The 72,089-nt window shown below is 46.6% G+C and overlaps 1 protein-coding gene and 2 long non-coding RNA genes across 3 annotated transcripts; 2 read left to right on the forward strand and 1 right to left on the reverse strand.

Annotated features, from left to right (window-relative positions):
* Window positions 1-4,812: 4,812 nt before the first annotated feature.
* Window positions 4,813-29,654, forward strand: LOC116967606 (arachidonate 5-lipoxygenase-like). Its single transcript, XM_033014220.1, has 14 exons — window positions 4,813-5,026; window positions 5,830-6,031; window positions 8,166-8,247; window positions 9,037-9,159; window positions 9,944-10,020; window positions 11,165-11,337; window positions 11,977-12,117; window positions 13,598-13,801; window positions 15,747-15,833; window positions 18,694-18,863; window positions 20,800-20,921; window positions 22,504-22,604; window positions 26,522-26,692; window positions 28,840-29,654. The coding sequence occupies exons 1-14, from the start codon at window positions 4,880-4,882 to the stop codon at window positions 29,017-29,019; spliced, it is 1,980 nt and encodes a 659-aa protein (XP_032870111.1). The 5' UTR covers window positions 4,813-4,879; the 3' UTR covers window positions 29,020-29,654.
* A 20,659-nt stretch (window positions 29,655-50,313) lies between these two features.
* Window positions 50,314-56,990, forward strand: LOC116967648. The gene is made up of 3 exons (XR_004410296.1): window positions 50,314-50,371; window positions 54,300-54,392; window positions 56,925-56,990. It is a non-coding gene; the product is annotated as an uncharacterized LOC116967648 (long non-coding RNA).
* A 664-nt stretch (window positions 56,991-57,654) lies between these two features.
* LOC116967649 lies at window positions 57,655-63,816 on the reverse strand. Its single transcript, XR_004410297.1, has 3 exons — window positions 63,807-63,816; window positions 62,980-62,982; window positions 57,655-57,718 (listed from the first exon to the last, which is right to left on the reverse strand). It is a non-coding gene; the product is annotated as an uncharacterized LOC116967649 (long non-coding RNA).
* Window positions 63,817-72,089: the final 8,273 nt, after the last annotated feature.

The raw sequence follows: 72,089 nt of genomic DNA on the forward strand, positions 1-72,089 counted from the left end.
CTTACAGGTACAGCAGGCAGTGAAGAAAGCTAATGGAATGTTGGCCTTCATAACAAGAGGATTTAGATATAATTTAGATAGATATAATTTAATTGCCATACAACCAAGGTCGGTGGAATTTGGGTTGCCAGCAGCGGTACAATAATAAAGAACACAACCACAATAAAAATTTTACACAAACATCCACCACAGCATTCATCACTGTGGTGGAAGGCACAGAGCTTGGCCAGTCCTCCTCCATTTTCCCCCGTGGTCGGGACCTCCACCCTCCACAGCCGTTGCTGCGGGCGTCCAGATGGTAAGGGACAAAGTCAAAGTCAAGGTGAGTCCAGGATCGGCTCTTCCCAACCAGAGACCGCGGCTTCAGGCTGGTGTAGGCCGCAGGCCGGCGGTCAAAGTTTTAAAGTACCTGCCGTGCCGCAGCCGGAAGCACCGCAGTCTGCAGGGCCGGCGGTCGAAGCTCCCCTCCAGGGGAGATGGTAAGTCCATGCCGCACCCGCGGTAGAAGACAACCGTGGGACGGCGGTGGAAGCTTCTACTTCCCCCCGGGTCCCCCACGAGGGATCCCGGGCTGTAGACGCCGCACCAGCTGGAGTTCTGCAGACTGCTGCTTCAGGCTGCCGGCTGCCGGCTACCGCGGGCCAGCGTAACGGAGCGCTCCCCTCCAGCGAGCCCCAGCGAGGTCTCACCCGCTCCGCGCCGAGAGTCCACACTGCGCCTGCCGCTGAAGCTCCGAGCGCGTCTCCGGGAAAGTCCGCGCCGATCCTTGCTGTTAGGCCACGGGGGAGGCGACCTGAAAAAAGTCGCCTCTCCATGGAAGAGGCGGCCGAAACGGTTTCCCCCTTACCCCCCCACACCACCCCCCACACATAACACACAAAGAAACATTAAAAACACACTTTTAAACATAGTAAAAAAATTAAAAAAGTTGAAAAAAAACGGACACGCTGCCGACAGGCTGCTGCCAGTGCAGCGCCCCCTACTAATTTCAGTATAAGAGTAAAGAGGTTCTTCTGCAGTTGCATAGGGCTCTGGTGAGACCACATCTGGAGTATTGTGGACATTTTTGGTCTCCTAATTTGAGGAAAGACATCCTTGTGATTGAGGCAGTGCAGTGTAGGTTCACGAGATTGATCGCTGGGATGGAGGGACTGTCATATGAGGAAAGATTGAAAAGACTAGGCTTGTATTCACTGGAGTTTAGAAGGATGAGGGGGTATCCTATAGAGACATATAAAATTATAAAAGGACTGGACAAGCTAGATGCAGGAAAAATATTCCCAATGTTGGGCGAGTCCAGAACCAGGGGCCACAGTCTTAGAATAAAGGGGAGGTAATTTAAGACTGAGGTGAGAAAAAACTTTTTCACCCAGAGAGTTGTGAATTTATGGAATTCCCTGCCACAGAGGGCAGTGGAGGCCAAGTCACTGGATGGATTTAAGAGAGTTAGATAGAGCTCTAGGGGCGAGTGGAGTCAAGGAATATGGGTAGAAGGCAGGCACGGGTTATTGATAGGGGACGATCAGCCATGATCACAATGAATGGCGGTGCTTGCTCGAAGGGCCGAATGGCCTCCTCCAGCACCTATTTTCTATGTTTCTACCTATGTTTCTATGAAAACAAAACCGCGCGAAAACAGCAGTCCCTCCCGAGTGACGTGACCGCGGCTTCCGAAAGCCGGGTTCGATACCTGTGTGCACCAGTAGGCGCTGCTACACCCCCCCCAATGCCCTAGGGTGTACCAGCATGGTGGCATTTGCCAACGTGGTCTTAGCCCCCTCGAAAGCTACACCGGCCTCCCTGGACCAAACCAGGTCCTTGGGCTTGCCTGCCAGCCATTCAAAAAGCAGGCGGAGGTGATTAACGTGTTCAGCCTGCGAGATGCTGGCCACCAGAATATCATTGAGATAGATGAATATGAACGGCAAACCCCGCCCGACCTGATCCATTAATCTTTGGAACGCTTGAGCAGTGTTCTTCAGGCCAAAAAGGCATTCTTAGCCATTCGTAAGGGCCGAAAGGGGTGATGGTGGCCGTCTTAGGGACATCGTCGGGATGGACCGGAATCTGATTATATTAATCATATTAATCTGATTAATCTTCAAAAAGAAGGTAGCGCCATCCCAATGAGCTGAGAAATCTTGGATGTTCGGGACTGGGTAACGATCCGCTGTGGTTACCGCGTTTAAACGCCTGTAATCACCGCAAGGTCTCCAACCCCCGGACGCTTTGGGTACCATGTGCAGCGGGGAAGCCCAAGGGCTATCCGACCGCCGGACAATTCCCATGTCCTCCATAAGCTGGAACTCGTCTTGTGCGATGCGCAGTTTATTGGGCGGGAGGAGGCGTGCGCGGGCCTGAACCGGTGGGCTCTCGGTGGGAATGTGGAGGACCAGGCTATGATGGGGCGCAGCCACGTCGAACCGGGGCGTGAGCAACCCTGGGAATTCGGTGAGAAGGGCTGCGAAAGGTTGCTGGATTTCAGCTACCTCGTCGAGTTGCTGTAGGAGCGTGAACGGATTGCGCGGCTTGGCAGGGCATGGGTCCGACACAGGAATCATGCGTCCGCCTCGCACATCGACTAACAGGGAGAACGCGTGCAAGAAATCGGCCCCCAATATCGGCTGGGCGACGTCAGCAACGGTGAACTTCCACCTATATGAGTGGGAGTCGAAATTTAAGACCATGGTCCGCGTTCCACAAGTGTGAATGTCGCTCCCGTTAACGGCCGAGACAACGAGTCCTACTTTACCGACGCGGGTATCTCGGGCGGTTGGTGGCAGGATGCTGGCTATTGCACAGGAGTCCACCAGGAAACGGTGGTCGGAGTGGCTATCACGGACGTAGAGGCGCTCGTTTGGGCCGATCGCGTTCGCCTCTATGGACGATTGGCCGAGGCATTTCCCTGAAACGAGCCCAGTTCATGGGATTATATCAGTTCCGATTTTTTGTAATGAAGTGTAGATAACGAAACTAAAATCGCCTGCGGACGGGATGATTTTGGGTTAGGGGCCTGACCCGGCCCGTGGGCCGTAGGTTGTCGACCCCCGCTCTAAACTAAACTAAACTAAACCTCGGTGTCAGAGGACAGGAAGACATTGGGCACAGCTGCATTCATTGAGGAGGGACAGTGGATACTATCTCTCCCCTGTAGGGTTACTCCATAAGGTGATCTGCACTTGCCTTTGATTAACTAGGAGTAAAGCTATAAATACTCAATTCCCTGCCACCCACATCCATTGTGTATTGTGTAAAGGGCCTGTCCCACCAGCATGTGATTGCAAGCGTCTAGCACGACCAAACGTGGTGGCTTGAGGCGTACGGCCTCGTGGGACCGGTCCCACTTCCAACCGCGGAGCCATCTGGAGTTGTGCGGGGCGGGTCCCGACATCATACTCACCAATCAGCTGGACAGGAGGCGGGCCGACTGAATTTGGACGTTGCATGGCATCGTGCGGTTACGTCATCACGCAACGACACACCAGGCGGTGACGTCATCGCGCAACGCCACGTGCTAGGTGTACGCCATCAAGACACTGCGTACGCCCATTGAGGCGCTGCGTACGGCCACAATGCGGCTGCGGGCCGACAGGCCGTTGCCGCGCGGATTTTTTGGACAGTGTCAGTTTTTTGGACCTCCGCGCGATGTCGGGACCAGCCCCGCACAACTCCATACGGCTCCGGCGATCGAAGTGCGACCGGCCCCGCGAGGCCGTACGGCTCAAGCGACCACCTTAGGTCGCGCTCGCCGCATGCAGTCGCATGCTGGTGGCCTCATCAGCAATGCTGGTGGCTTCATTGGCCTCATCAGCAACAACGATGAGTCGGCCTATAGGGAGGAGGTCCAGTGCCTAGCAGCATGATGCACTGACAACAACCTGGCCCTTAATTCCAAGAAGACCAAGGAGCTCATCGTAGACTTCAGAAAGTCTAGAGGCGGCACGCACACCCCCATCCACATCAACGGGACAGAGGTGGAAGGTGTTTCCAGCTACAGGTTCCTGGGGGTCAACATCTCCGATGACCTCTCTTGGACTCACAATACCTCAACTCTGGTCAAGAAGGCTCACCAGCGTCTCTTCTTGCTGAGGAGACTAAAGAAGGTCCATCTGTCTCCTCAGATTCTTGTGAAATTCTACCGCTGCACCATCGAGAGCATCCTTACCAACTGCATCACAGTATGGTATCGCAACTGCTCTGTCTCCGACCGGAAAGCACTGCAGAGGGTGGTGAAAACTGCCCAACGCATCACTGGTTCCTCACTCCCCTCCATTGAGTCTGTCCAAAGCAAACGATGTCCGCGGAGGGCGCTCAGCATCGTCAAGGACTGCTCTCACCCCAACCACCGTCTGTTTACCCTCTTACCCTCTTACCATCCGGGAGGCGCTACAGGTCTCTCCGTTGCCAGGCCAGCAGGTCCAGGAACAGCTTCTTCCCTGCGGCTGTTACATTAATCAACACTGTACCTCGATGATTGCCAAAGCACCCCACCCTGGAAAAAAAATAATTGCACTACTATGTCTGTATGCACGTAAAGATATTTATTTATTGCTCATATTCTATGTCGATCTTCTAGGGAGATGCTAACTGTATTTCGTTGTCCCTGTACTGTACACTGCACAATGACAATAACGTTTTAATCTGAATCTGAATCTGACAGGCCCTTTAGGTTACAACAAACCATGTTGGGTTAGATCTTGCCTGGCAACTTACAAAGATACACCTCCTATGGCAGCTTTCTTGGAATTGGCTGTGACATATTCAGCCTCTGCCAAGATAAACACAATTAGACAAACATTTCCCCGCCCTACAATATCCGTTGTGTATATATGGAGAGAACGCTACACACGCAGACAGCAGCATCTTAAGCGAGTCAAACATGACGGTCATGTACCAGGTCACTATCGGCACTGGCGATGTGTTCTTCGCTGGGACAAAGGATCATATATCCGTGATGTTAGTGGGAACACTTGGCAGCTCCGAGAAGGTTGTCATCGGGAACTGGCTACCGCTCTGGAGAGGCGGGGTGAGTACCTCATTATTTGGACTATTGCATGCAGTTCTGGTCACACCATTACCGGCAGGATATGGAGGGGTTTGGAGAGGCTGCAGAGGAGGTTTACCAGAATGATGCTTGGATTAGAGGTTTCAGCTATGGGGAGAGGGTGGAGAGATGGATTGTTTTCTCTGGAACGTTGGACGTTACGGAGAGAGCTGATAGAAGTATATAAAATGATGAGAGGCATAGATAAGGTAGACATAACCCTTTTTTCCAGCATGGAAATGTCCAACACTAGTGTGCACAGCTATGAGGTGAGAGGGAGAAAGTTTAAAGGAGATGTGAGGATCAACATTTTTTGGAGAGTGAGGGTGGAGGTGGGGGTGGGGGTGTGTAAGTGTGAGGTGAGTGATGTGGGGGGTAATGGGGGGGGGGGGTGAGGGTGGGCAGGGGTAAGAGTCAAGAAGGAACTGCAGATGCTGGAAAATCGAAGGTACACAAAAATGCTGGAGAAACTCAGCGGGTGCAGTAGCATCTATGTAGCTCAATAGATGCTGCTGCACCTGCTGAGTTTCTCCAGCATTTTTGTGTACCTAGGGGTAAGAGTCAACTTGGCGTTTGGGGATAAGGGTGAGAATGGGAGGGTGAGGATGAGATGGTTGTGGATTGGTGTGTGTGAGAGGCTGTGGTTGTCAGTGGGGGTGTGGGAGCTAGAGAGTCTGGTTTTGGGGTGGTTGTGGGGAAAGAGAGTGGGACGGGTGGGTGAGTGAGGGGGTGGGGCTGGGGTGCGATGGTCTGAGAATGGTGGGATTTTTCCATTTGTGGCACAGACCCACAGCATGCACTTGACGACCAAGTCTGAGCTCGGGGACATCCTGCTGGTGAAACTCTTCAAGGATACGTTTCTGTTTGGTGAGGACGACTGGTACTGCAGTTCTGTGCAGGTGGAAGCCGCAAACAAAATGATCTACCACTTCCCCAGCTACAGCTGGGTCACTGATTCAACCCCGCTGGAGATCATTGAAGGAACTGGTACGATGAGTTAACATATCCTGATAAAGATGTTGTCTTTACAGAGGCTTGTCTACCCTGGTATAGTTTAGTTTGCTGACTTTCCATTGGTGTGACTGCACTTCCTTCCTCTGTGAATTGGTCAATTGTCTCTCGGTCTCCACAGTCCTGTTTCTTGTTCAGTTTATTATTCTAACGTTTACCAAGGGACAGTGAAAAGCTTTTGTCTGTGTGCTGTCCAGTGAAAGTAAAGACTATACATGAATACAATCAAACCGGCCACAGTGTACAGTACAACATTCATTGCAAGGTAAAGTCCAATTAAAGATAATTCAAAGGTCTTCAATGAGGTAGATGGGAGCTCAAGGCCGCGCCAACTGATCCAGTTGTGAGCTTCGATTTATTCAGACAAAGTCACAGCACATTTATAAACCATTACTTGACAATGTCCCCTCTCACTTTCTCTCCAATCTAAAGGGGTTGCTCTCAAGTTTTGGCTGCATTTCAGCTGCACGCTCCTGATCTATGGTCACCTGGTGAGAAGAGGAATCTCCCTGTCATAAGATCATAAGTGATAGGAGCAGAATCAGGCCATTTGGCCTATCAAGTCTGCTCTGCCATTCAATCATAGAATAGAATAGTAGAATAGTTTCTTTATTGTCATTGTAACATGAACCATGTACAACGAAATTGTAAAATGTCAGCCAGTCAGTGCACCATTCAAACATTTCTAAAAGCTAACGATACATACAAGGTAAAATATTAAAAAAAGATAAACAACTAAAATAAATATCATGAAAATAGCACGCATAAACACCCAGCCCTACATCCTTCTGTCGATTTCACAGTCTCTTATTATGTATCGCCCCTGCGTTCCTTGGCGGCTACATTTAGTGCCTTTATAGCAGTGGGGTAAAAACTGTTTTTAAGTCTGTTTGTCCTTGTCCTTGTAGATCTGTATCGTCTGCCTGACGGTAACAGTTCAAACAGGGAGTGTCCGGGGTGGGAAATGTCCTTTATAATACTCTGGGATTTTTTGATGCAGCGGGAACTGTGTAAGACCTCATGGCTGATCTATCTCTCATTCCTAAACCAATTCTCCTGCCTTCTCCCCATAACCCCTGACAAACATAATAATCAAGAATCTACCTATCTCTGCCTTAAAAATATCCATTGATTTGACTTCCAGTCTTCTCCGGCAATAAATTCCACAGATTCACCACCCTCTGACTAAAGAAATTCCTCCTAATTTCCTTCCTAAAGGAACATCCTTTAATTTTCAGGCTGTGACCTCTTGTCCCACTAGTTTGCTGTTATGTCTGGCCAAGATGGCCATTCTCTGGTCCAGGCAGCGGGCAGTCGAGTGTTCAGTCTCTGGCACAGGAGCACACGGTGTCCACAGGGACTTTGGAGACCCCATGGGGGGCTCGAGTGTGCCGTGGATATTGATGATAATAATGTCGTTTCATGGTTGATGCAAACTGCACAAGCAGTAATTTGTAACTGTAATTATGTCATAAAAGCTCCTTAGATCCATACAGCATGGAAATAGTTTCTTCAGCACAACTTGCTCATGTTAACTAACATGCCCCATCTACACTAGATCCATCTGCCTGCGTTTGTCCCATATCCATGTACCTGCCCAATTGATAGTCTCTGCCTTAACTACTTTGTCCGTGAGCTCCCTCTGTGTAAAACACGTTCTTATTCAATCTTTCCCCACTCACTTTAAACCTCTGGAATCACCTATTCTTACATTCACCCTATCTATTTCCCTTCTGATCTTATACACCTCTCTAAGATCATCTCCAAGGAATAAAGTCGTGATTTCTTCAAACAACTCAATCAGATTCGTGAGACATGCTCTCCCATGTTAGTCGGCACAGACAAATTGGGCTGAAGGGCCTGTTTTCATGCTGTGTGTTTCTATCGCAGAAGAGATTGAGATTGAGGCAAGACATTGGCCAGTAAATCAGATCACAGCTAATCATTCATCTCAGTGCATTTTCAGCGAGATTCCCATATCCCTCTGACCCTGGAATGTCTAAATCACTCAGAGATATCTATCAGAGATAAGGAAAGGTTTTGCAAAGCTCGTGCTCTTGGAAAGAGTGACGTTTGGTGTTTGTCCTGATAATGTGTAACTGTTCTCCAGCCCGGAAAAGACACGAGTACAAATCTCCCACCTTGGAACAATACTGGATGAAAGAAATGCAGAAGAGGCAAGAGGAATACCAGTGAGTAGATGCTGTGCCGAATAACAAAAAGTGATGATATGGTGAATGTGGAGAGGGGGGGGGGGGGGGGGGGGTAGCAAGCATTTCCTCCTCTACTGGTGGTTAAACTGTCCCAGGGGCTGAAATCAGTGCAAGGGGAGGGGTCAGTGTTGGGGGAGGGGTCAGTGTTGGGCAGGGGGGTCAGTGTTGGGGAGGGGGTTCACTGTTGGGGGAGGGGTCAGTGTTGGTGGAGAGGGGTCTGTGTTGGGAGAGGGGTCAGTGTTGGGGAGGGGTCAATGTTGGGGGAGGGGGGTCAGTGTTGGGGAGGGGTCAATGTTGGGGGAGGGGTCAGTGTTGGGGGAGGGGGGTCAGTGTTGGGGAGGGGTCAGTGTTGGGAGAGGGGTCAGTGTTGGGGGAGGGGTCAGTGTTGGGGAGGGGGTCAGTGTTGGGGAGGGGTCAGTGTTGGGTGAGGGGTCATTGTTGGGGGAGGGGTCAGTGTTGGGGGAGGGGTCAGTGTTGGGGGAGGGGTCAGTGTTGGGGGAGGGGTCAGTGTTGGGGCAGGGGTCAGTGTTGGGGAGGGGTCGTGCTGAGGGAGGGATCGGTGCTGAGGGAGGGATCGGTGCTGAGGGAGGGGTCGGTGCTGAGGGAGAGGTCGGTGCTGAGGGAGGGGTCGGTGCTGAGGGAGGGATCAGTGTTGGGGGAATGGGGTTAATGGTGGGGGAGGGGGGCCTGGAACACTTTGCCAGATTAATCTCTGATTTACTGTTTACTTTCATGCGTCCATATGAAAATTCTCGTCTCATGTTTCAGATGGGCTGTCTATGCACCAGGTGTTCCCCACAAAATCCACTGTAATAATGCCGCGGACTTGCCGGTAAATGCCAAGATCCCACTTGAAAGACCAATGGGCTTGTTACTCACCATTCAGGAGGCGTAAGTATGGGTACAACATTGGGTGATGCTCTAATGGGCTCGGTTGGGGTTCCTGTAGCTTGTACGGAGAGTCCCGACCCAGAACGTCACCCATTCCTGTTTTAGTTGGTGCCAGCATTTAGTCATCCTTCAGTCTGCAGCCCACTTCCCACCACGTGTGTTCATGTCAGTGATATCTCCAGGCTACTGCATTCGGCCCACGTGTGATCTCTCTGGCCACTGAGAGCCCGGCTTCTGACCTGCACCCTGTCTTTAACCCAGATTTAGTTTAGTTTAGACATACTGCACAGAAACAGGCCCTTTGGTCCATCCAGTCCATGGTAGCGCAGTGGTAGAGTTGCTGTAGACCCGGGTTCGATCCCTGATTACGGGTGCTGTCTGTACGGAGTTTGTACGTTCTCTCCGTGACCAGCGTGGATTTTCTCCGAGCACTTTGGTTTCCGAGATGAATTGGCTTGGTTAATGTAAAATGTGTTTCCCAGTGGGTGTATAATATCCTATGGTCAATTTACACTTATACCAAGCCATTTAAGCTACAAAACTGTACGTCTTTGGAGTGTGGGAGCAAACCGGAGATCTCGGAGAAAACCCACGCTGGTCACAAGGAGAACGTACAAACTCCGTACAGGCAGCACCTGTAGTTAGGATCGAACCCAGATCTCTGGCACTGTAAGTGCTGCAAGGCAGCAACTCTTCCTCTGCGCCACCATTTCTCGCACCCACCCTGACATCGGCAGTCCTTCATGTCCGACTGAACCTGTTCCTTCTGTCTTTGTTTCTGTAGCATTTCACAGCAGCGTGTGCATGAAGAGGAACGTTCTCAGTTTGAGGTTCGGAGAACCTACGTAAGTTCAGTCAAAGGTACGTTTTTCCCCAGAGCCGGAGTCCCAGAGTCTCGGCTGCCCACACCTCTCCTCTCCGAGCACAGCCTCAGTATAAATGGATGTATCTCCAGAATGGAGATGAGGAGGAATTTCTTTATCCAGAGGATGGTGAATCTGTGGAATTCATTGTCGCAGATGGCTGTGGAGGCCAAGTTTGTGAATAGTAAGGGTGTTAAAGGTAATGGGGAGAATGCAGGAGAATTGGGTTGAGAGGTAAAATTAGATCAGCATGATTAAATGGTGGAGTAATGGGCCGAATGACCTAATTCTGCTCCTATGCCTATGGTCTTATGGACTCAACATCCCAAGGTTTCACTGTCGCTGGTACAGAACGACTGCCACCCGCATTGTCACTAACCACTGTGTGTAGGGAGCTTCCTGCAGGGGGCTGTGGGTAGTGGGCAGGGCTGTGATGCCCTTCTCTACAGTGCCCAACACTGCTGCCAAGAGGACAAGGACCAACCCAGGCTGGGCATGGCTTCAACACTGCTGGAAACTCTGCCACTGGTTGGGATGCCAGATGTGGAGGGGCAAGTTGCCCCATGGGTGAGGGGAAGAGCCAGTGGAGCAGAAAGCCTCCCAGGGGACTCATCTGACACCTCTTGAACTTCCGTCCAGTGGCAATCTGCTCCAAGTGACATGTTGCCTCTGTGATTCTGCTGAGTGGGAGAGACGGACACAGTGCCATGGGGTTAATGCAAGCAATATTCCTACCCTACGTTTATGAAGTTGGGTGGCACAGTGGCACAGCTGGTAGAGTCGCTACTTTACAGTGTCAGTGATTTGGGTTTGATACTGACCTCGGGTGCTGTCTGTGTGTGGAGTTTGCACGTCCTCCTTGTGACCTTGTGGGTTTCCTCTGGGTGTTCTGGTTTCCACCCACACTCGTGGTGATGTGCGAGTTTGTAGGTGAATTGTCTTTTGTGCAAATTGTCCCAAGTGTGTAGGGAATGGAAGAGAAAGTGGGATAATATAGAACTAGTGTGAAGGTGATTAATGTCGGTGTGGACTCGGTGGGCTGCAGGATCTGTTTCCATACTGTATCTGTGAACTATACTAGAACGAATGTCCATTCTTCCAATGTGGGATGAGGTGAACATGTGTCTGCTTTGTTTCCTCAGACTTTGTGACGAAGCATTGGCAAGAAGACAAGTTATTTGGTTATCAGTTCCTGAACGGATCGAACCCCATTCTCATCAAACAGTGTAAAAAGATTCCAGAAAATTTCCCCGTTACAGAGCAAATGGTTGGCCCCTTTCTTGGGCCAAAAACCAGTCTGCAGCAGGAAGTCCAGGTCAGTCACAACATGGCTCCGAACATCAGCGCGTACTTGGAGTATAACCTCCGACGTTTCAGAGAAAACAATCCTCGTCTCCCTTGTACCTGAAATCCTTAATCCCGGCAACATTCTAGTAACCCCCTCTCCAAGTCACGCTCTCCAAAACCTCCACATCTTTCCGGTAATCGAGTGACCAGAATTGCACGCAATACTCCGAATTCCTTCTATGAATAAATGTCCTCTTGAATAAACCAGTTCTGAATCCATATGGACCAAGTCATGCCTCATAATTGGATAAACTTCCATCAAGTCTCCCCTCAACCTCTGACGTTCCAGATAAAACAATCTGTCAATCCAACCGCTCCCTGTAGCTGTAGCCCTCCAATCCAGGCAAGCCTCCAATATTGCAACCAGCCCTTGAAGGACACAAGGACTGAGCCAGCTTTGTGTCTACAGTCTGCGGTTGCCAATGCCACTGGTTTAATCAAGAAATGTGCTATTACTAATTAACTCAACAGTAATTAACAAGACCATTTTGCAGCAGAATTTTGGGAACAAGACTGCACCCTTCTTAGCTTTCTGTGAGATGTGAAACTTGCTTGCTGACACAGTCCACCAGTTCTTTACACATGTCTGGTCCTGTTCTCATTACAGAAAGGTAATATATACCTTGTTGACTACGAGATGCTGGATGGAATTAAAGCCAATTCGGAAGCTGGCCACAAATATCTTGGAGCACCAATGTGTCTTCTGTACGTGAATCCAATAAACGATCTACTCCCCATTGCCATCCAGGTACAGTCTCTTCCATTCTCACCAGCCCTGCTCCTGCATCCTTCAGCTGTTTTCTCACTCTTCCTCCAGGGCTATTCTCAAAGTAACACCACTCTCACCCGCTGGTGAAGTTCTTTGGGCTGTGCATGTCTGAGACTTTCTTCTTCTGCCTTTCTCTGAATTGATCAATTCTAGGCCTCTATGGAGTCATCCAATGTGGAAACAGGTCCTTGGGCCCAACTTGCTCACACCGACCCACATGCCCCATCTACACTAGTCCTACCTGCCTGTGTTTGGCCCATATCCCTCTAAATCTATCCTATTCATGTACCTGTCTACATGTTTCTTAAACGTTGCAATAGTTCCTGCCTTAACTACCTTCGGCAACTCGGTCTATACACCTTTCATCCTTTGTGTAAAAATGTTACCCCTCGGGTTCCTATTAACTCTTTAGATTAGATATAATTTATTGCCACACAGCCAGGCTGGTGGAAATTTGGGTTGTCTGCAGCGATACAATAATAAAGAACACACAACCACAATAAAACTGTAACACAAACATCCACCACAGCATTCACCACTGTGGTGGAAGGCACAAAATTTGGCCAGTCCTCCTCCATTTCCCCCCCGTGGTCAGGACCAGAGTCCAGAGTCAGTCCAGGATCGGCTCTTCCTCACCGGAGACCGCGGCTTTAAGTTGTTGTAGGCCGCAGGCCGGCGGTCAAGATTTAAAGTCCCCGCCGCAGCCAGAAGCACCGTAGATGCAGGGCCGGCGGTCGAAGCTCCCCTCCAGGGGTGATGGTAAGTCCATGCCGGACCCGCGGTAGAAGTCGGCCGCGGGCCGGCAGTGATGGCTTCTTCTTCCCCCGGGTCCCCAACGTGAGATCCCGGGCTGTAGATGCCGCACCAGCTGGAGCTCTGCAGACCGCGGCTTCAGGCTGCGACTTCAGGCTGCCGGCTGCCCCGGGCCAGCGAAACGGAGCGCTCCCCTCCAGCGAGCCCCAGCGAGGGCTCACCCGCTCCACGCCGAGAGTCCACGCTGCGCCCGCCGCTGAAGCCCCGGGCGCGTCTCCGGGAAAGGCCGCGTCGATGCTCCGGGAAAGGCCGCGTCGATGCTCCGGGAAAGGCCGCGTCGATGCTCCGGGAAAGACCGCGTTTCCCCCTCACCTTAAACCTACGCCGTCTGATGCAATGAATTCCACAGATTCACCACCCACTGACTAATTAAATTTTCCCTCATCTCCGTTCTAAAGGCACGTCCTTTAATTCTCTTGCAGTGCTTTCTGGCTAAAAAAATTCCTCCCCATGCTGCTGTCCTCAGTTCAGTTCAGTTTAGTTTAGTTTAGAGATACAGCGTAGAAACAGACCCAGGTCTCTGGCACTGTCAGGCAGCATCTCTACCGCTTTGTCACCTCTGCTCTCTGCTGTCATGTCTCACTCATGTCATTCTTCTTGCCTTGGGTTAACTGCAAGAGTCACATGTGAATCATTTTATTGACAGATCACCCAGCATCCTGGGCCGGATTGCCCGATATTTCTCCCGAGCGATAGCGAGTACGACTGGATTCTGGCCAAGATGTGGGTCCGCAACGCTGATGTACAGGTTCACCAGCTGGTCTCACACTTGCTCAGGACGCACCTGTTTGGTGAAATCTTTTGCATTGCAACTTTACGCCAGCTCGCAAGTGCACACCCGATATTCAAGGTACTCCCAGGTCAACTAGCAGTGCCCTTCTGAACAAAGCAGAGCTGTGGAGCAGTTGGTACAGAGAGCTACCAGCTTTGCCACACTATGACGGTGGAGTTAACCTTCTCCACTCAAGCCACGGTCAATGTTTTTCCAATGTCCACAGCACTTGTAGTCCAGAGTGAAGATTTGAATGTAGATCGTGCAGCACTGACACAGGCCCTTCAGCCCATCATATCTGTGCCGACCATGATGCCAATCTAATCAATGCCCTCTGCCCTCACAAAGTCCATATTCCCTGCATGACCGTGTGCCTGTCTAAGTGAACAGCAGAGCACATGAACAGGCCCTTCAGCCCACCACATCTGTGCTGACCATGATGTCAGTCTTGTCCTACACCATGTGCCTATTCCTCCCCCCCACCCCATTCCCTGCCTGATCATGTGTCTTTGTAAATGAACAGTGCAGGTCCAGGCCCTGAATCCACAATGTCTGTGCCGAACATGGTGCCTAGACAAAATCTTATCCGCCTGCACATGATCCATGTCTCTCCATTCCCTGCACTTCCATGTACTTACCTAAAATCCTCATAAAAAGTATCTTGTATCTGCCGGCATCACCATCCTGGCAGCGCGTCCCAGGCACCCACCGCCCTCTGTATAAAGTAAAAGCTTGCCCCGCACAACTCCTTTCCACATTGGCCTCTGGAATTCTAGCTGTGCCCTCTAGCATTCGACATTTCCACCTTGGGAAAAGGATGCTGAGTAAATAAAGCCTTTCACAATTTTACAAAAACTTCCATCCGCACCTTTACATATATTATTAAATTAATTAAGATCTAGATTTACGAATGTTACATACCGAGGTACAGTGAAAAGCTTTGGTTTGTATGCGATCCAATCGCATCAGATTTAAACAAGTCGAACTCAAGAACAATGGCAGGAGCAAAGGGGAAGAAAATATCCTGATCTCTCCAATGAGAACTCTTGGTGGGGGGGGGGGGAGTGTTTACCTTACTTACAAACTGGAGAAAGTAATGGAACAAGCAACCACCTTCCACCATGCTCCCCTCCCACATTCCCCCAGCCTCCATCCCCCTTCCCTCTATCCACCCCTTCCACATGTCCTCACCCTCCACCCCTCTGCCCTCACACTTCACCCCCTCATTCTCCCCCCTCCCACCCTCTGTCCCCTGCTCCCCTGACATGTCCCCATGCATTCCGTTCCCCACGACCCTCCATCCCACCCCCCCTCCCTGGGACGGCACTTCTTCCCTGTGGCCATCAACACTAAGCTTAACTGACTGGCGGTGAAGGACACAAAATGCTGGAGTAACTCAGTGCCTTTAGGCAGCATTTGTGGAGAACATGGATAGGTGACGTTTCACAGAGTGCTGGAGTAACTCAGCGGGTCAGGCAGTATCTGTGGAGTAACATGGATAAATGACGTTTCACAGAGTGATGGAGTAACTCAGCGGGTCAGGCAGCATCTTTAAGTAACATTAATAGGTGACGTTTCATGTCAGGACCGCTCCACAGCGCTGAGGCCAGGCGCCAACTCTAAGACACCTCCACATACCCACCCCTTGACCGTGACCATTAGATGGACCCCAGCACCCGGCCGTCATCTCCCAGACTTTTCGAATCTCATTGCCTCTGGCGATCTCCCCTCCACAGCCTCCAACCTCATCGTTCCATAGCCTCGCAAGGCCCACTTCTATTTCCTCCCCGAAATTTACAAGCTGGACTGCCCTCTGGCAGACGCATTGTCTCTGCCTGCTCTTTCCCCACTGAGTTCATCTCCTGGATTCCAACCTATACCCCCCAACCCCTTGCCCAGTCCCCTCCCACCTACATCCGAGACGTTTCACACACCCTTCAACACTTTGGCTGACGGTGAAGTTTATCACCTCTTTATCTTGCATAAAGTTTCTTAAAGTTACTTCAAACTTTTCACGTTTCAGCTTTTGATGCCTCATGTGAATTATACTTTGCACATCAATATTGCAGCAAGGGAACTCCTCATCTCCAAAGATGGCGTCTTTGATCAGGTGAGCCTATTATTCCATATTTTTATTGGAAGTATTTAGGATATATTGGCCGTTCAGAAATCATAATTTCACAGTCAGAGACTCGTCGATTCATTCAACACGAAACAGTCCTTTAACACAAGGAAGCCCACAAAGACACAAAGTGCTGGAGTAACACAGCAGATCAAGCAGCATCTGAGGAGAACATGGATAGGTGCTGTTTTGGGTCTGGACCCTTCTTCAGTCTGATTGTGGTTTGAGGGGAGAGAGCTGGAAGAGAGGAGAGGGCAGGACAAAGCTTGGGTGAGGGCTTTTTAAATTATTGGCAGATGGTTGGACAGAGAAGAAAAGATAAAAGGTGTGAAACTTCAAAAAGGATTGGAGTTGCGCAGTGAAGTTCGAGGAATGCATGTAGGTGGAAATGGAGGGGAGAAGTCTCAGGTGTGAGTCCATGTGGGGCCCAGGGGGGCGAGATAGAGGGTGATAAAGAAAGGAGGAGGGGTGAGGTTTTTTTTTAGTAGATACCTAAACTAATAGAATTCAAAGTTCATACGACACTTGAGTGTGGTCTACATAAGACCATAAGATGTAGGGGCAGAATGAGGCCATTTGGCCCATTGAATGAATTACCCCACTCTTTTATAATGGCCGATTTGTCTTTCTCTCTCAACCCCATTCTCCTGCCTCTCACCGTAACCTTTGATACCCTTACCAATCAAGAATCCGTCAATCACCGCTTTATAAATACCCAATGACTTGGCCTTCACAGCCGTCTATGGCAATGAATTTGTGTTAACAGCCGACACGGATCAAAGCCAGCCTGCCCACCGCACCCATCCTGTGGTGACACTTTCAGTGCTGGCCTGGGCTCTAGCGGAGAAGCGGAGGGGTGTTCAGTGGGTATCCCCCTCACCCTGCCCCTTCTGAGAACCAACATCCTGGCTCTTCCAGTTAATTACTCAGTTCCTGGTAATTAGATTAGCAGCTTTGGCACAGGATTAATGACTGCAAGCATTTAAACAAAAAATTCATATTTTAGTTTAGAGATGCAGCCGACTGAGTTCACGTTGACCATCGATCACCCCTTCACACTAGTTCTACATCATCCCACTTTCCCATCCACTCCCTGCACACTAGGGGGCAATTTACAGAGGCCAATGTACCTACAAACCCGCACGGCCTTGGGATATGGGAGAAAACCTGAGCACCTGCAGGAAACGCAGGCAGAAAGTACAAACTCCACAAAGACAGCACCCATAGTCAGAATGGACAGGACCTGTGCTCTGGTGCTGTGAGGCAGCAGCTCTACCCGCTGCACAACTGTGCCGCACTCATTCTTCATTCTTAAATACAAGTGCATTCCATTTTTTAAAATACTTCCAGGGAGCAAAGGAATATCTGACATGGAAGACACAACGTGCTGGAGTAACTTAGCGGGTCAGGCAGCATCTCTGGAGAACATTGATATGATATTTGGGGTCAAGACCCTTCTTCAGAATTGGAGAAACAAGAGACTGCAGGTGCTAGAGTCTGCAGTGAAACACAAAGTGCTGGAGGAACTCTGGGTCAGGCAGCATCCGTGGAGGGAGGGAATGGAAGTCAACTCTTCGGGTAGAGACCCTTCTTCAGACGGAACTGCTGAGGTGACATAGAACAGTACAAAGGAACGGGCCCTGCAGCCCACAATGTTTAGACCAAACATGATGCCAAGTTAAATTGATCCCATCTGCGTGTACATGATCCATGTTCCTCTATTCCCTACATTTCTACAGTGTCTGCTTATCTTAAACCACTATTGTATCTGCCTCCACCACCACCCCTGGCAATGCGTTCCAGGCCCCCACCTCTCTCTGTGTAAAAAACAACTTGGCTTGCACTTCTCCGTAAAACTTTTAGATGGACACAAAATGCTGGAATAATTCAGCGGGCCAGGCAACAGCTCTGGATGGAAGGAATGGGTGACGTTTGTGGTTGAGATCCTTCTTCAGACTGTCAGTGGAGAGGGAGTTGCAGAGATAAGGAAGTGTAAGAGATCAAAAGAGATGCAGATCCAGGAAAATGTAGATCATTGTTATCTAGGAGAAGCTGACAACAAAGCAAACAGATAGTGGGAGAACTGTGAAGGAGGAGGGATGGGGAGATAGAGAAAGCAAGAGTAACTTGAAGCTAGAGAATTCAATATTCATACCACTGGGGTGTTAGCTGCCCAAGCAAAATATCAGGTGCTGTACCTCCAATTTGCACTGGGCCTCCCTCTGACCGTGGAGGAGGCCCAGAACAGAAAGTTCAGTGTGGGAATGGGAGGGGGAGCTAACATGCTGAGGAACTGGGAGATCAGGTAGGTTTAGGCGGACTAAGTGGAGGTGTTCAGTGAAACGATCGCCATTAAACTTTTCCCCATCTCACCTTAACCACTTATCCTCTAACGCCCTCTATTGTTGGATATTTCCACCCTGGGAAAAAGCTTCAGACTGTCTAACATATCTATGCCTCTCATAATATTATATACTTCTATCAGGCCTTCCCTATAACTCCAACACTGCAGAGAAAACAATCCAAGTCTATCTAACCTCTCCCTTGTAACTGAAACCCTCTAATCCAGGCAGTATTCTGGTAAACTTACTTGGCACCCTCCCCAAAGCCTCCACATCTTTCCTGTAATGGGGCAACCAGATCTGCACACAACACTCCAAATGTGACCTGTCCAAAGTCCTACAGAGTCGTGTAGGAAGGAACTGTAGATGCTGGTTTACACCAAAGACACAAAATGCTGGAGTATCTCAGAGGAGCAGGCAGCATTTCAGGATAGGAGTCGGAACAGATAGGATACTATAGAATTGCATCATGACTTTCTACTGAGTTTTTTCATCTGTTGTTCCAGGGATTCTCTTCCGGAGGGAATGCCATTCTGCAGGTCTTGCAGCGCGGTCTGGAGCGCGCTACCTACGAATCTATGTGTCTCCCAGACAATCTGGCTGCTCGAGGAGTGGAAAAGATCCCCAATTATTACTTCAGAGATGATGCTCAGAAGATCTGGCTGGCCATCAACAAGTGAGAGACCCCTAACCCTGCCTTGGATGTCTCCCCTGCCATCATTTGACACAACCTCACCTATTAAAGCCATTTACAGTCATTGAGGGGACAAGGGGTTGGTAGAAGTGAGTCAGGGGACAGAAGGATCCTGCTCCACACACACACCCCATCCACTGAGCAGTGACTAATACCTGACTGAGGTGGTGCTAAGGCCACGTACAATTATTGCCTTTGAGTAGCATTTGTGCCAGGTGTAGGTGGATACTGATCTAACGCAGGGGAATGCCATCATGTAGAGTGTGGCACAGAACAGCTTCCTGAGGGTGTTATCTTTGGGCATGGATAAGTTGGGTCAAAGGTCCTTTAATGTCACGTGTAACGAGGTACAGTGAAATTTGATGTACAATACAGTCGTACAAAAAAAAGCAACAGGATACATAACTACATGAAGATTAAAGATAAACTTAAACAGCCATCACAGCGGCGTGTGAGAATCCCCAGGCACACAGTATAAGCGCACTCACAGCCATCAATTCAAAGGATCTATTCCCGAGCTGTATGAATCTGTGTGAGGTGTTGCACTTTGAGAGGCCAAATATAAGTGGAAAGTATACAGTCAATGGCAGGACCCTTTGGATCATTGATGTACAGAGGGATCTTGTGGCTTCAAGGCCATAGCTCCCCAAAAGTGGCAACACACATATTTGGTAAAGAAGGCACATGACAGGATTGCCATAATTGTTCAGGGCATTGAGTATAAGAGTCAGGAAGTCATGATGTAGCTTTATAAGACTTTGGTTTGGCGCATTGCAGTATAGCATGTAGTTCTGGTCGCCCCATTACAGGAAGGACATGGATGCTTTGATGAGGGTGCAGAAGATATTAGGGGTGGCATTGTGGTGTTGTGGTCGAGTTGACAGAGCCAGAGACCAGGGTTTGATCCTGACTATGGGTGCTGTCTGGACAGAGTTTGTCATTTCTCCCTGTGACCACGTGGCTTTTCACCAGGTGTTCCGTTTTTTCCCACACCAAAGGCGTGCGGGTTGAAAGGTTAATTGGCTTTGGTGAAGATTGTAAATTGTCCCTGTTGTGTAGGATAGTGCTAGTGTATGGGGGGGATTGCTGGGCAGTGCGTTGTCAGTGTCCTTTTCCCATGTGTGAGGGCACAGGTATAGGTAAGAGGGGGGGAAGTTTAAAGGAAATGTACAAGTCAAGGGTCATGCTGCTGGGGGTGGTGGTGGAAATAGATGCAATATCAATATGTGAGAGGCAGCAAATGGAGGACTTTGATTCAAGTGCAGGCACAAGGGGTTAGTTAAAGTTGGCATCATGTTCGGCATAGACAACAGTGTGGGCCAGGGAGCCGGTTCCAGTGCTATACTCGTCTATATTCTAAAAGTGAACAACTTTTCCACCTAATATTTTATTCTCCCGATCCTTGCCCAATCACTATGCCTTTCCATATGCCCCGATACTTCCTGCATCCTCGTCGACTCTCATCCCTACACAGCCTGTATCCTCCCTCCGTCTCCCTCCTGAGGAACAGCAGTAGGAGGGGTGCAGATTTATGTGCTGGAGTCGGGATGTATGAGGTCTGACGGGATCTACACACAAGACTGGAACTGTAAGATTGGAGACTGAGCCAACAGCTATTGTGCGGAGAGTGGCCCAACTGGGTAAACTGGTCACAATGCTCTTTGATCGTTACTCCAGCCATTTGTTTGATATCCTCATCCACGTCCTTCTATAACTCAGCCCATCCTGACTGACCTCTCCTACACGGCCCTTCCCTCCCTCATTACCTCCCTCTCCTCGCCCCTTACATCTTGTCACTCACACACACAGCTCCTCGTTGCTTTCATCCGCTTGCTCCCCTGTACAGAAGCAAATCCAACAGTGGTCTCGAGTTTTTTACACCATCCCTCCATTAACGCACTCCTTCCTTCCTTCAAAGGTTTACAGAAAACATTGTTGACCTTTACTATGAGAACGACACAAATGTCCAGTGTGATCCAGAACTTCAAGCCTGGGTGAAGGAGATCTTCATCGAAGGATTATTATCCAAGCAATCGTCAGGTATTCTTCAAATCTCGTCGTGTTGATCAGTGTCTATCGATCGACTGCTGTTGATATCCAGTCCACATAAGGTCATAAGTGATAGTAGAATTAGGCCATTCAGCACATCAAGTCGACTCCATCATTTAATCAGGGCTAATCTATCTCTCCCTCCTAACCCCATTCTCCTGCCTTCTCCCCATAACTGCCGACACCCGCACTAATGAAGAATCTATCTCTCTGTCCTGTCACGGAGCTCTGGGGCAGACAATCAGGAGGCAGTGCCCTCTAACTTCCTCCCCTCTCCCCTTATCCCTGTGCCCTCTAGTTCTAGACTCCCTTATCCTGGGGAGAGATTGTGACCATTTACCCTCTCTATGCCCCTCATGATTTTATAATCTCAACAAGACTGTACATGAATACAATCACGCAGTACACAGATAAACGTGACATCAGCCAGTGCAAAGATATAACATTGAAATCTGATGAAGTCCGATTAAAAACAGTTCAAAGGTCTCCAATGGGGTAGATGGGAGGTCAGGACCGCACTCCAGTTGATGAGATAACCATCCAGTTGCCTAATTACAGCTTTGACGAAACTTTACATGGTTAATTCCCGTGATGACGGGACTGTCATATGCTGAGAGAATGGAGCAGCTGGGCTTGTACACTCTGGAGTTTAGAAGGATGAGAGGGATTCTTATTGAAACATATAAGATTGTTAAGGGTTTGGACACGCTAGAGGCAGGAAACACGTTCCCAATGTTGGGTGAGTCCAGAACCAGGGGCCACAGTTTAAGAATAAGGAGGAAGCCATTTAGAACGGAGACGAGGAAACACCTTTTCTCACAGAGAGTGGTGAGTCTGTGGAATTCTCTGCCTCAGAGGGCGGTGGAGGCTGGTTCTCTGGATGCTTTCAAGGGAGAGCTAGATAGGCCTCTTAAAAATAGCGGAGTCAGGGGATATGGGGAGAAGGCAGGAACAGGGTACTGATTGGGGGATGATCAGCCATGATCACATTGAATGGCGGTGCTGGCTCGAAGGGCCGAATGGCCTACTCCTGCACCTATTGTCTATTGTCTCTTGCACAAAGGAAAGAGGGTAAAACATTTTACAAGATATAACGTTATATGCACTGTACCTGGGCCAATTTTCAGTTTAGCTTGGAGAAACAGTGCGGAAACAGGCCCTTTGGTGCACCGGGTCCACGTCGACCAGCGATCCCCGCACACTAGCATTATCCTACTACATACTAGGGACATTTTGCACTTATACCAAGCCAATTGCCTGAGCTAGGGGGAGAGGTTGAGCAGGTCAGGACATCATGCCGGAGCGCAGGGGGTTGAGAAACAATGTTACATAGGTGTAAAATGCAGTCTTGTACCCAGAGTATGGGAATCAAGAACAGACAACATATGTTGAAGCTGAGAGGGGAAAGATTTAATAGGAACCTGAAGGGGATTATTTTTTCTCACAGAGGGTGGGGTGCTGACACTGCCAGGCAGAGAGTTGATGCATTCATTGCCGCAGTTTGCATTCTCCGTATTGAGTGCTTTGGTGGTCTCCAGTTCATTCTTGTAACACCTCTGATCTTTCTCACTAGGCTTCCCTTCATCATTCGACTCCAAGGCTGAACTCATCAAGTTCCTAACCATGGTCATCTTCACCTGTTCCGGACAGCACTCTTCAGTAAACGTTGGACAGGTCAGCTCGCATTTTATGCAATTGATGCTCCAATGCAACACAATGCACTGGACTGTGACACAGCAGCAGCCTCCAGCGCAGTCTGGAACCTGACCTCAGGTGCTGTTTGTGTGGAGTTTGCATGTTCTCCTTGTGACCACATGGGTTTCCTCTCGTGCTCCGGTTTCCCCCCCACATCCCAAAGATGTGCAGATTTGTAGTTTAATTGGCCCTGTGTAAATTGTTCCCTAGTGTGTAGGGAGTGGATGAGAATGTAGGATAACATGGAGCTAGTGTGCACGGGTGATCGATGGTCGGCACAAACTCAGTGGGACAAAGGGTCTTCTATGCTGTATCTCTAAACTAAAACTAATCCCAAATCCATAACCTTTACTAAACCATGGATAACCTTGGACACAATAATGTTGCGTGCCCCCATCTCTTCCCGTTCCTCAGGGCATTGCCCAGCCAACCAACCCGAACATCACCCTTGCACCATTTTATGAATGAACTCCAAGACGCCATTTCCCAACCCATCCTGCCACTTTGCTTCAACCCTGCAGAGGTTTCTGAACTTTTCCCTTTTTGTGTCCTTCACTTTGTGTTCTTCCACTATGTTCTTCCAACCCAGGTATCAATCTATCGATCACCTGCCCCCCCCCACCCTGGTTCCCTGGCATCTTCTGGTAACCCTAGGACATACGATACCATAAATCTTTATTCATCCCCAGAGGGAAATTGGTCGGCCAACAGTCACAACACACAAGGTAGACAAAAACTTGAAATTAAATTGAAGACAAAAAAAACAAAACAAGCGACTGTTGTCTGGCTGCCTTGTGCACAGCGCCTTCACCTGAATAAATAAACCAACAAACACAGACTTATCCCCTGAACGGACTGGGCTGGGGAGGGGCATGTGGGACGGACTGGGGAAGGGAGAGTGACGGGTTTGTAACTGGAGCTGGTCCACTCACCCCCATTGCTTCACGATTTCAGACTTGACCCAAAACCATGACTTTATGACTCATCTGGTGTGCCCAACTGCTGAACCAATGGCTCCACTGCTGAACCTCTTCAAAGTATAGAGTCACAGATTAATACAGTGTGGAAACAGGCCCTTCGGCCAACTCGCCCACACCACCAACAATGTCCCAGCTACCCTAATCCAACTTGCCTGCGCTTGGTCCATATCCCTCCAAACCCGTCCTATCCATGTACCTGTCCAACTGTTTCTTCAATGATGTGATAGTCCCAGCCTCAACTCTGACAACTCGTTCCATACACCCACCACCCTCTGTGTGAAAATGTTACCTATCGGATTCCTATTAAGTCTTTTCCCCTTCACCTTGAACCTATGTCTTCTCGTCCTCGATTCTACTACTCTGGATAAAAGACTCTGTGCATCTACCCGATCTATTCCTCTCATGGATTTTTATGCCTACTCTAATAAAGTTCTCGGTCTGAAGAAGATGTTGGTGAGGCCACACCTGGAGTCTTGTGTGCACCCTGCTATAGGAAGCTAGATAGAGTGCAGAGTAGATTTACGAGGATGTTGCCAGGACTCGAGGGCCTGAGCTATAGGGATAGGCTAGGACTTTATTCCTTGGAGCGCAGGTAGAAACATAGAAACATAGAAACTAGGTGCAGGAGTAGGCCATTCGGCCCTTCGAGCCTGCACCATCATTCAATATGATCATGGCTGATCATCCAACAGTATCCTGTACCTGCCTTCTCTCCATACCCCCTGATCCCTTTAGCCACAAGGGCCACATCTAACTCCCTCTTAAATATAACCAATGAACTGGCCTCAACTACCTTCTGTGGCAGAGAATCCCAGAGATTCACCACTCTCTGTGTGAAAAATATTTTCCTCATCTCGGTCCTAAAAGATTTCCCCCTTATCCTTAAACTGTGACCCCTTGTTCTGGACTTCCCCAACATCGGGAACAATCTTCCTGCATCTAGCCTGTCCAAACCCTTAAGAATTTTGTAAGTTTCTATGAGATCCCCCCTCAATCTTCTAAATTCTAGCGAGTACAAACCGAGTCTATCCAGTCTTTCTTCATATGAAAGTCCTGACATCCCAGGAATCAGTCTGGTGAACATTCTCTGTACTCCCTCTATGGCAAGAATGTCTTTCCTCAGATTAGGAGGCCAAAACTGTACGCAATAATCCAGTTGTGGTCTCACCAAGACCCTGTACAACTGCAGTAGAACCTCCCTGCTCCTATACTCAAATCCTTTTGCTAAGAAGATGCGAGGAATAGATAGGGTGAATGCACAGTCTTTAACCCAGAGTAGGGGAATCAAGAACCAAGGGCTTAGGTTTGAGGTGAGGGACAACTTTTTCACACAGTGGGTGTATGGAAAGACACTCAGACTGGTACATGGATAGGGAAGGTTTAGAGGGATATGGGCCAAACGCAGGCACGTGGTAATAGCGTAGATGGGGTATCTTTGTTGGCATGTGCAATTCAGGCTGAATGTCCTGTTTCCATGCTACATGTCTATGACTATGGGTCCTGACTTTGAACGTGGTCTGTCCATTCCCTTCTCAGATGCTGCCTGACCGCAGAGCACCTCCAGTACTTTATTTTTTGCCCCAGATTCCCACATTTGCATTCTTGGAGACACCCCAGACTAGTGGGGTGCCTCAGGGATCTGTGTTGGGTCCTTTGTTGTTTTCATGTTCATCAATGATCTGGATGAAGGTGTGGTAAATTGGATTAGTAAGTATGCAGATGATACCAAGATAGGGGGTGTTGCGGATAATGAAGAGGATTTCCAAAGGCTACAGAGTGATTTAGGCCATTTGGAAGAATGGGCTGAAAGATGGCAGATGGAGTTTAATGCTGATAAATGTGAGGTGCTACACCTTGGCAGGACAAATCAAAATAGGACGTACATGGTAAATGGTAGGGAATTGAAGAATACAGTTGAACAGAGGGATCTGGGAATAACCGTGCATAGTTCCTTGAAGGTGGAATCTCATATAGATAGGGTGGTAAAGAAAGCTTTTGGTATGCTAGCCTTTATAAATCAGAGCATTGAGTATAGAAGCTAGGATGTAATGTTAAAATTGTACGAGGCATTGATGAGACCAAATCTGGAGTATGGTGTACAATTTTGGTCGCCCAATTATAGGAAGGATGTCAACAAAATAGAGAGAGTACAGAGGAGATTTACTAGAATGTTGCCTGGGTTTCAACAACTAAGTTACAGAGAAAGGTTGAATAAGTTAGGTCTTTATTCTCTGGAGCGCAGAAGGTTAAGGGGGGACTTGATAGAGGTCTTTAAAATGATGAGAGGGATAGACAGAGTTGATGTGGACCAGCTTTTCCCTTTGAGAATAGGGAAGATTCAAACAAGAGGACATGACTTCAGAATTAAGGGACAGAAGTTTAGGGGTAACATGAGGGGGAACTTCTTTACTCAGAGAGTGGTAGCGGTGTGGAATGAGCTTCCAGTGGAAGTGGTGGAGGCAGGTTCATTGGCATCATTTAAAAATAAATTGGATAGGCATATGGATGAGAAGGGAATGGAGGGTTATGGTATGAGTGCAGGCAGGTGGGACTAAGGGTAAAAAGTTGTTCGGCATGGACTTGTAGGGCCGAGATGGCCTGTTTCCGTGCTGTAATTGTTATATGGTTATATTTTCACACAGAGAGTGGTGAATCTCTGGAACTCTCTGCCACAGAGGGTAGTCGAGGCCAGTTCATTGGCAATATTTAAGAGGGAGTTAGATGTGGCCCTTGTGGCTAAGGGGATCAGAGGGTATGGAGAGAAGGCAGGTACGGGATACTGAGTTGGATGATCAGCCATGATCATATTGAATGGCGGTGCAGGCTCGAAGGGCCGAATGGCCTACTCCTGCACCTAATTTCTATGTTTCTATGTTTCTATGTTACTGTATCTCCATATAATGTTTGTTTTCCTAGTATGACTGGGGCTCCTGTGTACAAAACAGCCCTTCCATTATGGGGAAGCCTGCACCGACTAAAAAGGGCCAAGTCACCAAAGCAGATATCGCCGAGGCTTTGCCAAAGGGAAGTCAAAAATTAACAGTGATTGCAACCACCTTTCTGCTCAGTCAACCAACTCCCGTTAAAGTAAGTAGCAGAAAAACTGACCAGCCGAATGGAGAAATGTTGCACTAAAAGAATAAGAGATGTATCTCTGTGTCTCTGGCAGTTCAAGTTCAAGTTGACATTTATTGTCACATGCACTCGTTGGTACAGTGAAATTTGGGTTGCCATACAGCCATACGAATCAAAAAATAACACATTGAACAGAATTTAACATAGACATCCCAACACATGATAGAATTTAACATAGACATCCCCACACAGAGAATCAACGTTTCCCACTGTGAGGGAAGGCAATAAAGTCCAGCCATCTTCCTCCTTGTTCACCCATGGTTGGGGGCCCGATGTTCAGGCCCTCTCGCCGGGATGATCGAAACTCCCACGTCGGAACGGAGAACACTCTCAGCGGCTTGGAGTTCCGAATCGGCCACTTCCTACCGGAGTCCACAGTCCGTGCTGGGTGGAGAATCACACTGGCTGCCCTCAGCAAAGGGACCACCAGGACTCCGCGGTGTTGCTCAGCACCGCCCGTGGCTGGAAGCTCCACAAACCACATCCTCGCGATGTAGAAGCAGCAGGCCCAACACTTCGGAGATTTCAACAAGCGATCCCCAGTAACTTGGTATCGCCTGCTCCGCTCCGCGATGTTAATTCAGTGCTGCCGCTGCTGAAGCTCTGGTCGGTCTCCGGCAGGAAAGGCTGCGCCAATCCAGTTGGTAGGCCGTGAGGGGGAGGCGAAGATGCCAATCGGAGAATGGTCACATCCTCGCCAGGAAGTGACTGAGAAACGGTTTCCCCCTTCCCCTGCCCCCCTCCCCCACAGAAAAGGACTAAGAAACCTACAAAACATACTTTTAAACAAATTAAAAATAACAAAAAGATTAAAAAAACAGACAGACTGTAGGCAGAGGCTGCCTTCAAACGGATGTCTGTTAGTGTGTGTGTGTCCCTGTGCGTCTATGTGTGTGTACGTGACTCCCGATGTATGTCTGTCTGTCTATGTATTTTTCTGTGTGTCTTAAGTGTGCCTGTCTGCGTCTGTGTCTGCATGTCTGTGTGCACCTGTCAGTGTGTATATCTATATGTGTCTTTGTCAGGATGTGTCAGTGTGTATATCTATATGTGTCTTTGTCAGGATGTGTCAGTATTTGCATGTGTCAGTGTGTGTGTATCAGTGTATATATGCTCGTGTGCATCTGCGTCTGCCTGACTGTGTGTGTCAATGTTTTTGTTGGTGTCTTTCTAAGTGTGTGCGTGTGTGTGTACACGTGTTTGTCAGTATATGTGTGTCTGTGTTTGGTGTCAGTAGGGTGTCATAGAAATATAGAAACATAGAAATTAGGTGCAGGAGTAGGCCATTCAGCCCTTCAGGCCTGCAACGCCATTCAATATGATCATGGCTGATCATCCAACTCAGTATCCCGTACCTGCCTTCTCTCCATACCCCCTGATCCCTTTAGCCACAAGGGCCACACCTAACTCCCTCTTAAATATAGCCAATGAACTGGCCTCAAATACCTTCTGTGGCAGAGAATTCCAGAGATTCACCACTCTGTGCGAAAAATGTTTTTCTCATCTCGGTCCTAAAAGATTTCCCCCTTATCCTTAAACTGTGACCTCTTGTTCTGGACTTCCCCAACATCGGGAACAATCTTCCTGCATCTAGCCTGTTCAACCCCTTAAGAATTTTGTAAGTTTCTATAAGATCCCCCCTCAATCTTCTAAATTCTAACGAGTACAAGCTGAGTCTATCCAGTCCTTCTTCATATGAAAGTCCTGACATCCCAGGAATCAGTCTGGTGAACCTTCTCTGTACTCCCTCTATGGCAAGAATGTCTTTCCTCAGATTAGGAGACCAAGACTGTACGCAATACTCCAGGTGTGGTCTCACCAAGACCCTGTACAACTGCAGTAGAACCTCCCTGCTCGTATACTCATCTGTGTGAGCGTCAGACTGTGTATGTGTGCTCATGTGTCTGTATCTCCCTGACCGTGTGTCTGTGTCTCTGTTTTTGTGTATCTATGTGTATGTGTGTGCACATTTGCCAATGTGTGTGTGTGTGTGTGCACGTTTGTGTGTGTTCCAAGGCCAGAACCGCGCTCAGTGTATGTGTGTGTACTGAGCTGTCACCCTGGTTTGATCAGGACACCCGTCTCTTCACTCCCTGCAGACCAAGCTGGGCACGTACGTGGAGGAGCGCTTCACTGAGCTGGAGGCAAGAGCGCACATCTCAGACTTCCAGCAAGCCATGCTGAAGATCGAGGAGGAGATTACAAAGAGGAACTCTGGCCTTCCTCTGGCCTACACTTATCTCCTGCCCAGTTTGATTGACAATAGTGTGGCAGTCTAACCACGCCATTGCACCGTCATCTAACTGCTTCACGCTTTGCGTCGAGATTAATATTATAATCGCAAAACTTTCATTGCCAAATTAAACCAGCCAATCTCTCCTGCCCTCTGATCATCACCACACACACCCAGCCTGACATTCCTTTCCCAATGAATTCCAAGGCCACTCTGCCCTTCCACCACCTCCACCTGGAACTTGAGTAGCAACTTGTTCACTCAGAGGGTGGTGGGTCTACGGAGGAGGTAGTTCAGGCAGAAACTGTAACAATGTTTAAAAGGCATTTGGACAGGCACATAGATAGGAAAAGTTTAGAGGGATACGGGGCAAACAAAATCAGGTGGGACCAGTGTATATGAGGCATGTTGGTCAGCATGGAATTAGGCCGAAGGGCCTGTTTCTGTGCCGTATGTCTGTATTCTTCCATTACCTGCTTTGCTGACAAGACTTTCCACACGTGTGCCTTTCAGATGGTCTTCTTTACCCCTGTTTCTCCTCTGTCATATTTGATCTTCTCCACCGAGAGTGCCCTAGGTCCAGTTTTCACGTCCTCTGCTGTCGATCAGATCAAGGGGACTATTCATTTTGTTCTTGCCTCCATCTCCACTAGTCTCCCATTGAATAAAACCTCCCTCTAAGTGAAGAGCAAAACTCTCCAGAACAAGGGGTCACAGTTTAAGGATAAGGGGGAAATCTTTTAGGACCAAGATGAGGAAAACATTTTTCAGAGGGAGTTAGATGTGGCCCTTGTGGCTAAAGGGATCAGGGGGTATGGAGAGAAGGCAGGTACAGGATACTGAGTTTGATGATCAACCATGATCATATTGAATGGCGAATGGTGCAGGCTCGAAGGGCCGAATGGCCTCTACTCCTGCACCTATTTTCTATGTTTCTATGTTCCTCACTCCACTACACACAATGAGGTCTCCTCTACGCTGGAGAAACCAGGCAGACCTGCTGACTTATGGTCTGATGTGACTCCACCTCTCTGATCCAATTCACACCTGAAGACCATGTTCATCAGACACAGGAACAGAATTAGGCCATTCAGCCCATCGAGTCTGCACCACCATTCCATGGTGGCTGATCCATCTTTCCTACCTTCTCCCCGTAACCTTTAATGTCCTTAATGATCAATACTGAAGGCTGGTTTTTAAAGCAATTGTTGCCCGACCACTTTGCTCAGTTGCTAATCAACAACACTCCCGCTCTGCCTGCAAGGTGGAACATGCTTGCTTTTCCCTCTCCTGTGCATTGTCTCTCCTTCTCCAAAGACAATGCCAGCCATGGCAGCGTTCCTGGGTTTTGGTTCAGCTTTCTAGCATCTGCACTATGATGAATTGAAACTCAAAAAGTTTATTTTTTATTGATCAAAATGAAATATATATTCCAAAGTTGACTTTCATTCTGAATTTTGTCTAAAGCTTGTAACTGCTACACCGTGGGGGTGCATGCTTAATGTTCTCATTAGGAGCTGGGAATAAAATTGCACAAGAGCTTGATAAAACTCCCTGTTCTGCTGGCATTTGTGTAAACATTGATACAGGCGCACGAGTTAAGTAAGATCCTTAAAATGACACAGTGCGACATGTTAATGTGGAAACTAGCTGGACCCAGGCTTACCGGAATATTGCATTAGATGGTAGATCTCATCCAGCATTCCTCAATAGAGATACTGAAAGTGGGTAGGAAGTAAGCAGATGCTCCTTTAATGTCCTTAATGATCAATACTGCAGGCTTTACACGGAAGGTAGTCACAAAATGCTGGAGTAACTCTGTTAACAGGCAGCATCTCCGAATAGATGGAGTGGGTGACCTTTCGGCTCGAGACCCTTCTTCAGTCTGAGTCTGAAGAAGGGTCGTGAACTGTAACGTACCAGATTCCTTCTACCCAGAGAAGCTGCCTGTTCTGCAGTTACTCCAGCATTTTGTGTCTAACTTTGACACTTGAAGTGGGATTGTCTCACAGACTCTGAACTTTAGAAAAGTTCACAGGCCATTACAGTACAACTCACTACAGCACGGTGTAATGCAGTACAGTACAACACACTACAGCATGGTGTAATGCAGTACAGTACAACACACTACAGCATGGTGTAATGCAGTACAGCACGGTGTAACGCAGAACAGTGCAACTCACTACAGCACAGTGTAATGCAGCACAGTACAACTCACTACAGCACAGTGTAATGCAGTACAGCACAGTGTTAGCTGTGAGGAGGATGCTAGGAGACTGCAAGGTGACTTGGATAGGCTGGGTGAGTGGGCAAATGTTTAGCAGATGCAGTATAATGTGGATAAATGTGAGGTTATCCATTTTGGTGGCAAAAACAGGAAAGCAGACTATTATCTAAATGGTGGCCGACTAGGAAAAGGGGAGATGCAGCGAGACCTGGATACACCATGGTACACCAGTCATTGAAAGTGGAAAAGGATTTGAGTATAGGAGCAGGGAGGTTCTACTGCAGTTGTACAGGGTCTTGGTGAGACCACACCTGGAGTATTGCGTACAGTTTTGGTCTCCAAATCTGAGGAAGGACATTATTGCCATAGAGGGAGTGCAGAGAAGGTTCACCAGACTGATTCCTGGGATGTCAGGACTGTCTTATGAAGAAAGACTGGATAGACTTGGTTTATACTCTCTAGAACTTAGGAGATTGAGAGGGGATCTTATAGAAACTTATAAAATTCTTAAGGGGTTGGACAGGCTAGATGCAGGAAGATTGCTCCCGATGTTGGGGAAGTCCAGGACAAGGGGTCACAGCTTAAGGATAAGGGGGAAATCCTTTAAAACCGAGATGAGAAGAACTTTTTTCACACTAAGAGTGGTGAATCTCTGGAACTCTCTGCCACAGAGGGTAGTCGAGGCCAGTTCATTGGCTATATTTAAGAGGGAGTTAGATGTGGCCCTTGTGGCTAAGGGGTTCAGAGGGTATGGAGAGAAGGCAGGTACGGGATACTGAGTTGGATGATCAGCCATGATCATATTGAATGGCGGTGCAGGCTCGAAGGGCCGAATGGCCTACTCCTGCACCTAATGTCTATGTTTCTATGTAATGCAGCACAGTACAACACACTACAGCATGGTGTAATGCAGTACAGCACGGTACAACACACTACAGCATGGTGTAATGCAGTACAGTACAACTCATTACAGCATGGTGTAATGCAATACAGTACAACTCACTACAGCATGGTGTAATGCAGTACAGTACAACACACTACAGCATGGTGTAATGCAGTACAGTACAACACACTACAGCACAGTACAACTCATTACAGCACAGTACAACACACTACAGCACAGTACAACACACTACAGCACAGTACAACACACTACAGCACAGTACAACACACTACAGCATGGTGTAATGCACTACAGCATGGTGTAATGCACTACAGCATGGTGTAATGCAGTACAGTACATCAAAGTACAAAACTGTTCAGCATGGCATAGCACAGTGCAGCAGAATACAGCACACAACACTATAGAACAATACCACGTAATGCAACACAGCACAACATAGAATCTTTATCTCTGGGCGCAAACATCCAAAACTAGAGGGCATAGCTATAAGGTGAGAGCGGGAACTTTTTACACCGAGGGTGGTGAGGCATGGAATGCATTGCCATGGGTGATAGTGGAGGCAGATACTACAGTGGTGGTTAAGAGGCTTTTGGATTGGCACATGGAAGTGCAGGAATAGAGGGATATGGATCATGAACAGGGAAATGAGATCAAGCAATGAAACGACAAAGTGCTGGAGTAACAGCAGACCGGATCAGTCTGGAGAAGGGTCCTGACCCATTCCTTCTCTCCAGAGATGCTGCCTGTCCCGCTGAGTTACTCCAGCTTTTTGTGTCCATCTTTGGTTTAACCCAGTATCTGCAGTTCCTTCTTGCACATACGTCCCAAATGATCATGTTCTCCAGACATGCTGCCTGAGTTACTCCAGCACTTTGTGTTCATTTGTGTATTGATCACCACCTGCAGATCTTTGTTTAAAATACATACAATGATACCATACTCGGTTATAACGGACAAATGGTAATAAGACACAATTCCCCCGCCAATTGTCCATTACTATACAAGTAAAAACATTGTAATTGAATGCACACAGTGTACGCAACAAGGTGGATGAGCTCATAGTTAGAAATTGGTTGGTATGACGTGGGCATCACGGAGACTTGGCTGAAAGAGGGTTAGAGCTACGAGCTAAACATGCAAGGATACACATAGAAGCATAGAAACTAGGTGCAGGAGGAGGCCATTCGGCCCTTTGAGCCAGCACCGCAATTCATTGTGATCATGGCTGATCGTCCCCTATCAATAACCCGTGCCTGCCTTCTCCCCATATCCCTTGACTCCACTAGCCCCTAGAACTCTATCTAACTCTCTCTTAAATCCATCCAGTGACTTGGCCTCCACTGCCCTCTGTGGCAGGGAATTCCATAAATTCACTACTCACCTCAGTCTTAAATGACCTCCCCTTAATTCTAAGACATCCTATCAAGGAGACAGGCAGGTGGGCAGAGAGAGTGGGGTGGCTCTGCTGCTAAAGAAATGATATTCAATCCTTAGCAAGTGATGACATAAGATCAGAAGATGAGGAATCTCTGTGGGTAGAGTTAAGAAAATGCAAGGGTAAAAACACCCTGATGGGAGTTATATGCAGGCCTCCAAACAGTAACCAGGATGTCGGGTATAAGTTACATCAGGAGATATGATCGGCATGTGAGCAAGGAAACGTTACTTCAATATGTATGGGGGGGATTTCAAGAATAGAATAGAATAGAATAAGATAGAATAAGATAGAAAGATAAAGATAGATAGATAAAGATAGATAGATAAAATAAGATAGATAGACTAGACCAAGTGCAGACCCGTTGGGTCTGCTCCCCCAATGCAGCCGTTCCCTACCCGTAGCCCCCACGGGAGACATGGTCCTCCAACTCAAGCAGCTCAGGAATCAGCAGTGCGGGTGTTTTTAAATGGCGTCTTTGAGGTGAGATGCAGGCGGCAGCAGCCGTTATGGTCGCTGGCCAGCAGGAGGCGACACAATGAGTGAGTGTGGGGGGGGGGGAGGGAGAAGGATTTTATTTAAAAAGTGTACATAAACACGACAACATTTAAAGAGGAGTGGATACTTGGAATGAAAAGTGAAATCTCTACCGAAATGGAAAAAATCAGGGTGTTTGTGGGTCGGGTATTAGCGTAGCAATGAATCAAAGGCTGGCAGCCACAAGTCAGAAACACAGACAGCCAGCCAGCCAGACACACACAGAGTTTTAATATTATACTAGACCAAGTGCAGACCCGTTGGGTCTGTTTCCCCAACGGCGTTTTGCAGGGGGGGGGAGGGGGGGCTGCGGCATCAAACTCATATTAACCAACCCCCAAACACACAGGTGGGGGGAGGGGGGGGGTGTGAAGAGGGGAAGGAGGGGAGAGGAGGTGGAGGAAATGGGACAGATTTGGGAGGGAAAGGAGAGCGGGGTAGGGGGTGAGAGAGGGGGATGGGGAGAGAGATGTGGGGGAGGGGGAGGATGGGGAGGTAGGGGAGGAGGGAGGGAGGGGGAGAGGGGTGGGGGAGAGAGGGGAAAGAGTGGGGAGGGAGAGTGGAGGGGGAAGGGGAGAGGTGGAAGAGTGGGGAGGGAGGTGGAGAGGGGTAGGGGGAGTGATGGAAGAGGGACAGAGGGGAAGGAGGAAGGGGGTGGCGTAGAGAGAGAAGGGGGGTGGGGGAGAGAGGGATGGGTGGGAGAGGGGTGCGGAGAGGGAAACATAGAACCATTGAAATTAAGTGCAGGAGTAGGCCATTCGGCCCTTCGAGCCTGCACCACCATTCAATATGATCGTGGCTGATCATCCAACTCAGTATCCTGTACCTGCCTTCTCTCCATACCCCCTGATCCCTTTAGCCACAAGGACCACATCTAACTCCCTCTTAAATACAGCCAATGAACAGGCCTCAACTATCTTCTGTGCCAGTGAATTCCAGAGATTCACCACTCTCTGTGTGAAAAATGTTTTTCTCATCTCGGTCCTAAAAGATTTACCCCTTATCCTTAAACTGTGACCCCTTGTTCTGGACTTCCCCAACATCTGGAACAATCTTCCTGCATCTAGCCTGTCCAACCCCTTAAGAATTTAGTAAGTTTCTATAAGATACCCCCTCAATCTTCTAAATTCTAGCATGTACAAGCCGAGTCTATCCAGTCTTTCGTCATATGAAAGTCCTGACATCCCAGGAATCAGTCTGGTGATTTATTCTTTGGAGCGCAGAAGGTTAAGGGGGGACTTGATAGAGGTTTTTAAAATGATGAAAGGGATAGACAGAGTTGACGTGGAAAAGCTTTTCCCACTGAGAGTAGGGAAGCTTCAAACAAGGGGACATGACTTGATAATTAAGGGACAGAAGTTTAGGGGTAACATGAGGGGGTACTTCTTTACTCAGAGAGTGGTAGCTGTGTGGAATGAGCTTCCAGTGAAGGTGGTGGAGGCAGGTTCGTTTTTATCATTTAAAAATAAATTGGATAGTTATATGGATGGGAAAGGAATGGAGGGTTATGGTCTGAGCGCAGGTATATGGGACTAGAGGAGATTATGTGTTCGGCACGGACTAGAAGGGTCGAGATGGCCTGTTTCCGTGCTGTAATTGTTATATGGTTATATGGTTAACAGGAATCAGTCTGGTGAACCTTCTCTGTAATCCCTCTCTATGGCAACAATGTATTTGAGCATTGGGCATTGTGACATCACAAGATGGAACGTTCACCATGGGCTTGGGCTCCTGCATAGGCATATGTAAATGAATCCATTCCGATTGGACATATGTGAGCATTGGGCATTGTGACATCACACGATGGAACGTTCAGCAGGGGCTGGGGCTGAAGCTGAATCTATGAGTGAGAAGCCAGTTTAGTTTTGAAATATTTGGGGGGGGGGGGGGGGGAAGGATTTGATTAAAAACGTGTACTTAAACACGACGGAATGTAATGAGGAGCGGATACTTAGAAAGAAAAGTGAAATCTCTACCGAAATGGAAAAGACGTCGGCGATTCTGCGTCCGGTTTCGGAGTTGCAGGGAATCAATGGAAGAAATGTGGCCGGAAGCCAGGCCGGAAGCCGTACATGTAAATGGATCCATTCCGATTGGACGTCTGCGAGCCTCGGGCATCGCGATTGGACGTCTGCGAGCATCGGGCATTGTGACATCGCACGGCGGGAACGAATCGAAAGGCAGGCAGGCAGCCGGACGGATGTCGGACGGATGGGGCGAGAGTTTTATAGAATAACTAGACCAAGTGCAGACCCGTTGGGTCTGTTTCCCCAACGGCGTTTGCGGGGGTTGGGGGGGGGGTTGAGAAGAGGGGAGGGAGGGGAGAGGAGGAGGAGGAAATGGGATAGATTTGGGAGGGAAAGGAGAGCGGGGTAGGGGGTGAGAGATGGGGAGAGAGATGTCGGGGAGGGGGGAGGGGGAAGATGGGGAGGAGGGAGAGGGGTGGGGGAGAGAGGGGAAAGAGTGGGGAGGGAGAGTGGAGGGGAAGGGGGAGAGAAGTGGAAGAGTGGGGAGGGAGGGAGGGAGGAAGGGGTAGGAGTACCTGCCTTCTCTCCATACCCCTTGATCCCTTTAGCCAACGCATCCGTTCCCTACCCGTAGCCCCCACTGGGGGGGGGGGGGTGCGGCATCACACACACTAACCACCCCCACACACAGAGTTGGAAAAGTGTATAAAGACCGTTCCCTACCTGTAGCCCCCAGGGGAGACGTGGTCGTCGAAGTCAGGTTCCGTCCGTCTTAAAATAGCGTATCTTGAAGTCGTCGAAGTCGGGTCCGTCTCGGCAACGCGGGCGGGGGGGGGTTGGCGGCGGGGCGGCATCACACACACGAAGCATCCCCACACACAGAGCCTTAAAAGTGTAATGCCCCAACGCAGCCGTTGCCTACCCGCAGCCCTCACGGGAGACGTGGTCCTCGAAGTAGAGCCGTTCCCGAAAGGCCATTTTTAAATGGCGTCGCTTGAGGTTGTGCTGCGGGCGCCAGCAGCCGTTATGGTCGCTGGCCAGCAGGAGGCGACAAAATGAGTGAGGGGGGGGGGGGTGGAGAAGGTTTTAATGAAAAAAATGGACATAAACATAACGAAATGTAATGAGGAGTGGATAGCTGGAAGGGAAAGTGAAATGTCTACCGAAATGGCTGCTTGTATGGGTGAGAAGCCAGTTTGTACTCTGTACTGTCACTATGGCAACGATGTTATTTGAGCATTGGGCATTGTGACATCACAAGATGGAACGTTCACCATGGGCTGGGGCTCCTGCATAGGCATATGTAAATGGATCCATTCCGATTGGACATCTGTGAGCATTGGGCATTGTGACATCACACGATGGAACGTTCAGCAGGGGCTGGGGCTGAAGCTGAATCTATGAGTGAGAAGCCAGTTTAGTTTTGAAATATTGGGGGGGGGGGAGGATTTGATTAAAAACGTGTACTTAAACACGACGAAATGTAATGAGGTGCGGATACCTAGAAAGAAAAGTGAAATCTCTACCGAAATGGAAAAGACGTCGGCGATTCTGCGTCCGGTTTCGGAGTTGCAGGGAATCAAAGGAAGAAATGCGGCCGGAAGCCGTACATGTAAATGGATCCGTTCCGATAGGACGTCCGCGAGCGTCGGGCATGGCGATTGGACGTTTGCGAGCATCGGGCATTGTGACATCGCACGGCGGGAACGAATCGAAAGGCAGGAAGGGATCCGGACGCCAGCCGGACGGATGGGGCGAGACTTTTATATAATAGATAGATAGATAGATAGATAGATAGATAGATAGATAGATAGATAGATAGAAAAAGATAGATAGATAGAAAAAGATAGATAGATAGAAAAAGATAGATAGATAGAATAAGATAGATAGATAGTAGAAAGATAGATAGCTAGAATCAGATAGATAGAAGAATAAGATAGAGAGAGAGGAGAGTGAAGAGAGAGAGCGATAGATAGAAGACGAGATGCGGAGAGAGAGAGAGAGAGAGAGAGAGAGAGAGAATGAGATAGATAGAATAAGATAGATAGAATGAGTTAGATAGAATGAGATAGATAGAATGAGATATAATGAGATAGAGATAGATAGAATGAGATAGAGATAGATAGATATATATATATATATATATATATATATAGAGAGAGAGAGAGAGAGAGAAAGAGAGAGAGAGAGAGAGAGAGATAGATAGATAGATAGATAGAGAGAGAGATAGAGAGAGAGAGATAGAAAGAGAGAGAGAGAGAGAGAAAGAGAGATATCGATAAAGAGAGAGATAGAGAGAGAGATAGAGAGAGAGAGAGATAGAGAGAGAGAGATAGAGAGAGAGAGAGATAAAGAGAGAGAGATAGAGAGAGAGAGAGATAAAGAGAGAGAGAGAGATAAAGAGAGAGAGAGAGATAAAGAGATAGATAAAGAGATAGTTAGATAAATAGATAGATAGATAGATAGATAGATAGATAGATAGATAGATAGATAGATAGATAGATAGATAGATAGATAGATAGATAGATAGATAGATAGATAGATAGATAGATAAGGAGATAGACAGATGATAGATAGATAGATAAACAGATAGATAGATAAATAGATAGATAGATAAAGAGATAGATAGATAAAGAGATAGATAGATAGATAGATATTTGGTGTCAAGGGCTTATTTCACCCATTTATAAGAGTGGAAACAAATTAGACCCAAATAACTATCATGGCACCTGTGTCAGTAGCTGCCTAGGGAAGTTATTCTGCAGTATCATAAATAACAAAATGCAGGATTTCCTTAACAAACACAACATTCTCAGTAAAAACCAAGTTGGCTTCCTCCCAAAACACCGTACCACTGACCACATTTATACCTTCCACACTCTCATAGAAAAACATGTACACCAAGCGAAAAATGGGAAAATATTTGCCTGTTTTATTGACTTTGAGAAAGCATTTGACTCTATTTGGCATGAAGGGCTCTATTACAAACTCCTCGGCTGTGGTTTAGGAGGAAAGGTATATGACCTTATCAAATCAATGTATCTGAATAATAAATGTGGCGTTAAAATTGGGGACAAATGCACTGATCTCTTCGCCCAGAGAAGAGGCGTCCGGCAAGGCTGCAATCTGAGCCCGACACTGTTTAATGTATATATCAACGATTTGGCAGTAAAGTTGGACCAGAGCACAGCGCCGGGCCTCTGTCTTCTGGACGGAGAGGTAAAATCCCTGTTTTATGCGGATTACTTGGTTCTGCTGTCCCCCACAGAACAGGGACTGCAGCAACAGTTGGACCTACTTGATGTGTACTGCCAAAATTGGGCCTTGGCAGTAAATCTAAAGAAAACCAACATCATGATTTTTCAGAAAAGACCCAGATGTCAGGAAGATAAATACAAATTTACTCACAATGGCACTGTTATCGAACACACTATGAGCTATACTTACCTTGGTCTAACTGTTTCAGCATCAGGGAGCTTCAATATGGCAGTGAATGCACTAAAAGAGAAAGCTCGAAGATCTCTGTATGCAATAAAAAGAAGATTCTACAACATCCAAATTCCCATTAAAATCTGGCGTAAAATATTTGACAGTGTAATCCAGCCTATTGCGCTTTATGGTAGTGAAGTATGGGGTCCGCTCAGTCACCATAGTTATAGTAAATGGGAAAAACATACAACGGAGGCCCTGCATGCGGAATTTTGTCGGAACATCCTCCGTATCCAAAGGAAAACACCAACAAACGCATGTAGGGCGGAACTAGGCAGATACCCACTGATAATAAATATCCAGAAAAGATCACTAAAATTTTGGAATCACCTTAAATCTAGACCCCCAGATACTCTCCAGTTTAAAGCCCTTCAAACACAAGAGGGGAACACAGAAAAGAGTTCCCTGTGTCAGTTGGTACTGAGACTAACTACCTCTATTCAGTTAAACCCTATCCAGTTAAACCCTGACCGGCCTCAGATCAATACTGACCCCCAATCACCAGTTAGAGTGAACCAAATTATCAAACAATGTAAAGAAACGTATTTGGAACATTGGGATAAAGAAACCAAAAGCCAAAGCTGATTAGAATGTTCCCGTGCCCTAAAAAGAGATTATAAATTGGCAGACTACCTCTCAACTGTTAGAGAAATAAGGCAGAGACAGACCCTCACCAAATACAGGTTAAGTGACCATTATTTAGCAGTTGAAAAAGGAAGACAGAAGAGATTCTGGCAACCAAGAGAAAACAGAATATGCGGCCACTGTTTGATGGATGGTTGAAACAGAGGTGCACTTCCTTCTAAAATGCCAAAAAATTGACAAAACAAGGAAAGCATACTTTGACAAACTCAGTGTGGCAACCCCTGATTTTAAAGAACTAGATGATACATCAAAACTAAGAATAATCCGTGGCGAAGGAAATACGGCACATCTTGGTGCACAATACGTAACAGCATGCCATAACCTGAGAGACGGTGAATGACCGACATGCACATATGTAGGCACACACTAATTGACATTAACTAACACTAAGAAATTTATATTGAATTGCTAAACTTGCTATTGTGTTGTACTGCTTACAGCTGCATGAACGTATAGCAATCAATAAAGGGCTATAGGCATATTGCGAGTTTATGTACAGGGACATATCTATCCATGCACTGTATACTTGTATTTATACTTATGCATTTTAAACATGTATGTCATGTTTTATACTTTGGCAATATAACAATGTTTTTTTATCATGCCAATAAAGTTTTTTAATTGAATTGAATTGAATTGATAGACAAAGAGATAGATAGATAAAGAGATAGATAGATAAAGAGAAAGATAGATAAAAGATAAAGAGATAGATAGATAAAGAGATAGATAGATAGATAGATAGATAGATAGATAGATAGATAGATAGATAGATAGATAGATAGATAGATAGATAGATAGATAGAAAAAGAGATAGACAGATAGATAAAGAGATAGACAGATAGATAAAGAGATAGATAGATAAAGCATATGATAGTACCGCCATCCCAGGAATTAACCTTGTAAACCTATGCTGCACTCCAACAATAGCAAGAATGTCCTTCCTCAAATTAGGGGACCAAAACTGCACACAATACTCCAGGTGTGGTTTCACTAGGGCTCTGTACAGCTGCAGAAGGACCTCTTTGCTCCTATATTCGATTCCTCTTGTTATAAAGGCCAACACGCCATTCACTTTCTTCACATCCTGCATGCTTACTTTCATAGACTGATGTACAAGGACCCCCAGATCCAGTTGTACTTCCCCTTTTCCCAACTTGATGCCATTTAGATAGTATTCATCCTTCCTGTTTTTGCTACCAAAGTGGATAACCTCACATTTATCCGCATTAAACTTCATCTGCCATGCATCTGCCCACTTCCCCAACCTGTCCAAGTCACCCTGCATTCTCATAGCATCCTCCTCACAGTTCACACTGCCACCCAGCTTTGTGTCATCTGCAAATTTGCTAATGTTACTTTGAATCCCTTCATCCAAATCATTGATGTATATTGTAAATAGCTGCGGTCCCAGCACCGAGCCTTGTGGAGACACACACCTACACACACACATATTCACACACACATACACACACACACATATTCACACACACATACATATTCACACACATATATTCACACACGCACACATATATTCACACGCACACACACATATAGGGAGGTTTCACGGCAGTCGGGTCACGCTACACCAAATGGATTACACGCGATGTACTGCTGGTAGGCACTTACCATTGTTTCCAACTCTATCTTCCAGGGAGATGCTTAGCGAACATTGGCCGTTTGCTCACTACATTTCATCAACACTAAAGCATTATTTGTGTTTTTTCTTGATTCCTTTGGCAACTAAAAAGTTCCAGAAGTAATAAATCTGGCTGTATTTTTTTATTTATTTTTAAAATCGCCCATGATTCTGAAGTAGGTTTTTACGTACAAAACGAAAACTCATCTGAAGAAAAATTTACAGCCAGATTTATCACTTCTGAGAATTTTTAGATACCAAAGGAATCAAGAAAAAACACGAATAATGCCTTACTGTTGATGAAATGGCCAGTAAGTCGAGGGGGGGGGGCTTTCTGTTGTGCTAGTATGAGTGTTGTGGGCCAAAGGTACTGATTTCCAGAGGGCTATTATGGAATTTGTGGGCCAAATGGATTTTTGGGCTGGCAGCACAGTCACTGAGGGCTGGCAGCTCAGTCACTGAGGCCTGGCAGTACAATCACTCGGACCTGGCAGGCTGGCGGCTGAGAAACTGCCAGAAATTCTGCCCAAAACAGGTGAGACTGTAAGAGAGAAGGGGGAAGAGGGTGGTCTGAATGGATTATCGGGCTGGCAGTTCAGTCACTTACAGCTGGTGGGCAGTGAGCGATTTACTCATGACCTGTGGACTCACTCACTGCCTTGGGATTAACTCATGCCCTTTAGACTGACTGACTCTCACGGCTTGTGGACTGACTGATGCCCGACTTCTGGAGTCACGTCCGACTTTTGCAAACTGAAAACGGTAACATCTACATTGAGGAACAGCTTCTTCCTGACAGCCATCACGCTATTAAACTTAACAAATAAGCTCTGAACTACGAAATACTATATTATATCACACACACATATATATTCACACACACTCACACACATATGCACACACACTCACACGCACACACACATATTCACTCCCACACTTATTCAGACACACACACATACACACGCACATATTCACACACACACACATACACACGCACATATTCAGACACACACACATACACACGCACATATTCACACACACACACACATATTCACACAAACACACACATATTCACATGCACACACATATTCACACACACACACCCTCATACACACACACACGGACTCCCTCACTCACACACACGCACACACAGACTTAATTACACACACATACACAGACTCATCCCCCACCTCAAGACACTGCCCTATGGGTGGTAAATGTCGTGCAGCCAAGGGCAGCTTCAGGCAGGGGTTGTCGTGAACTGATGAGAAGGGGGTGGGGTGTCCTCATGATGTGATGCCAGGATTTGGTGTGGGTGATGAGTCGGGCGGCTGCGTTCTGGACCAGTTGGAGTCGGTTGGTGTAGGTGGAGCTGATGCCAAGGAGAAGTGAGTTGCAATAGTCCAGTCTGGAGGAGATGAAGGCATGGATGAGTCTTTCAGCAGCGGGGGGTGTGAGAAAGGGTCTGATTTTGGCGATGTTGCGGAGGTGAAAGAAGGAGGTTTTAGTGACATGGCGGATGTGAGGCTCAAGGGAGAGGGTGGAATCAAAGATCACGCCAAGGTTGTGGGCATGGGGAGATGGGGAGACAGTGGTGCCGTCGATGGTGAGAGTGGGGTTATTGATTTTGCTGAGTGTGGCTTTGGAGCCTATGAGGAGGAATTCTGTCTTATCGCTGTTGAGTTTGAGGAAATTATGTTGCATCCAGGTTTTTATAGCTGACAAACAGGAGTTGATATGGGAGAGGGGGGGATTGTGGGGGGATTTGGTGCCAAGGTAAATCTGGGTGTCATCAGCGTAACAGTGGAAGTCCAGGTTGAAGTGGCGGAGTATCTGACTAAGGGGGAGGATGTAGATGATGAAGAGGAGGGGGCCGAGTACGGAGCCTTGGGGAACACCTTGATGGCTAGAACCAGAGTGATGGTGGAAGATTGCTTTTCAGTCTGGAGGCATGTGGACGGAACGCCACTTGGGGTGCATGAATGAATTCAATAGACAATAGACATTAGGTGCAGGAGTAGGACATTTGGCCCTTTGAGCCAGCACCGCCATTCAATGTGATCATGGCTGATCATCCCAAATCACTACCCCGTTCCTGCCTTCTCCCCTGACTCCGCTATTTTCAAGAGCCCTATCTAGCTCTCTCTTGAAAGCATCCAGAGAACCTGCCTCCACCGCTCTCTGAGGCAGAGAATTCCACAGACTCACCACTCTCTGCGAGAAAAAGTGTTTCCTCGTCTCCGTTCTAAATGGCTTCCTCCTTATTCTTAAACTGTGGCCCCTGGTTCTGGACTCCCCCAGAATCGGGAACATGTTTCCTGCCTGTAGCGTGTCCAAGCCCTTAACAATCTTATATGTTTCAATGAGAAACCCTCTCATCTTTCTAAACTCCAGAGTGTACAAGCCCAGCTACTCCATTCTCTCAGCATATGACAGTCCCGCCATCCCGGGAATTAACCTTGTAAACCTACGCTGCACTCCCTCAAATTAGGGGACCAAAACTGCTCACAATACTCCTGGTGTGGTCTCACTAGGGCTCTCTACAACTGCAGAAGGACCTCTTTGCTCCTATATTCGATTCCTCTTGTTATAAAGGCCAACATGCCATTCGCTTTCTTCACCGCCTGCTGTACCTGCATGCTTACATTCATAGACTGATGTACAAGGACTCCCAGATCCCATTGTATTCCCCTTTTCCCAACTTGACGCCATTTAGATAGTAATCTGCCTTCCTGTTTTTGTTACCAAAGTGGATAACATCACATTTATCCACATTAAACTTCATCTGCCATGCATCTTCCCACTCCCCCAACCTGTCCAAGACACCCTGCATTCTCATAACATCCTCCTCACAGTTCACACTGCCACCCAGCTTTGTGTCATCTGCAAATGCTACTTTGAATCCCTTCATCCAAATCATTGATGTATATTGTGAATAGCTGCGGTCCAAGCACCGAGCCTTGTGGTACCCCACTAGTCACTGCTGTTCCCCGCACCGAGCATTGCGCTGCCCCACTAGTCACTGCTGGTTCCCGCACCGAGCATTGCGCTGCCCCACTAGTCACTGCTGGTCCCCGCACCGAGCCCTGTGCTGCCCCTCTAGTCACTGCCTGCCATTCTGAAAGCGACCCTTTAATCCCTACTCTTTGTTTCCTGTCTGCCAACCACTTCTCTATCCATGTCAGCACGCTACCGCCGATACCACATGCCCTAATTTTGCCCACTAATCTCCTATGTGGGACTTTATCAAATGCTTTCTGAAAGTCCAGGTACACTACATCCACTTGCTCTCCCTTGTCCATTTTCCTAGTTACATCTTCAAAAAATTCCAGAAGATTAGTCAAGCATGATTTCCCCTTCATAAATCCATGCTGACTTGGACCGATCCAATGGGGATGTACAAGGTATGATTAGTAAGTTTGGTGATGTAAGTTTGTGAAGTCGAACTAGGATGGGATCTTCACGTTGAACGGAAATGCCTTGGAGAGTATCCAGTACGTATTTATTTCCCAAAAATTAGCATCAGGATGGATAGTGGTGAAGGTGGCTTTTGTCACGCTGGCCTTAATCATTCGAGACATTCAATGTAGAAGTTGGAACATATGTTGCAGTTGCACAGGACATTGGCCACACTTGTATTCTGTTCAGTTTAGTCACCCTATTTCAGTAAAGTTAGCATAAGATGGAAGGTTGTGCAAAGATTTACGTGGATGTTCCCAGTACCTGGGGGCATGAGCTGTAGAAAGAGGTTGGGCAGGCTAAAACATTATTCTCTGATGTGCAGGAGACATTATTATTTGTTCATCTCCAGTGTGGTGCTCTTCGGTCTGTCTAAAACTTGTTGGCCTCCCAGCTCAGTTGAAGTGTCCAAGATGGATTCCACCGGGTGGCGCCTGAGTGGCAGCCTCGCCAGCAGTTCGTGTGGTTTTTGACTTTTTGTTATTTTTAGTGTGTCTAAATGTATGTTTTAATGTTTCTCTGTGTGTTTTGATGTGGATGGTGGGTGTGTTGAATATGGAGAAACCGTTTCCATTCACTTACCTCGATGGAGATGCGATTTTTTTCCTTGTCGCATCTTCGCCCCTCCTCGCAGCCTAATAACTGGATTGTTGCGTCCTCTCCTGACCAGAGACGGACCCATATCTTCAAACAGCAGGCGCGGTGGACTAACCATCGCGGCACGGATGATGGCATCCTTTGCCGGGGATCGCCGGGTTGGAGCTCGGACCGCGGGGCCTGTTGTGTTAAACATCATGGAGCAGGTCTGCAGAGGTTCTAGCGGCGGGCGCGACACGGACTTTAACATCGCGGAGCCTGGGATCCTTTGCTGTGGATCACCAGTTCTGTAGCTCCGACCGCGGGGCCTGTGGAATCTAACATTGTGAAGCCGCGGTCTCCGGTAAGAAGCGGCCGAATCGGGAACTCCAAGCTGCGGAGCGTGTTCCGATCCATCCCGACGAGAGGGCCTGAACATCTGTAGCGCGGACTGCAGAGGGTTCAAGGCCCCGACCACGGGTGATCGAGGAGGAAGGTGACAGAACTTTATTGCCTTCCCTCACAGTGAAGAATGCTGATTCCACTCTGGTGGATGTTTATGTTCCATTCTATTGTGTACTGTGATCTCTTTACTTGTATGGCTGTATGGTGACTCGAATATCACTGTATCTTCATTGGGGCCGTGATAATAAATGTGAACATGACCTTGAGCTTGGAATTTTGACCCATTCCCGATTGGAGGACTACAGGAGAAGTGGGACCGGGCGGAGGGGGGGGGGGCACTGAGAACAAAGACGGGACCGGGCAGAGGTCCATCGAGAACAAAGGGGTCTCAGGGGAGATCGCCGAGGATAAAGGTGGGGCCCGGCTATGGTGGCAGATTATTATATCGTTCAAGAAATTGCTTCCTCTAGCCACTATGACAAAACAAATGGTGAGGAAATAGTGTCGTTTACGCATGGGAGCTCTTCACGAGACATTCAAAGCCTCTCGAAAGATAAATCTTCATAACACAATCTTGATTAATAGTTTCTTTATTGTTGAAGCAAAATAGTAAGATATTCTTCCAACCTTCTTCTTTGACTCGTACATTTTTTTTATTTATTTATTTTTTATTTATTTATTAGAAGTAGACATATTATAAAATGTAGTTACATATTATAGTAAAAAAAAACTTTTCATATACATCAGTCATACATTAATAAAATTTTCCATTATCAATTACTTCTGCTTCTAGTATTTTTATTTTTTATAGAAAGCAAGAAAAAGAGGGTAGAAAGATACAAATAAAAAAGAAACACAACAGAAAAACAAGGGAGGTGGAATGGGTTACCTGTAATACATCAATGGAGATAGGTTCGTAGGTTATAAAGTATAGTTTTTCATCTGTTCCTGAGTTCAAGTTTCAGCTGGGTCCTCGTGCTGTGCCAATCTATCCCTTCAGATAGTTAATGAATGGAGCCCAAATTTTATGGAAAAGATCTTGTTTGTCCATTAAGACAAGTCTAATTCTTTCTAAGTATAGGGTCTCCGACATTTCCGTAATCCACATTTTAATTGTGGGGGTTGTAGGGCCTTACCAAAATTTTAATATTAATTTGTTTCCGGTTATTATACTGTAATTGAGGAAATTTCTTTGGTTTGTTGTGAGTGTTAAGCTTTGTTCTGATATTCCAAGTATTATTAATTTTGTGTCTGGGTCCAGTTTTGTATTAATAACTTCTGAAGTTATTTCAAAAATATCTGTCCAGTAATGTTTAAGTTTTATACAGTTTGCAAACGTATGTGTTAAATTAGCCTCTAAATGTAGACATTTATCACAAATAGGAGAGATTTGTGGGAAGATTCTATTTAGTTTTATTTTAGAGAAGTGTAGTCTATGTAAGACCTTGAATTGTATTAAAGTATGTCTGGCATTTAATGAACATTGATGTATTTGTTGTAAACTTTCGTCCCACATATCTTTCGTGATAGGATGACCTATTTCATTTTCCCATTTGTATCTATATGGTTCGGTCGGTGGTACCTCGTTATTTAGTAGGGTGTTATAAATATAAGCTATTAGTTTTTCAGTATTAGGATGCTTGTTCAGACATTCATCAAGAATTTCTGATTCCCTATTCCTGTAAACTTGAGTATTAGATTTAACATAATCTCTAATTTGTAGATATCTGAAGAAATTATTTGAGTGCAGTCCATAATTCTGTTGTAACTCTTGAAATGAAAGAAAAGTACCTTTCCCATAAAGATGTCCTATATTTTTGATTCCATGATTTTTCCATTGTGTGAAACCTTTGTCCATAAAGGATGATTTGAATAAAGGATTATTTACAATGGGAAGGCAGAGTGGTATATTATTCAATTTTAAATCTTTTTTTATTTGTTTCCAAATTCGTATTCCACTATGTATTATGGGGTTTTCTTTATAGGTTTTTTTGTGCAGTTTTGTGGGGGCAAATATGATCGGTCCAATTTCAAAAGGTAGACAGTCTTCCTTTTCCATCATTAGCCAATCTGGTTGTTGATCCATTTCTTCCGGCCAAAAATTCATGTTTTTAATATGGACTGCCCAAAAATAAAATAAGAAATTTGGCAAAGCCAGACCTCCATTTATCTTTGATTTACATAAATGTTTTTTACTTATTCTATGATTCTTATAATCCCAGACAAAACTTGTAACAATGGAATCGACTTTTTTGAAAAAGGTTTTTGGGATATATATCGGAATTAATTGAAGTAGGTACAGCAGTTGCGGTAAAAAAATCATTTTTATAGCATTAATTCTCCCAAGCATAGATATGGGGAGTGTTTTCCAGTATTGAATATTCTTATGTAGTTTATTCAGTAAGGGTGGGAAATTTAGTTTAAATAAAGAGGTATATGTCTTAGTTACATAGATTCCTAAGTATTTAAATTTATCTTTAACTATTTTAAAAGGGGATTGTTGTATTGTATGTAAATTGAATTTTGTTATTGGCATAATTTCGCTTTTATTCCAATTGATTCTATATCCCGAAAACTGACCAAATTGAGTTATTAGATTTAATAGGTTTGGAATACTAGTTTCTAATTTTGTAATATATATTAGTATATCATCTGCATATAAGGAGATTTTATTCCTTGTGTCTCTAGTATTGTATCCAAATATTCCTGGATGGTTTCTAACGATTTCTGCTAGGGGTTCGATTGCAAGAGCAAATAATAGTGGGGATAGTGAGCATCCTTGTCTACAGCCTCTAGAGAGATTAAATTTAGTTGATAACATTTTGTTTGTTAATATTCTAGCTGTTGGGTTAGAATATAACAATTTAACCCATGTACAGTACTTCTCTCCTAGTTGAAATTTTTCCATCACCGAGAATAAATATGGCCATTCTACCTGGTCAAATGCTTTTTCAGCATCTAACGAGATAATTGCTAGCTCTGCGTTAGGGATTCTATTGGAGTATATAATATTAAATAATCTTCTCGACTCGTACATTTTAACCTTAGACAAACTTGGTATGGCTCCGCGTGGTCGAAAGATATTCCTTCGCGCCATGCTTCTTCCGAACTAAACTAAATAGCTAACAGCTTCTGCGCAAGAATCCCAGCCGCAAACACGCCTTCGACTACGTAATATATCCCTCCCACATAATTATAGGCAGACAACATCTAAAACAATATAAAGCCAAATGGCCACCTCATACTGATTGTTCTGAGTATATAACAAGGTAATTACTAATAGACATCAAGAAAGTTGCCATGAAGGCTTAATATATTTCAAAATACAAAAAGTAGCAAGAATTATATATCCGCATTCAGAATTTTTCATCAATCTTCCACCTTTACCTTCTAGAAGCAAGCACAACTTGATTATTGGTCTTATTAGAACATAGTTTTTAGTTTAAAGTCATACTGCGCACATCAAACCCTTAACAGCAGTCATGATACCCAGTATATAGGATAATCCCTGCCTTGTCTACCTCTGGAAGCTTGTTCATACACCCACCACCCTTTGTGAAAAAGCTACCCCTTCAGATTCCTACTAAATCTTTCCCCCAAAAGCCATTTGGACAGAATGGATTAGAGAGATTATGGTCAAACCGTGGACTGATGGGACTAGGTTACATGGCACATTTTGATTAGGTTGGGCCGAAGGGCCTGTTTTCCTGCTCTGTTGCTAAGACAACCATTAACTTCCACTTGCCCCAGAATGTCATCTCAGATTGCTGCCAGATATTCCCAAACTGTGGTTTTCTCAATTTGAAATTTCTCTGCAATCTGTAATTAATATTTTATTCAGGTGGGAAATTAACTCAAGCGGGCAAGTTCCTTGAAAGGCTTTGGCCAGGCAAAGAAATGTGGTCAGAACACAGGAACAACGACAGAAAAACAAAGTGGGATTAAGAACAAAACGTCAATGGAATGTGAACCCGCCGAAGAGGAAAGGGACCAATGTCAGTCCAGAGGGCAAGGAATAGGAGACGTGGGTCACGGCCCTGGAACTGATCAAAGTAGCGAAATCCATCATAACCAAGATTCATCAAACAAGGAATCATCGAGTCTCATCCAAGGAGCAGGTGAGTGAAATGGGAGGGGAGTGAATACTACAGAATGGTGAAGACTAGGGACAGGGAAGAGAGAAAAAACAAAGGGGTTAGAGCGAGGGAAACAGGAGAGAGGAATAGTGGTGGAGTAGTGTTATACTGACTATGTTTGTGACCAATAGTATTCTGCAAGGATCAGTTCTGGAACCTCTGCAACATGTCCATGATTTGGACAAAAACATACGTGGTCGAGTTAGTAAGTTCAAAAACAACAGAGCTATTTGCAGAATTGTGGATCATGAGGAAAGCTGTCAAATGATCCACTAGAATACACATCAGTTGGAAATATAGTCTGAGTTAAGGCAGACCAAGACTGGATAGTTTTATCTGAGTAATGAAGGCTGAGTGGAGGCCTAATAGAAGTATAGAATATAAGGGGCATATATGTCAGTCTTGTTCCCAGGGTGGGGATGTCTCTGACTGGAGAGAGGAATGCTTAATGCGGACAGGCTGGACTAGGCAGTTTTTTACGCAGACTTTGGTCGGTTCCTGGAAGGTGGTGGAAACACTGTTCAGACTGACACATGTCTGACACAGTCAGGGAACAGAGTGATCCAGTCCATGAGCAGGTAGATGAGTTTAGATCAAATTGGTATGATATGTGGCATCGAATGGCCACTTCCCGTGCTGCACTATTCTATGTTCTATGTATCATCTCCAGGTTTGGCTTCATTAACCAAATCATAAAGTCATAGACTCGTACAGCAAGGAAACAGGCTCTTCGGCCCAAGATGCCCCATCTGTACTGGTCCCACCTGCCTGCATCTGGTCTTTACCCTTCTAAACCTTCCTGATCCGAGCACCTATGCAAATATTTTTTACATGTTGTGGCAGCTCCTGCCTCAACTACCTCCAATGGTAGCTCGATCCATATGTCCAACACGCTCTGTGTTAAAATGGTCTCTGCCAGATTCCTAAGTCTTTCTCCTCCAACCTTAAGTCTATGTTCTCTGGTTCTTCATTCTCCTCCTCTGGGTGTAGGACACGATCCACGCCCATCACAAACTTATCTACCTCAATAAGATCATCCCTCATCCTCCTGCGCTCCAAAGAATAAAATGCTTGCATGCTCAACCTCTCCATGTAATTCAGGCCCTCGAGTCCTGGCAACTTGCTCTTACATGCTCTTAAGTCTTCTCCACACCCTTTCCAGTTTGGTAACATCTTTCCTATAACAGGATTAGTGATAATTTTTCAAAACTCTTTAGATTCTGGAGTAGTTCCTGAGGATTGGATGGTGGCTAATGTAACCCCACTGTTTAAAAAGGGAGGGAGAGAGAAAACGGCGAATTACAGACCAGTTAGTCTAACATCGGTAGTGGGGAAACTGCTAACATCGGTAGAGGGGAAACTGCTAGAGTCAGTTATTAAAGATGGGATAGCAGCACATTTGGAAAGTGGTGAATTCATTAGACAAAGTCAGCATGGATTTACGAAATGTAAATCATGTCTGACGAATCTTATAGAATTTTTCGAGGATGTAACTAGTACAGTGGATAAGGGAGAACCAGTGGATGTGTTATATCTGGACTTTCAGAAGGCTTTCGACGAGGTCCCACATAAGAGATTAGTATACAAACTTAAAGCACACGGTATTGGGGGTTCAGTATTGATGTGGATAGAGAACTGGCTAGCAAACAGGAAGCAAAGAGTAGGAGTAAACGGGTCCTTTTCACAATGGCAGGCAGTGACTAGTGGGGTACCGCAAGGCTCAGTGCTGGGACCCCAGCTATTTACAATATATATTAATGATTTGGACGAGGGAATTGAATGCAACATCTCCAAGTTTGTGGATGACACGAAGCTGAGGGGCAGTGTTAGCTGTGAGGAGGATGCTAGGAGGCTGCAAGGTGACTTGGATAGGCTGGGTGAGTGGGAAAATGCATGGCAGATGCAGTATAATGTGGATAAATGTGAGATTATTCCCTTTGGTGGCAAAAATAGGAAAGTAGACTATTATCTAAACGGTGGCCAATTAGGAAAGGGGGTGATGCAACGAGACCTGGGTGTCATGGTGCACCAGTCATTGAAAGTAGGCATGCAGGTGCAGTAGGCAGTGAAGAAAGCGAATGGTATGTTAGCATTCATAGCAAAAGGATTTGAGAATAGGAGCAGGGAGGTTCTACTGCAGTTGTACAGGGTCTTGGTGAGACCACACCTGGAGTATTGTGTACAGTTTTGGTCTCCAAATCTGAGGAAAGACATTCTTGCCATAGAGGGAGTACAGAGAAGGTTCACCAGACTGATTCCTGGGATGTCAGGACTTTCATATGAAGAAAGACTGGATAGACTCGGCTTGTACTCGCTAGAATTTAGATGATTGAGGGGGGATCTTATAGAAACTTACAAAATTCTTAAGGGGTTGGACAGGCTAGATGCAGGAAGATTGTTCCCGATGTTGGGGAAGTCCAGGACAAGGGGTCACAGTTTAAGGATAACGGAGATGAGAAAAACATTTTTCACACAGAGAGTGGTGAATGTGGAATTCTCTGCCACAGAAGGTAGTTGAGGCCAGTTCATTGGCTATATTTAAGAGGGAGTTAGATGTGGCCCTTGTGGCTAAAGGGATCAGGGGGTATGGAGAGAAGGCAGGTACAGGATACTGAGTTGGGTGATCAGCCATGATTATATTGAATGGCGGTGCAGGCTCGAAGGGCCGAATGGCCTCTACTCCTGCACCTATTTTCTATGTTTCTATGTTTCTAACAGGGTGTCCAGAACAGAACACACTACTCTAAATGTGACTTGGCCAAAGCCTTGTACACCAGTTACATAACGTCCCGACTTCTACATTCAATATTGTGAATGATGAGGCCTGTCATTCACTGGGGTCCTGTCCTGCTTTGTCTTACCAGAATGCAACACCTTGAGCTTATCTGTATTAAACTCCATTCAACATTCCTCAGCCCAACAGATGAAGATCCCTTTGCAACATTTGATAATCATGCCTTGTGTTCTCATCCACATATTTGATATAATCCACAAACAGCAATGGGGCCAGCAATGATCCCTGGGGAACACCACTAGTCACAGGCCTGCAGTCTGTAAAACAAACTTCCACCCTCACCCTCTGCTTCCTTTCATCGTCAATTCTCTATCCAGTCAGTTAGCTCTCCCTGGATCACTTGTGATAAAACCTTCCAAAGCAGTCTATCATGTGGAACATTACCAAATACACTGAAGTCCATATGTTAAATCTACGGCTTGTCCCATCAATCTTTTAAGTTACTCAGAAAATTTAATCACATTTGTGAGATATGATCTCCAACATAAAACTATGCTAACTATCCATAAACGGCCCTGTCCATCACAATATAGATATATCATTCCCCTCAATATCCTCCAGTAATTTGTATACCACAGCCGTTAGGTTCACTGTTCTACACTTCCCATGGTTTACAATGCAGCCCCTCTTTAAAGCAGGCACATCATAGCTTGTTATTTCTGTTTTCAGTTATTTTTGTGAGCTCAATTGCCTGAGTAAAGACATTTCTGAGCCTCCTGTACAAAGAGTTGCACGTTTATCACCCTCTGGTCACAGCGAGGACTGTGATCACAGGAGAAGTTGCAGCAGAATGATTGTCAGAGGAAAGGATACTTTCAGCATTTCGCATTTGCAATATAGATGGCATTTTGTACATATTTGAATAATTAAATGAGACCTAACGAGTCGGGACTATTGGGTATATGAGTGGAAGTATGAAATTTACACAAATACAGCCATGAAGAGCAAGGTGGTCTACTGCTTTTAGTTTCTGTTAATTTGCAGGGGTATACCTTGTTTGGATGGGATATTTTCCACATCTCCGCTGCACTGTAATGCTGTTTGTTGGTTCACAAGGCAATGTCTTCCTTCACATTCAATTGTCACCTGATGGTTCTATTAATATTGTGTATTCAGAGCTACAGAAGTTGGGAACATCTGTCGACATCATGGCTGAAGGTGGTGACAGAGGAGGTGATTCAGTTACCTGTACATCAAAGGAACAAAAAGGTTTGTGAGCCTTCAGTGAAATATAGATGTTGCCCTGACATTGCATGTACACCTGCTGCAAGAAATGAGGTTCACACAGAAGTGAGAATAGGGAAGGGGCTGAGCACAGAGAGTTGACATATACAGGGACAGCAACGTCACAGATGCAGGAATTGTCTGATAAATCAGCACTCCTTTTGGATACAAATGATTTGAGTTGCCGCCAAAGTTTAAAAATATATATTTATTTTATTAGAAGCAATTGTACAAGGAGAAATTAATCGACATAATATTTATACAATTTTTGTACTGCTTCAATTTTAACATTTTATAAACTAATAACTAAATAGGGAAAAAAGGAAAAAGGGAAAGAAAGAAGAAAAGAAATAGAAAAGCAAGAATTTCGAAAAAGACACGATAAAGAAAAGAGAAACCCCACCGAACTAACGAAGGAGTGAAAGAAGCGGTGATATATCCCACTACCCTTCCCTACGCCCGCTCACCCGACCCTAGCGTCCGTTTTGAGTTTATGTTCAAACATTATGTTGTTGAAGAAATTCAATAAAAGGACAATAGACAATAGGTGCAGGAGTAGAGGCCATTCGGCCCTTCCAGCCAGCACCGCCATTCAATGTGATCATGGCTGATCATCCACAATCAGTTCCTGCCTTCCCCCCCATATCCCCTGACTCCACTATTTTTAAGAACCCTATCTAGCTCTCTCTTGAAAGCATCCAGAGAACCTGCCTGCACCGCCCTCTGAGGTAGAGAATTCCACAGATTCACCACTCTCTGTGCGAAAAAGTGTTTCCTCGTCTCCGTTCTAAATGGCTTACTCCTTATTCTTAAACTGTGTGTGACCCCTGGTTCTGGACTCCCTCAACATCGGGAACATGTTTCCTGCCTCTAGCGTGTCCAGGCCCTTAACTATCTGATATGTTTCAGATGTGGCCCTTGTGGCTAAAGGGATCAGGGGGTATGGAGAGAAGGCAGGTACAGGATACTGAGTTGGATGATCAGCCATGATCATATTGAATGGCGGTGCAGGCTCGAAGGGCCGAATGGCCTACTCCTGCACCTATTTTCTATGTTTCAATGAGATTCCTTCTCATCCTTCTAAATTCCAGAGTGTACAAGCCCAGCTGCTCCATTCTCTCAGCATATGACAGTCCCGCCACACTATCTCTCCTTCACAGCTAATCTCCATTATATTGTTTGCCGTGTAAACATGTTTACTCTCTCCATATAGGAGCTGAACGACTCTCTAATCTTGTCAAAAGTGCCCAGGTTTCCGATGTAACCTGTGGACGCTGCCATCGTGTCATTCTCTTTTTTTTTAAAGTCCGTTCAAAAACCCCGAATTCCTCTCTGTTTTGGTGTAACAATTCACCTAAAACTTAGCTGTAAAAAGGCTATTCAGCTTGAGCAATTCGACAAAAAATACTCCGTCTAAAATGTTATACAACCCCAAGGATGACATCTTACCACGTAGACACAACATAGAGATAGCCTGACAAACTCTCGACGATTTGTCCAGCTGCTGTTTTAAACTACAGTCCCCTGCATAGAAGGATCTGCGGCCTCCCATGTCCAGCTCGCAAACAACTGCGACACAACTCCGTATTTACTGTTTAAACTGTTAAATAATACTGCGTGTTGCAAAACAGTCTTCACTGTATTTAAAGGATGAGTTCATAAACTCTATCCCATCCTCGTCGCCAATTTTGTAATATTCCGGACGGCAGAATGAATAACAACTTGCCTGGATCACGAGAGAGGTTTATTACTCAACATTCCCTACTTATATACACCAACTCATTAACATATACATGAATATACATGAATACATTACAACACTAATCACCTCTGCATGTGAATCGTATCCCACCCTATCCATGTACCTACCTAAAAGCTGCTTAAATGGAACGATCATATTTGCCTCCACCACCAAGTTTGGCAGCAAATTCCAGGCATTACAATGTTTATCAATTCTGCCCTCAACCTCTCACACTCCACAGAAAGCAATCCAGGTTTGTCCAACCTCTTCTTGTAGCTAACACCCTCCAATCCAGGGGACAATTTGGCCATTTCCAGTTCCATATGCTTCCTGTCAGTGGGGGATCTGAACTGCACAAAAATTCCAAACTAACAGTTCAGGGAACAGGAAGTGCCTTTTTTTGCCCGAGCCAGGCCCCAATGTGGAAAACACCTGCAACAGTCACTGAGGAAAACAGATGTAAAATCTATTAAATTGTGAAGGATTCAGAAAGACATGTATTTTCGATATCAGATTGGAAGGCCTGGTGATGATTTAATTCTGGTTTCCTGGGCTATTGCACAGTGGTGATGATGAGACTATCCTTCTATCTATTTCCCGTGACCCATCTAGAGAGCATGTTCTGGTGTGATGAATGGTGTGGGAGCGGGAACCGTTCACTGAGAATACGTGATGTTAAAACTACAGTTTCTTTCTAATGTACTCATGGAAGTGTGAACTGCGGGCCAATGGTGAACCATTTCTCAGATGTTTTCCTTCCCCTCCTGTGTTCACAGATATAAACTCCGCAATCTCCACTTTCCTGTCAAACTGTGACGATCACCAGCTCTTACAGTTGACGAGATACTACCGGGACTGACTGGAGCAGGCGATTGAAGCGGTTGTGGATGGACTTGGCTTGATGCTAACGGGTACGGATCACTTCACTGGGCGAGAGTATCATGTCAGTGGAAGAGATGCAGATTGTGTGTTGTTTCTAAATTTAACACAGACTGAGAGAACCAATGTAAAGGGACGGCTGGAGAATGAAATATCAGGGGCACATGTGGATCAAACACCACAAAGCAGTCTGGAGATGCAGCAACACTGAGCCTGTATTTGACCAACACATGATCACAGCACCAACAGAAGTCACCAATTGTCCTGAATTCCCATGTTTAGCCACATTTGGGTACGTGACATCTGGTGATATGATACCTCATGGTATTGCGAGCGCAGATTGTATTAAGCTTGTCTTCCATGATGTTTCATATACTTGGTCCAAAGGCCCTGACAAGGGGCTGTGTAGTCCCAGTGATTCCCGGCGTTTGGGCACATTACATCAAGCCTCGCGTTGTAGTTGCCTTTTCCTTAGGAGTATTTCACAGTTTCATAATTACAGCGGTGGAAAGGTTAACATTATTGAATAATTACTAACAATACATACCAGGAAGGCAGCTGCGGAGATAATTAATGACTGGTGATCACGGACCTTATGTATGATCCCAAACTGTATGACCTCAAAAATACAAACCCAACCTAACCATAACATTCCCCATGTGATTGTTCCACTTCATACATGTTTCACTGCCTCACTGCTGCTTCAGCACGACTCTCTCCCTGCGCACATGTCCTGTGGTCACTGGCTTCTCCTCGCTACCGGTTCCTCAGCTGGCACCAGACCCCTCATTGGGCCCAGTAGTGATGTGTGCTCTTCCTGTAGTTCCCTGGGGAAGCTCAACACTGACCCTGTGGTAGTCAGACTGTGCTGGGTCAGTCAGTGTCCAGGGTGGGTCATTGTCAGCCTAATGATTGCACGGTGACATTGCTGCTCAGGGCCCTGTCTCGGAGTTGGCCCTTTCCTCCCGCTTGCTGCTTGCCTTCCTCCGCTCCTCAATATGTTCACCATTGTTCATTACAGAGTGTGACTGAACTCGCAGAGAAGGGAAACCAAGCGGCCGCCTCCAAACTGCTCCTGAATCTGGTGATGGAGAAGGGTTCTGGGGCACGAAGGGTGATGTGGGAATTCCTTGCGGAAATACGTCAAACACAACCGAAACTGAGCAGATTATTGAAAGAGATACTGGCTCAAGGTACGGCAACATTAGACTATTAAACTTCAGCTGTAAATGCTGCTGATCTTACAGTATTGAACAAAAAGGACCATACAAGTTAAGCACAAGATAGACACAAAATGCTGGAGTAACTCAGCGGGACAGGCAGCGTCTTAGGATAGAAAGAATGGGCGACGTTTCGTATCTAGACCATTCTTCAGACTGAGTCAGGGGAGTGGAAGCTACAGAGATAAGGAAGTGTAAGGTGTGAAAACGGACAAAGAGGAATGAGATCAATGAAATTGTACAACAGATCAGTGCTTGTTAAACTGGTGAATGGTTCACCCAAGGGTGAATGAAATTGTTTCGCGATGAATTAAACTAGAGGGGTGAATGACTTAATTTATTCAGCTATTTATATACAAGGGAGAATAAGATGAAAATTACCAAAAAACATAAGAATATTTAGTGGAGGGTGAAAGAAATGTGATAAAGACTCAAGAGTGAATGATACTGAACTAGTTTAAGAAGCACTGGAATAGATCAGTGTTAACGAGGAGAAAGTAACAACAAAACAAACAGATAAAATGTAATCAAGGACAGCCAGACTGGTCGGAGAATTATGAATATGTAAGGGATGGAGAGAGAGGGAAAGCAAGAGTTACAGTGGCTTGGAAAAGTTTTCATACCCCTTGAACTTTTCCACATTTTGTCACGTTACAACCACAAACGTAAATGTATTTTATTGGGATTTTATGTGATAGACCAACACAAAGTGGCGCATAATTGTGAAGTGGAAGGAAAATGATACATGGTTTTCAAATTTTTTTACAAATAAAAAACTGAAAAGTGTGACGTGCAAAAGTATTCAGCCCCCTTTACTCTGATACCCCTAAATAAAATCCATTGCAACCAATTGCCTTCCGAAGTCACCTAATTAGTAAATAGAGTCCACTTGTGTGTAATCTAATCTCAGTATAAATACAGCTGCTATGTGAAGGCCTCAGAGGTTTGTTAGAGAACATTAGCAAACAAACAGCATCATGAAGCCCAAGGAACACACCAGACAGGTCAGGGATAAAGTTGTGGAGAAGTTTAAAGCAGGGTTAGGTTATAACAAAATATCCCAAGCTTTGAACATCTCACGGAGCACTGTTCAATCCATCATCCGAAAATGGAAAGAGTATGGCACAACTGCAAACCTACCAAGACATGGCCGTCCACCTAAACTGACAGGCCGGGCAAGGAGAGCATTGATCAGAGAAGCAGCCAAGAGGCCCATGGTAACTCTGGAGGAGCTACAGAGATCCACAGCTCAGGTGGGAGAATCTGTCCACAGGACAACTATTAGTCGTGCACTCCACAAATCGGGCCTTTATGGAAGAGTGGCAAGAAGAAAGCCATTGTTGAAAAAAAGCCATAAGAAGTCCTGTTTGCAGTTTGCCACAAGCCATGTGGGGGACACAGCAAACATGTGGAGGAAGGTGCTCTGGTCAGATGAGACCAAAATTGAAGTTTTTGGCCTAAATGCAAAACGCTATGTGTGGCGGAAAACTAACACTGCACATCACCCTGAACACACCATCCCCACTGTGAAACATGGTGGTGGCAGCATCATGCTGTGGGATGCTTTTCTTCAGCAGGGACAGGGAAGCTGGTCAGAGTTGATGGGAATATGGATGGAGCCAAATACAGGGCAATTTGGAAAAAAACCTGTTAGAGTCTGCAAAAGACTTGAGACTGGGGCGGAGGTTCACCTTCCAGCAGGACAACGACCCTAAACATACAGCCAGAGCTACAATGGAATGGTTTAGATCAAAGCATATTCATGTGTTAGAATGGCCCAGTCAAAGTCCAGACCTAAATCCAATTGAGAATCTCTGGCAAGACTTGAAAATTGCTGTTCACAGACGCTCTCCATCCAATCTGACTGAGCTTGAGCTATTTTGCAAAGAAGAATGGGCAAAAATTTCAGTCTCTAGATGTGCAAAGCTAGTAGAGACATACCCCAAAAGACTTGCAGCTGTAATTGCAGCGAAGGGTGGTTCTACAAAGTATTGACTCGGGGGGGGGCTGAATACTTTTGCACGCCACACTTTTCAGTTTTTTATTTGTAAAAAAATTTGAAAACCATGTATCATTTTCCTTCCACTTCACAATTATGCGCCACTTTGTGTTGGTCTATCACATAAAATCCCACATTTTGTGGTTGTAACGTGATAAAATGTGGGAAAGTTCAAGGGGTATGAATACTTTTGCAAGCCACTGTACTTGAAGTTAGAGAAGTCAATATTCATACCACTGGGATGTAAGCTCACAAGTTAATAGGTTAATCTGTTTAAACAGGTCAAGGCCAGTTCGCCTACATGGACAAGGCAGGGCAGGGTTTATCTGAAGTGCCCACTCACCTGAAAGGTAAATGATGGGATGGGACTCCCACAGCCGCCTGTCTTTCACTCTGAAACTGAATGTCTGCCTTCAGCTGCCTGATCAGAACCTGTCAGACCTTGGGCGCTGGGCCTTCCTTGCTGGGTCTGGAGGATGGGGAACTATTTGTTTTTGTTACAATCCTCAGTCATTTAGTGGAGTCACGGTGTTTAATCAGACTCCTCCGTGGGGAATCCGGCGACCGGCTGCTGTCTGTCAGTCAGCAAGTCCCCGAACTCCACTCTCGGCAGCATTGCCGGAGAACCCCGACAATTCCCAAAACGTACTCGACTGAAGGAAAAATCTGAACCTCCAACTGCAGCGTAGAAGTGTTGCAATGCAGAGTTCTACAGCAGAACCCAGACTTGCTTGGAGCTCCCGGGGAATTGCCTGCGTTTAGATGATGGTTGCCACGTCCAGAGCAGACCGCAGTGATGCAGAGTAGGGATGTGATGGAGGTTTGTAGAGTCAACACTGGCTCAGCCTAGAGAAGGAAAGAGATTGTGTTCAATGGCGCTGGCTCTGTCCTGAGAACAGTAATCTATATGGATCGACGGGAGAACCTGGAACAAGGTGATAAAGTGAATATAATGGAATAGTTGGGTTTTGGATATAATATTTACATGATGGTGTGGTGGACACAGACTGGATAAAGGCCCTAAAGTACATTAGGAGATGAATACAGAATTAGACCAGCATGGACATTGAGCTGAGGGGTTGGGCAGAGGTGAATGTCAGGGTACACAAAAATGCTGGAGAAACTCAGAGGTGAATGTCATGTGGCCTTGTTATTGGAACACACGGAGCAGGTACAATGAATCCAATCCCGTCTCCAGTCCAGATATTCCAGGAAATGGACAGGGAAACTCCATGATGTCATGAGCTGTTGGTTAGAATCGGTCCATTCACAAGCTGCCTTCTCACACCTGACTATGCGAGGTGAGTATCATTGTCCTGATACACATGTGGCACAGTGGTGTCACAGTGCCCATGAGTGGAAATCGCTTCTAAAACATGGGGGGGACACACACATTTCCTGGCGGCCCGATGACAAGTATGAATGACAACGAACAATGTTATCTCCTCTCACCCCACCGCCCCCCCCCCCCGCCCCCCCCTCCCCTCCACCCCACAAGAAGAGCATTTAATTATTGTTTAAACATAGTAATACCGTCTGGTTGTCTGCGTAACAGACACAACAAGCTCCCACGCACAAAACGCCAGATAATCTGTATTTTTACGTTTATTTGCAGTTCATTTGTTTTTTTGAACTTTGCGCATTTAACAGTGTCATTTTAGCAGTGGTGTCAAGTAATTCGTACTTCCTCTCCCCTCCCCTCCCCCCCCCCCCCCCCCCCCCCAGACGATATTCTCAAATCACATACCTTACCTCAATTTCCCCTCTACATAAAAACAAAGTGTCAATGCCTCTTCAAGGTCTACTAATCCACCCATAGCTTCAGTTGCTGGTACAGCTGAAGGGATTTGGCGCTCGGAACAATGACCGCATTACAAGATCATCTGAGCATCTTGAAATCAATCTCATGAGTACGAGTGAAAGATAGCTGAGTGACGCGGTATCGATCAGCCCACATCGCACAGAGTGGAAAAAGAATGAAATTGTAGATGGTTTATGCATGCAACCAATAATATAGCTACCTCAGTGCAACTAACCCCGCCTTAGTTATCATTTATAACAACGGCTTCTTCTCCCTCTGCGCAGTACAGTAGCAGACTGGGATCAGTGACTACTCATGTATTGTTTAACCCTGTGTTCTCATTAAAGACCATTGTAAAGATACATGTGTGTAATGACTTATTTACAGAAATTGAAATTGCAAATTATTCAACTGCAACTTTCCCCCTTCCCCGACACAAAGGCTGCAATAATATATTTGTCACATGTTTAATCTTTTTTCCGAATATGCATAAAAGAGGCAGATACCACTCTCTGTGAGAAAAAGTGTCTCCTCGTCTCCGTTCTAAATGGCTTATTCCTGATTCTTAAAATGTGGCCCCTGGTTCTGGACTCCCCCAACATCGGGGACATGTTTCTAGCGTGTCCATATATATTAACAGTCTTATATGTTTCAATGAGATACCCTTTCGTCTTCTAAACTCCAGAGTGTACAAGCCCAGCTGCCCCATTCTCTCGGCATATGGCAGTCCCGCCATCCCGGGAATTAACCTTGTAAACCTAGCTGCACTACCTCAATAGCAAGAATGTCCCTCCTCAAATTAGCGGACCAAAACTGCACAGATTACCCTAGATGTGGCCTCACTAGGGCTCGGTACATCTGCAGAAGGACTTCTTTGCTCCTATATTTGGTTCCTCTTGTTATGAAGGCCAACATTCGATTGCTTTCTTCACTGCCTGCTGTACCTGCATGCTTACTTTCATAGACAGATGTACAAGGACCCCCAGATCCTGTTGTACTTCCCCTTTTCCCAACTTGATGCCATTTAGATAATTAGGGATGTAATATGAATTTAAAATATCCGATACCCATTTAAATATTTCAAAAGCTACAACCACAACATGATAAATAACATCAAATACAACTATTGCAAATAAAAGCAAACAGAAGTACTAACATTGAAAGAGAGGGAGGGGGGGGGGGGGGGGGGGGAGTAGAATGGAGATAGAGCGAGCGATATATAGCGAGAGCGAGATAGATCTATGAGAGAGAGCGAGACTCGCTCTCTCGCTCTCTGCGGCTCTCCGCTCGGATCTCTCTGCTCTCTCTCTCTACCTCATCCCTCTCCTCTCTCTCTCTCTCTCTGCTCTTCTCCCACTCCTGCTCTGTCTCTGTCTCTCTCTCTCTCTCTCTCTTCTCTTCTCGCTCTTCTCTCCTCTCTCTCTCTCTCTCTCTCTCTCTCTCTCGCTCTGCAGCTCTCTCTCTCTCGCTCTCGCTTCCTCTCTTTCGCTCTCGTACTCTCTCACCTCCCTCCTTACACATAAACTTTTATTAAATAATAAAACGTCGTAAAGAAACTTTTGATAAACTAACAAAAATAACCATATATAGAAACATAGAAAATAGATGCAGGAGGAGGCCATTCGGCCCTTCGAGCCAGCACTGCCATTCATGGCTGATCGTCCCCAATCAATAACCCGTGCCTGCCTTCGCCCCATATCCCTTGATTCCACTAGCCCCTAGAGCTTTATCTAACTCTCTCTTAAATCCATCCAGTGACTTGGCCTCCACTGCCCTCTGTAGCAGGGAATTCCACGAGACCCTTCTTCAGTGAGAGTCGGGGCAGAGGGAGACACACAGAGATAAGGAGGTGTGAGGTGTGAAAACGGGACAGGGGGGATGAAGATCGAGGAAGATGATGGTTGGATGAAGGTGACAAGAAACCAAACAGATTAAATATAACCTGAGACCAGGGTCGCCAACTTTCCCGTTCCCAAATATGGGACAAAAGGTCAAAATACGGGACAAATTGCCCGATGGCAATCCGTTGGCCGACTGGGCCGTGGCTGGGTGAATGATGAGTTGGCCCGAGTGCTGGACTGCACACAAAGCCCAGCCAGCGGGCCAGCTGAGGAGTTTTGGCCCAGTGCCCCGTCCAACTTGTGAACCGGCGATCAGCCGGTGAGAAGGAGGGGTGTTGGTGGTGTCGGCGGTCAGCAAAGGACCGAAGGTTGGACAGCTGGCCGGGCTGCCGACCGACCGACGGGGCCACGGGCGAGGCGCTGCTGCTGCTGCTGCTGCACTCCATGGGCTGCACTACGTCAGGAACGGGCGAGGCGGGCCGGACGATTCGACAATCCGCTGGACCCGAGTAGTAGCGGTCAAATATGGGACAAGGGAGGTCCCGTACGGGACGCAACCAAATTTGGAGGCCCTGTACGGGATGTCCCGGCTAATACCGCATGGCCGTCCGAAGGGGAGGGGTTGCGACCGGGCGGGATCAGACTGCCAGTTGGACTTCATGTCTACTCCAGCAGGGCCGGTTTTAAGCCGATTTGACCGATTGCCCCCAATTGGGCCCCGCGCCTAATGGGGGCCCCGCACTAATGTTCCGTATTTCGTACGGAAATACGAATTCTCTTTGTTAAATAAAGATTATATTTTTTAATTCGCCATGCGGATTTTTTTTTTAAACGACCATGTATAACAACCGCTGCACGGCCATCAGACACAAACGATTTGTTAACTAGTACTGTTAGCACTTCTTAACATGAAGTTGTTAACAAGTTGTTATATCAATCTGCATCCATCCACATTCCTCAGTAAATGTTATTGTGTTTTGAATGAGTATTAATGACGCCGTGTTCCTTTGTATAAAATTCACGCGGCGTCATAAATACTTGTTTAAAACACAATTACATTTACTGAGGAATGTAGATCGATGACACATTGAGAATTTCTTTAAACTCACCATCATGAGTGAGGGCCCCGGACCGCGAGAAGGGGCTTCTTCCTGGTGGGCAGGTTAGTCATTCACCTACCGACCCACGTTGTGTCTCTCTGTGCTTTGCTCTCTCTCTCCCTCCTTCTCTCTCTCCCGCTCACCATCTCGTCTCTCTCTAGCTCTCCCACTCCCTCTCTATCACCCTGTCTCCTCAGCATTCCCGGAATCATTGACGTTTAGCGGTAGACAAAAATGCTGGAGAAACCCAGCGGGTGAGGCAGCCGCCTTGACCGCTGAGTTCCTCCAGCACTCTGTGTTTTTTGTTTGGCTCTGAAGTTGAAGGTGGCTCAGCGGGACGGGCATGGGCTCTGGGGAGAGGGTTGCGTTTCTGGTTGAGACCCGTCTTCAGACAATCACAAGTACTCTCACCGACGAGAGTTCAATTCAGTCTGAAGAAGGGTCTTCTCTCCAGAGTCGCTGCGCTGCCTGTCCTGCTGAGTTACTCTAGCTTTATGTCTATCTTCAATTTCAGAGAAATACAATTTCTCACGGGGTGCTTATAACGTCTCTAAACCCCTCTGGGACCCTCTGAACACCTCTAAACCCCGTCTATCCCCCCCCCCCCCTATTTCCCTCTACAACACTTCTGAACACTTAGTTCTAAACCTATCTGAAGCCCTCTAAACATCTCTAAACCGTTTAAACCCCTCTAAACTAGGAGGCTACAAGGTGACTTGGATAGGCTGGGTGAGTGGGCAAATGCATGGCAGATGCAGTATAATGTGGATAAATGTGAGGTTACCCACTTTGGTGGCAAAAACAGGAAAGTAGACTTTTATCTGAATGGTGACCGATTAGGCAAAGGGGAGATGCAACGAGACCTGGGTGTCATGGTACACCAGTCATTGAAAGTAGGCATGCAGGTGCAGCAGGCAGTGAAGAAAGCGAATGGTATGTTAGCATTCATAGCAAAATGATTTGAGTATAGGAGCAGGGAGGTTCTACTGCAGTTGTACAGGGTCTTGGTGAGACCACACCAGGAGTATTGCGTACAGTTTTGGTCTCCTAATCTGAGGAAAGACATTCTTGCCATAGAGGGAGTACAGAGAAGGTTCACCAGACTGATTCCTGGGATGTCAGGACTTTCATATGAAGAAAGACTGGATAGACTCGGCTTGCACTCGCTAAAATTTAGAAGATTGAGGGGGATCTTATAGAAACTTACAAAATTCTTAAGGAGTTGGACAGGCTAGATGCAGGAAGATTGTTCCCGATGTTGGGGAAGTCCAGAACAAGGGGTCACAGTTTAAGGATAAAGGGGAAATCTTTTAGGACTGAGATGAGAAAAACATTTTTTACACAGAGAGTGGTGAATCTCTGGAATTCTCTGGCACAGAATGTAGTTGAGGCCAGTTCGTTGGCTATATTTAAGAGGGAGTTAGATGTGGCCCTTGTGGCTAAAGGAATCAGGGGGTACGGAGAGAAGGCAGGTACAGGATACTGAGTTGGATGATCAGCCATGATCATATTGAATGGCTGTGCAGGCTCGAAGGGCCGAATGGTCTACTCCCGCACCTATTGTCTATGGTTCTATGACTGCGTCCAACTGCTGTCTGGTTCGTTGATCGGTTAGCTAGATGTGAACTATTTTGGGAGAGAAAAATGCTCACGGCAGACCAAACGTGTTAAACAGAAATTGGTCAGATATTGAGCTTTACACCGTGAGAAATCATGTGAAATAATCACTGAATTTTAAATAAATGTACCTGCATGTTATACTGTTTAGTTTGGAGATACAACCAGATAGTCTGCTTGATACAACCAGTTTAGTTTGGAGATACAACCAGATAGTCTGGTTGATACAACCAGATTAGTTTGGAGATACAACCAGATAGTCTGCTTGATACAACCAGTTTAGTTTGGAGATACAACCAGATAGTCTGGTTGATACAACCAGATTAGTTTGGAGATACAACCAGATCCACTGAGTTCGCACCGACCCGCGATTTTTGTTACAGTTTTGACAATTTTATTTGGCGGCCAATCAAACGTTGTCTCTAAGGGGGTTGCATCCAATCACCAACCAGCTTGCTTTAAAATTCCCGTCCAATCACAAATAGATCTCCTCCCGTCCAATCAGCCGCTGTCTCCAATGCCATTGCGTCCAATCACATAATGCAGTTTAATGGTAATTAGCTGCTACGGTAAAGGTTGGAAGCAGCGGAGCTACTGACAGTCAAACGGGAGGGAGCGGGAGAGATTCACACAGTGTAGAATCCATCACACCCTAGTGTACAATTTCATAATATATACTAAATAACTGGGCTGACACACCTTGGCTGGGAATCTGGGGTTCACCAAAATTGTTCCCAATTGGGCCCCGCACCCCCTAAGGCCGGCACTGAGAGTAGTGGCCCCGCCATCAGTTTTCTAATTGGGCCCCGCAATTCCTAGCACCGGCCCTGTACTCCAGGTAAGTTGTGAAGGGGGGTGCGGTGTCCGCCCGCCCGGTCCTATGTTTACATCCGCGGCGCCGGAACCTCGACATCGGCCAGCCTGGTGACCAGGAGACCATCCTCCCGTGGCCGGGCGGGAGCCGCTGTAACCTCAACAACAGATGCTGCTGCGGCGGGGCCCAAACCTTCTTCCACCCGCTCATCCCCGCCACTCCCGCTCATACACGCCACCCCCGCCCCAACAACCTCTCTCTCCCCCCCCCCACCTCTCTCCCCCCTCCCCTCTCTCCCCCTCCCCTGTCACCCCTCCCCCCTCTCTCTCTCGCCCCCTCTCCTCTCGTCCCCCCTCCCTCTCTCCCCCCCTTCGCCTCTCGCGCCCCTCCCTCTCTCCCCTCTCCCCTCTCTACCCCCCTCCCCTTCCCTCTCACTCTCTCCCACCTCCCACGTCTCACCCATCCCCTCTCTCCCCCTCCCTCTCCGCACCCCCTCCCCGTTTCTCTCCCCTCCCCTCTCACCCCCCCCCTCTCTACCCTCCCCTCTCTCCCCCCCTCCCTCGCTCCCCCCCTCCCCACTCTCCCACCCTCACCTCTTCCCCCTCTCTTGTCCCCTCTCTACCCCCCCCCTCACTTTCTCTCCCCCTCCCCTCGTCCCCCTCTGCCTCTCTAACCCATCCCCTCTCCTCCCCCCTCCCCTTTCTCCCCTCCCCCTCCCCTTTCGCCCCCCTCCACCTATCTCCCCCCTCCCTAATCTCCCCCCTCCCCTCTCTCCCCCCTCCCCTCTCTCCCCCCTCCCCTCTCCTCCCTCCTCTCCCCCCTCCCCCATCACACCCCTCCCCCCCTCCCCTCTATCCCACCTCCCCTCTCTCCCCCCTCCCCTCTCTTCCCCCCTCTCCCCCCCCCCCCCATCTCCCCCCCCCTCCCTCCTCTCTCCCCCCTCCCCTCTATCCTACCTTTTACAAGGCAGCCCATGTTTCATATGCTGCTAGAAAGCAGATTGATGCCGCATTGGATGACTTGTTGCAGGATGGCATTAGCAAGCTGGTGAGACAACAGATTTTGCATGGCCGATCATAGATGTTACAAAACCGGATGGGAGCATGAGAGTCTGTGGCAATTATAAGCTCACAGCAAATAAGTTGCTGAAAGTGGAACAGTATCCACTTCCAATGTTGGTGGATCTCCTGCAGGAACTAGAATGAGGAGCAAAGTTCTCAAAACTAGACCTCTCCCATGCCTATCATCAGATAGAGTTAGACCCTGATGCTCGGAAGTTGACCACAATCAATACGCACAAAGGTCTCTTCGAGTATACCAGGTTACACTTTGGGATATCCAGCGCACCAGCCATGTTCCAGAGAACAATGGCTAGTGGATATTCCCATGTGCAAGCCGTATCTGGATGATATCATCATCAGCGGAAGGACTGACGAAGAGCACCTCAGGAACCTGGAATTAATCCTGTCAAGACTTGAGACCAGTGGGTTACGTCTGAAGAAAGAGAACTGTGCACTGATGTAAGAGTCAGTCGAATATCTCAGACATCGACTGAACAAGAATGGTCTTCGTCCTCTTCAAGACAAAGTTGACGCGGTGGGGGAAGCAAAGTGGCCTGTGAACCAAAGCCAACTCCAGGCAGACCTCGGCTTACTTGGGTATTACAGGAAGTTTATACCCAACCTGTCACAGGAGATTGCACCGTTGACTCTAATGCTGAATGATGAGTACAGATCAGCAGATTCAAAGAGTGGGAGGAGAAGCAGCAAGCATGATCCCAAGTTCACATGGGGAAAGGAACAAGAGCAGGCATTCCAGAGATCCAAGTGTCTTCTTCAGAGTGATAGTGTGCTGATGCATTACAATCCAGCCAAAACAATCTTGCTCCAAACTGATGCAAGCCCCTATGGCTTAGGTGTTGTGATAAGCCATGTGGATTCAGATGGACAAGAACATCCGATAGGTTTTGCTTCACTCACTCAAGCCCAGCAAAGTGAACGACGCACAATATGAAAAGGGGGGTTTATCCATAACTTTGGACGGAAGAAGTTCCACAGGCAGTTACATGGGAGGTCTTTCACCATTGTGACTGATCACAAGCCTCTGATGGGATTCTTTGGAGACCACAAGCCTGCCAGCCCAATGGCCTCTGCTCACGTAGCAAGATACCATATAACCCTGTCTGCCTACAGTTACAAGATAGTCCATCGAGAAGGCAAGAAGGCAAGAAACACCAGAATGCAGATGCGTTGTCGCGCTTGCCGATCCACGAAGAGGAGTCTTCATGGATTCACCCTGAGCTCACGGAGCTCGATGAAGCACCAGAGGCACACATCAACTTGCTCACCGATCTGGACACACGCCCTGTTGATGCACATGAAGTGAAGAGAGTCACCAAGAAGGACAGAGCTCTTTCCAAAGTGAAGAACCACATCGTGGAAGGATGGCCAAGAGCAAGGAATCTTCCAGAAGAAGTAAAGCCCTTTGCCAGCAAGAAAGAAGAGCTGTCAGTGGAGGATGACATAATGCTGTGGGGATCACGAGTGGTCATTCCAGATAATCTGGAGATGAGGACTAGAATCCTTGAAGAACTGCATAGCACGCACCCTGGCATCGTGAAAATGAAGGCATTGGCAAGATCATACGTCTGGGGGCCAGGAATCAACAAAGAGTTGGAACAACAGGTGAGAAATTGTCCAAGCTTTCAGCAGAGTCAACATAGTCGTGTTGCAGCTCAGATCCATCCACGAGAGTTTCCTGAGAGACCGTGGAATAGGATCCACTGTGACTATGCCAGCCTCGACGAGGAGAATTTGCTGATTGTGGTGGATGATCACAGCAAATGGATTGAAGCCATTCGGGTGAGACACACAACAGCAGCAGCATTTCAGTGTTTGCCCTGAGACGGTTGTTTGCATCTCCTGGGTTACAGTGGTCACAGACAACGGTACACAGTTTGTGTCTGATGAATTTGCCAGGTTCCTCAGCAGCAACAACATCTGCCACGTTCAAACATCACCCAAACACCCGTCCAGCAACGGACTAGCTGAAAGAGGTGCACAGACGGTGAAAGCAGGTGTGAAGAAAGGAAAAGGATCAGACCTGGAACTATAGCTCCAGAAGTTGTTGTTGACGTACAATGTCACACCTCAAGAAAAGACTGGAAAGTCACGCAGTGAACTGATGTTCAGATGAAAGATCCACACTAAACTAGACAAGTCTGCGACCCAATCTCAGCAAATCTGTCCGAAGGAAGCAAGCTTCAATGAAACAGGCAGCAGATCGAGGAAGCAAGGAATGAGCCTTTGAGGTGAATGATCATGTCATGGTCAAGAAGGTCCTACTTGGCTTTACGGAATGATAGCAGAAGTCATCCGTGAAGTCATGTACAATGTAAAGTTGAGGGAGGGAAGAGTTGTGCGTCGTCATGTAGATCAAATGAGAGCATATTTGCCAAAAGGTGACGAGCACAACAACTTCCAACAAAGAGAAGTGGTTGAACCAAGCGAGGAGCCAATGATAGTTCTGTCTACTCCAACCGAAGGTGTAGATTCTGAAAGAACTTGAGAGAGTGACGAACCTCTAGCCCATAGTGATAACACAACATCACAACCAGAGCCTGATATCTCAGGTCACATGCAAATTCCAACACAGACAGAGAGACGCATGTCTAACAGAACTAAATGAACACCTAAAATGAGGATTTTGTGCTTTATGTGAAAACACATAAAGCAATGTGTCATTTATTTGGTTTGCCGCACCATGTTTAAGGAAGATGGGTGGAATATTATGAAAAAAATCATAAATGCCAAGTTTACTTCATGCATGTTTATTACAGTTATGATGATCTAATTGTAAGATGACTTTCATAATACGACTTGGAGAACTGTGTATTATTCAATTATAATTGTGTAAAAGATCATATACCGTGAAGGTGAAATTGTGTTACCTGCCTCCAAGTTAAAGGGAGAGGCCATTTAGATCATCTCCCTCATCCTTCTTGTTGGCTGCCTCCATCTGACAACTTTCCCCAGCTTTGAGGAAAGAATATTAACCTGAAACATTCACCCAGTTTCTCCCCCCACAGATGCTGCCTGGCTTGCTGATTATCTCCAACAACGCATTATTTTTCCATTCGTGATTTTGCAGCAGCCACTGGGTGCTCCTCACCTGCTCCTGACTTCAGTGTGGGGGAAGCCCATGATAGTCACTGTCTTCATTGCCACATCTGTAGACACTGATGCCTATTGGCTGGAAGCTGCAATCTTGAATCTTGACAGGCACCATTTTGGGTCTGGACCTTTCAGGCAGATCATGCCTGACCTGCTCTTTAAATGCAGTTTTCCACTGTTACTGTGATATAGTTTATAGTTCTAAGTATCAATTATATGTTGATCTTGCTCGAATGCAATTAACAGTAATTTTTTAAATCCTTGAAAAATATTCTGAGTGAAGAAATATCTAATTTCTAACCTGACGAAGTTACCTTTTATTTTAAGTTATTGACACTTTATCCTAGAATTGTCTTGTATTAATAAACAATTGATATTTTAAAATCTGTTTTGGAATTAATATCTGATGATTACACATTATGCACCAGTGTGTATCAGGTACAACGTTTGGGACACGCACACACACACTGGAAAAGACTGGGCGCCAGGATATTCTGC

Source organism: Amblyraja radiata, chromosome 40, assembly GCF_010909765.2.
Source record: "Amblyraja radiata isolate CabotCenter1 chromosome 40, sAmbRad1.1.pri, whole genome shotgun sequence".
Taxonomy (NCBI): Eukaryota; Metazoa; Chordata; class Chondrichthyes; order Rajiformes; family Rajidae; genus Amblyraja; species Amblyraja radiata.

Bases quoted from the DNA above. Each gene is read 5' to 3' on its own strand.
- LOC116967606 (XM_033014220.1), top strand. From the start codon at position 4,880: ATGACGGTCATGTACCAGGTCACTATCGGCACTGGCGATGTGTTCTTC. The intron at 9,160-9,943 runs GTAAGTATGGGT...TTGTTTCTGTAG, and splicing joins TTACTCACCATTCAGGAGGC to CATTTCACAGCAGCGTGTGC. The intron at 22,605-26,521 runs GTCAGCTCGCAT...TTGTTTTCCTAG, and splicing joins CTTCAGTAAACGTTGGACAG to TATGACTGGGGCTCCTGTGT.